The following is a 72,089-nucleotide window of genomic DNA, read 5'->3' as shown; positions in this document are numbered from 1 at the left end:
AGGCTCATCCTAGCCTTGGCCCAACGGCAAAGCAGCATAGAAAATAATAAGTGGGACACACAGACGATGACGCTCAACAACATGTTATCTTTGCATTTGAAGTTATGGATCATTATACTTGTTATTCGTTATAAAGTAACTAAATACAAAACACTGGGCAAACAAGGCAATATATATGCACCTTACGTATTTCAGTGAGATTAAACCCGAAAAAAAAAAAAGATCAACAAATTTTATACGAATTCTATCGGCTACGAAGGGTAAATAAATTACAGAATACCGGCAGCCAATTACGGAGAGCGCAAATTGCTCTGAAAAGAGACGATAGCAACCATTAAAATATCAATCCGATTTGCGATACGGTCCGTGATTCGGCTGTCGACGATTGCATTAATATTGTTTACGTGTGTTTTCTCTGCTTTGTGCGGTGACATGAAAGTGTGGTATTCATACGTTGTTTACGGAGGTGTCGGGGGTGTCCCCCGATAGTGATAATAATGTAGTTTCTACTTCTACTAGGTCCTGACGATGCTACCATTGCTAGTCTAGACTAGCCGTTAAAATTTACCCGAATTTACGATGTATACTCACGTCTTTAGTTGAGGATAGTCCGTATCCGTGTAAACAACCGCGATATGCTTTGCTCGATATTATCGTCATTCTCGATTCTCGCTAGCTATGCCAGCAACTTATCTGTGTGGGACTAGACTTTCAGCCGTAGATTTAAACATGGAAGCTGAAATCAACAGGTTCGCTACTTTTACAGAAACTGATCTATATAAATAGCATCTTAGACGATAAGGACACAAAGAAAACAAAGGATGCCATCAAATACCCCCTATGCTGGCCTCAGATTTCTAGGTACCGGAAGCACTAGATCCTATCCAGTCAGCTAACCATATGCACATGCACAACAAGAATAAAATCGCAGACAGACGAGTCGAACGTTGCACTCTTGTCTTTAATCAATTCTCCTCCTTGCTGTCTATGCGCAAGCCCAAGTGCGTGTGCGCATGTATGTGAAACGGTAAAACTGTGAGTGAAACAATGAATGATACACTGTATGAATATATCAAACATACATTTCTTAGATCACAATAAATTGAATGTATATGGATATAATTCTCCATTAACACACAAAAAGGTTTGCTTCTTCTGAACAAACAATAGTACACTGTCTTGTACTGCATCATTATACATACACATTTTGTATCCATGCATGCATTCACTACACGTCATGAAATGGCAGCTTTGGAATGTCATTATCCATCCACTGTTACACTATAGCAATGTTAATTGTACACCTTGTACACTGTTGCAATATCCATTTTCTGTTGTACTATCAACAAGAAAAATATTGTTTAAAGGCTGTAATATACATGTAAAGACCCTATACCAAACTTACAGACTTGTGATCTTCCAAGCCTAGAAGCTTAACCCTTCTGGACGCATTCCGATTGCGATCCTGTCCCAAGCTGTGAAATAATACAGTAAGTTGCAAAGGATTGTATGGAAAATGCAAAATAACTTACATCACACATTGTATGCCTACATGTGTTGGCACTACGCTTGCCTTCGTACATTTAAGCACGGGCAAATTATACTTTCCCTTAAGCCAGAGCTGCTTAAGATGCCTTAATAACGTACACTTCATATCACATGAAAATGTAAAAAACTTTCAGCCTGTACGCTACCATACATCAAACCTCATACTTACGAGAATGTAAGACGTAAAGCACGTATACTTGGGTGACCCGCACCTCGTCATAGTTAATGTTTGCCCATATTTGAATCACATTTCGCCACTGAAATTCTTTGAAATCCAACTCACATACAGGAAAAATGCTGAAAATTCCAATGGAATCACAAGTTCACTGATCGATATTGAAAATTTGCAGCTATTGTCGTCAAACGCGAACGATGCAAAAAAGTTGCGCGCTAAGGAAGGGGCCCGCAACTCGTCACCCGCTCTCCCATAGACTTAGCACGTGAAAGACGTGTGCGGGTGACCGTGATGTTCCCATAGACATAGGACCTACACGTAAAAGATGCGTGCGGGTGACTTAACACGTATTCCTATAGCCCAATTAAAATTTCAGATTTTCGCGAAAAACTGTTCGGTTTTCACCACAATTTGCTTGGTTGTGGTAGCCCCGCCAAGTTTCAAGAGTACTGAAGACATTCCCAGGCATACATTTTTGTTTAGTGCGCTTAAAACAATTTTAAGCGGGGTGACGGTATTCGGGCCCCAGACGAGGTGCGGGCACCTCACTATATATCAAAACACAAAACACAAAAGACAGTCTTTTATTCATCCTGACGTCTAAATGCATTATTTAGACTGAAACTGCCTAAACGACAAAATTATCACTAGTCTTTATCATTACTAGTATCAAATCCAACCTAATATCTACTTTTGAATCTTCACCTGGAAGTCTTATTCAACAAACTGAATTACTTGACTGAATATAGAACCTAAATCAAACTCTATCTTACAGGAGTTGTGAATTAATTCTGAATGTAACTATTACCGCCATATTAACCGAGTTCTGAATACTGGTTTACACGTCATATCAGCTCACGGCCAAGTGATAGCACAAAGAGCCAATGCGAATCTACAACGCTACAACTACAGTAACTCTACACGCAACGTACAATGCACAATGCAAAGCTATCAATCCTACGCTACATCAATATGCACCGTACATAACCTAAACTAGCGTCACGTACGCTAGACCGTTCATGATATCCGGACACACAAAAGGCATTTAAATTCTCTTTTATCAAGAACTGTGAACAACGTAATAATCGTAAACTTACGCAGAACCATCAGAGGAAGAACTTCCACCCGGAATTCTGTGACTATCGTGAGATAATCTTACACATTTTCTGCATTTTGGCTAGACTCACGAACGAACAAACCGTCGGTTCGTGCGCCATCTTTCTAGCCCATTATGGAAGGCCGAAAATCACACTAACAACTACTATATATTGCGCGCGCGCATACATTTAACACACAATCATCGCTATGTTTGATGCGCTCACACTAGCCTACGTATGAGAAGCCGAAATTGCAAAAACAAATTCAGCGCGAACAGCACACCCCCTACGAATTTTGGACTCCAGTTCTGAAAAAGGAATCAATCCGACGGATATTGAGCAAGTCAACCCAAGATATTGTGCCGCTTTCTCCGTACATTCTACGCGGAAGTGCGCCGTGGAAATGGGCAGCGTGTGTACGGTATACGCTAAGCGCTCTTTGATCGCGCTATATTAAACGCTATGAACTTTTACAACGACATTTACAACACACTCTTGGAATCCACATGTGCAGCAATGGTGACTTCAATGATGCCTGGCACGAGCCTTGTGTTTAAATCAAGTAGATCCCTATTAAATCCTGCAATACATCATCTAGTCCTGGTCCTGGACCCACGCCACAGTGCTGTAAGTAGGGCGTCTAACGTGTTACTGTTAGTGTTAATAGATCCATAAGCTTTAGACCTACTGTAGGGTCAAGTGTTTTAGCTTTGTCGCTCGTAGTCGTAGATCTATAAACGTTAGTCCTAACCTATCGTAGGGCCTATGTACTGTTACGTGCACTGTTAGTGTTAGATCTAACGTTATAGTGCATTCAGCCTCATGCACTAATAGCCACGTAATGTATGTTCCTCGCTAATGCGCTACCTTCGGATTGGAAATGGGGCGGGCGGGGGGGGGGGGGGGGCGCGGCTTCGACATTACCTGCCATGAGATCCGCCGTAGAGGGCGAAGCTATGATTATTGTGTGGGCGTGGCCTCGAGATCGCGTCCCTATCAACCTTGATCACGAAATAAATTTTCTTCGGCAAAACCAGTCTTCCACGAAAATCAGCTTTCAGGGATCTGATCGCTTTATAATCAGTGCCGATGTAATCAAAATAAGAACTTTCCATGAAAAAATAAGCAATGATACCGAATACACATCACAGACTATCGAAATATAAGCCAAACACGCTGCGTCTCCTGTACACTCAGGGCGGAGACCATCAAATGTGCCGGACGCCTATACGTCTTTACAATCACGATCTATCACTCGTAAATTACTTGTTATTTTGTTGTTTTGCATAGTGAATTTTTTTTTTGTGTTTGGTCTTTGTGCTAGTTTGTATCTCTGGGTCTTTGGAAATTCATATTCACAATTAACTTTTATCCTTCGCATTTTTTTATTTGAGCTATCTTCAGTAGAAGTAGACATTGTTTTTCAGTAATTTTCTTCATGGACCACCATTTGTATTGTTTAACAGAGTTGTGTCGATTCTGTGGGCAACGTCTGAAACCTCACAAGACGTCTTATTTTGTTTCTGATTATGCTTCACTTGTAAAAGAGCGGTTTGACATTGATTTGAGCGGAGACAGTCCCGATATTCATCCATTGAAATTTTGTTCTAGTTGTTATTGTTTTGTTATTATCAAGAGGAACAGGGGGTGGGAACAAAAAAACAATGACTGGGGGGGGGGGGGACATCGGAGGGTGGGGGTATGCACAACTTGTGCTTGGCATGAAAAAAAAAACAACAACAAAAAAGGGGGGACCGCCGAAAAAGAAGGGTGGGGGGGGGCCTAGGAGACGGCCTGTAAACAATATACTCTCTAAAAAAAAATCGAGTGAAAATTTTCACTCTAAAAAGAGTGAATTTCGAGTGAAATTTGAGTGAATTTTGAGTGAAAATGCTCATTTTCACTCATTTTGGAGTGACGTCAGGGATCACTCGAGTGATCCCTGACGTCACTCCAAAATGAGTGAAAATGAGCATTTTCACTCAAAATTCACTCCAATTTCACTCGAAATTCACTCTTTTTTGTATTCACTCTTTTTAGAGTGAAAATTTTCACTCGATTTTTTTTAGAGAGTAGAGCTCATTTTGAGGAGATGTATGATGATGTCTGTATTCCCTGTAAATTCAACTCTGAATGTTTCAGTGTTGTGTCAAATTCTTTGTTTCTTTTGTGTCCTGTGAGTGTTAAAGTGTGTCGTGTCGAGTCCAGTAGAAACTCCTTGTCACCATTTGTTTTGCAATCACTGTCTGCTGTCGTTGTTCTGTGATGATTCTGTCAAGTGTCTTGTGTGTCAGAAATTGATGAAATATGATGACACAAATAAACCTTGGCAATACATTTCAACACTTATCAACAGTCTACAACTTGTATGCAACAAATGCAATGTACACCTTCCACATCAACAATCACAAACACACACATGCACAACATCAGTACAGGCAACAACAGCACTAGCAGATCATACTTACACAAAACCGCACAGTCTGGCACACATGTCTCCACGAGAAAAAGCAATTGTAACAGCTGAGCTCGTTCGCGAAAAGTTAAGAGAGTCAGGGGATGGTGAAACAGCTGAAATCAGCTTACCCGGTCAAAGCACAGTAAGAATCAGTATTTTATTCTTAAATATTGTACATTGGAATTACTGCATTTTGTGTGCCAACATTGAATGAAACAGGTCTGAAAAAGAAAGATCTTGTGCCATCTGAACATGCACCCCAACATTAAACAAGATATTTGTTTATTTACTTGAACGATTTGTATCATGCAATTATACTGAACAAAGTTAAAAGTCATTCAACAAAATATCACAATAAAATGTTGCTTGGTAGACATACTGAGTACTTCAGTTGATGATGTCAATGACTAAACATTTATCATCTCATCATGAATGACAAGATACAGATAAAATTGAATCAAAGAGACAGTATAGACACTAGAGTAAAACATCTCACCCAACTTACCCAAGGTGTAAACTCTGCTCCTACTGTATATTTATTCCCATAGAAAAGATGACAGAATCTAGAACACTACAATTCAGGATATATATTATGTCGGTCTTGTAAATTATGTTTGTCTAGATCTATTTCTAGTTGATGAAAGCTGGCACAGTACCTATCATTCAATAAAATTATACAATACCATATATTATATATACTTTTCTTCATTATCACAAATAAAATTAATTAAACAGCAGTAGCCTGCCTGGCAGAGAATTTAGACCTTTTTATAGGCCTTTTTTATACAGGCCTATTAGAATATATACCTTGTTGACCCTCTGCCGATGTACTAGCTAGGTGTAGGGCCTTTGCCTTATTATTAATAATGCATTTATTTAGATCTAGGTCTATATATTTATCCTCACAATTACAAAGATAGATAGGCCCATCATATAATATATCATTACATTAGCAGCTGAAGTAACTGGTAGATCTACGCAACCTAAGTTAAGTAAATTATTGACTGAAAGATCGGTCTGTGTATGTGGTCATCAGTGATATGTTCTGCAGCTACGCAGAGACTGCGTCACCAGTGATAACATAAATAAAATAGTAATTAAAAAAAAAGACTCCACCGGACAGACAGATCTTTCTTTCCAAGTAAATTACTATCTAACACTAACTGGATTTCTGTCATGCCACATCGGATCGTCATTTAAACTTTCTAGAGAGTAGACTGGAGTCGATCTACAATTCATTGTACACCACGGCGTACGACGAAGCCCTGCCTGACTGTGGCATGGCATGGGACGTATGGCACCAGACCACTGGCACTATTATACTAGACTAGCCTACTCATCTTAACTAAACTTACTCCACTTTAAAATTTAAGTTATCCACAAGCCACTACATAGCCCAGCCATGTTACTCTTAAGGAGTGAAATAGTGATGTAGAGTAAATTTACTGTTGTGTATACTCTAGATTCACATGTGGAACCAGTCTCAACTAGATAGTAAACTTTAGTTCTACTTCTATTCTAGTAATTACTAGCTAAGTGTTAGACTCTAAATCTAGTAGGACATGAAGCGTAACCTCATCACACATCGTGCATCGTAGACGCGCCATGACATTAGATCTATGTGATAGAAAGAGGAAAAATAGCATGACACTTTGCAACGGCCGTCAATTACGGTCAATATTATTAACGTATAACGTCTACGTTGGTCGTTACATAGTCTACACCAAAGCGGTTCTATACTATATAGAACCTCTTTGGTCTACACGCTGCGCTGCGCGCAGTCACACAAAGCGAGCGAAGTGGGACTAAAAGTGCTTAGCACCGACGTAGCCGTGTAGTGTGGTAACCACGCGTCGGCGCACGGTACCTTTTCCGTAGATCGACAGAAATTGTACATGTTATTCCCTTTTAAAATCAAAAGCACATCAACTCCTGGAACTCACGAACTACCATGCCAGAAATCACACAATCACAATGCAGTGTCACAGCAAAGAAAAGAAAGTAATCAATAAACACACGCAAAATCGATGTTACTTACTTCATAATTTTATTATGTAGAATTATATCAATGCGTGAAATCGACGTCACAAAGCGCTAAAAAACAGCAATTTACAGACTTTTCATTGGTTTTGGCCTCTATTTGACGACCAAAAAAATGCGGAGGATGAATGAAAGTTCCCTCAGTCAAACGGTGCGGTCGTAATTTCCCTGAACAAGTAAACACTGAAGAGTTCCTTAAAAAATCAATATTTTTTTTTTAATAAAAAGGTTCGAAATAGATTTAAAAATACGATAAATTATTCAAAATATTGTGTTTTGTGGAAACGTATACTTTTTATCAATGTTTTATTAGTTATATTGCCACAATCAGAGTCTCTTTGTGAAAGAGCCTTACTGAGGGTACGGAGACAACCTATACATATTCATGAGCCCTATCCCTTCTCTCATTTTCATTGGTTAATCCCTCAAAGAAGGGGGTTTTGTTTATTTTTCCCAGCTGTCGATCAGCTGGTTCGGACACGCTGGAGTGTTGGGTACTGATTTGCGCATGCGCGTCTCAAAATGGCCGCCCCCAAGCTGATGCACAAGGAACGTACAGAGGAAGCAAAGATCCTGTCCAAAGACGCTTTTATCTTTGATCCTATCCCAAATGCATTTTGATGCTGATGCGCACTCTGCACGCATGCACAGTGCGGTGGTACTCCCCGCGTAGGGATCGGATCGTCGATACCGAGACTTTTAGTGTTTGCATATAATTATTTAAAGTTTCTTGACCCCAATTATGACCCCCCCCCCCCCCCCGGCCGTCATGTCGTCATATCACTGATGATATCGATCAAACAGCAACGTTGATGGTAACTTGCGTCGCGTCACATTTCAACACGACTTGCGATTGCGTATAATAGTACGATGCATAAATATTTATCTCTAATAAAAGAAAAAAAAAACCCTTAAGCATAACTTATGGTGCACTTCCGTGTTTCTTCAGCTGACAAGCAGAAAAAAGGCTTTCAGCGCAACTTTGGTGCCCCTTCCGGGTTTCTTCAATTGAATAAAACCGAACCGAACCGAAACAAAACAAAACAAAAAAAGTCTTCAGCGCAAAAGCAAAGACCTTACCACGCTCACGCGTCAAGGTTTCATTCTAACTCTAGTGCAACTTCCGGGGTTAAAAAAACAAAAAAAAAGTGTGGGGGGAGGGGACAAAATGGTGACATCCTATGTATCCCTATGTATGGTGCAAAAAGAAAAAAAAAAATGGTTTCGGTCCCGGTTCCGCCGGCCCTGATGTCGAGATACAGCAAAGAAATACCTACATTGAAATGTACACAAGTAGTGCAGCATTTTGCACATTTGAACTATAATAATATTCGATAGGGCCTACAGCTGTTTTACAATCTAAGGTGTTTTTTTTTTCTTTTTAACTTGAGCAGAGATGATGGGTGCATGTCACGAGACCGACACCCACGAGCAGCACAGCCCACAATTCATACAGCCCACTAGTTACGCAGCCCACTATATACGCAAAAAAAAAAAAAAAAAAAAAGCCAACGAGGTCGACGCTATGCAAAATAGGCTCAAGAGACCGACACTGCAAGGGCAGAAGGCCCACGAGACCGACAGGATGAACAGCGCCATTTGATAGTGCGTAGGATCTACTGTATAAGCTTTATTATTATCATTATTATTGCGTGCAGACATCATTTTCGAAAATGAGGAGGTCTCAGACATCTTCGCGAGATGTTGCTTTCGCGAATTGAAATGGAGGCTATCGTAAGTGCACTACTAGTATTATACCCTAGCGCATGGCGACGTTTTCGCGTGTTGTTAAATTTGCAGTCCAATAGTGATTCGCGAAAATAACAGTTTTTATACAGTAATTGTAAGGGTGTCCCGATATTGGCATCAGCAAGAAATTAGCAATGGGAAAAGGGAGCTGCTATAGGGTGTTGCCGCGTCAGTTGCCCTGTGATAGAGCAGATAGATACCCTGTGTGTGGTCGTGTGAGTGTTTGTGCAAAAATTGATGAAACTCTCTAAAAGTAGATCTTTTCACTTCATTTCCTAAAAAACAAAAGTACCCTCGTTTGCGTATCAAGTTCTCCACCTTTTTAGGTATTCTTGCTCCCCCACCGACCCATCCCCCCCCCCCCCCCCAAAAAAAAAAGAAAAAAAAGTTGGACTAGTGGGATCATTGGTTTTTTTTTTTTTTGTTTTTTTTTTGTTTTTTTTAAATGTGACTGCTTGAGGAATTGTCCTGTATAAGCTGTTATTTTCTCCGAGGGTTTCATTTTCGCGAATTTTGCGAATCGCATAGTTGGATCGCGAATCTAACAACACGCGGAATTGTCGTCATGCGCTGGGGTAACAATGCATTTAAGATAATATCAATTTGCGAAATCTCGCGAAACTGTCCGTGACCTCCTAATTCGCGAAATGATGACGTACGCGAAGATGGCAGCTTATACAGAAATAAAAGGTGGATACCGCAATTTTCTTTTCTAGTTCGAGTATGTTATAAGTTGATTGAAAAAAAATTCAAAAAAGTACAATTCCATGCATCTAATTTCATAAATAAAATGGCTGCTGAATCATTATTCTTTTTTTTAAATCTTGCAGGCTATTACTTCGCGGAAATGCCCTACAGAGCCGAAAAATTAACGTTGCTTCAATCGCAAAATGAGAAGGTAGGGCTGCAGACATGACTCTCATCCCACAACAGTCATTGAGATCCAAATTATTGGCAAAATAAGCAAATTTTGAATTGGGAATAGGTAAGTAAATAGAATAGTTAACATATTCTATTTGCAAATGTGGATTAGTGGATGAGAGATGAGTAGTGCAGCTACTGCATGGATTTCAAGATTCTATGAGATAACACCACTGAGATATCTTCAATCTGCATTGGATTGACGAATCAAATTTTGACGAACAAAAAAAAAAAAGGTCACGAAATCTAATGACAGTCAATAATAATAAAACAAAATGACCCTATCTGCATTGCATCATTTTCATACTTTGCGTGCATTATCTTGTATAAAGCCTTTAAAATGATATGTGTCATGGACTACTGAACAGCTGTGACAGTAGTAGGTTGAAGGATAATTTTTCAAACTCAGTCATATGCATATGCCGAAGCCAAAATATGCGAATGAGCATCATACTCAAGTACCTTTCCTTGCCTATACAAATGCAACTATTTACAATCTCGCTCGCGATAGTGTGACGAAAGTGCACCTGATTATGTTAAATGATGCAACACCCTGCACAGATACAAACTTGTTGTTGACGCTGTCAGTCTCATGAGCCTCTTTTGCTCATGAGTCCGGTCTCGTGATTTACATGTGTATATAATAATAATAATATATATATATATATATATATATATATATATATATATATATATATATATTTTTTTTTTTTTTGTGTCGAACTCAAGGAATGTATGGCTCTTGGGCTGTATGGGCTGTATGATTCATGGCGTAATTTCTAATTTCGGTCTCGTGGGCCGTGTGGACTCGTGGGTGTTGCGGTCTCGTGGGATGACCCCAGGATGACAACAACCAGACACGCGTTGCCTGAATAGTTTTCATATAGACAATGGCTGTCCATTATAGCGCTGACAGAAAAGATAGGAATGAGAAAGAAACAAATACTGACGTAGACGCCACGCGCTTCTGAGTATCATAATGCACACAGCGGGGGGGGGGGGGGGGGACGAGATGGTAATGATTAATATTGCCCATGTACCTTGATGCAACAAAATTTGGTAATTGAATCTTCCTCCTGTAAAGGCAAAATTTAATCCCATGTTGCTAATTGCTGCCTTGCTTTCATAGATCGTCATAACTCACGACACGTTAGTGTCCGTTAGTGTACAATGTCTTGAAAAATAATTTCAAATTATTCATATTATTTATGTATTTGCTTAATGTTCATGCATGCTTATCATCTGACATCTGTGGATGAGAGGACGCTTTGTTACATTATGCAAAATGCATGTATATCAGTGCAATATTGTGAAGCTTTGTAGTTTTTTTTTTTGATGATCTAAGTGACTGTGAAAACCAATATTCCGAAAATGTTGCCATCAAATTAATGTGCACCAGTTATATCCTGTTCCCCCCCCCCCCCCCGCATCAAAAAGTCGGACATAACTATATCTTGCATAAAATTTCTGTAACTTGCTGTAATACATTAAGGTGTAGTTGCATTAACGCAGCCTGCAAAATTATCCGATACTAGCTTCTTAGCAAGTGAATTGCATGGTATCAAATACAGCGTTGTATCACTATCATAACGATCTACTGCTATGAACCCTTTCTATGCCAATGGGTGTTTAATGTGCACAAATTTCACACACAAACCTATGGACAGGAAATTCATGTGTCACACAAAGGGTTGATAATGCTAGTAATAATGACAATGCCTTCTTAATCCAGGGTTGCCTCTTCAGTGTTGCCACAGCTCTACCAGAGGGCCCTGCCATTGTTATTTAGTTGAGGGCCTAAGGGCTCAAAATGGGCTGTTTGGTTCAAATTCTTCCAAAAGCACCAAATTTGGCTCATAGGTCCCTTGTACCATACTCTTTCGATTTTTGATGGGCGCCAAGACTAAAAACCCTTGGGGCCGCCATATTGGTGAAATCCAATATGGCCGCCATCCGGTTAAAGGTCAACTGCAGTTACAAATTGAAAAGGTTGATCAAAGTAATGAATCCTATGTGGAAGGGTTTACGGGGTTAGAGAATGTGATTCTAAATGTCACTTCTGCAATTCAAGGTCACTAATCACCTCTCAAGGTCACCTTCAAGGTCAAATAAGGGTCAAATCAGGCATTTCGGGCATTTTGGGAAATGGCGTCTGGAGCATATCAACTGGAATTTACTGGTACACCTATTTTGTCCCATTTGTCATTTCTTCCATACTTCTTCAATGATCAATTAGGGGCAAGAGCGGTTCCATCTCCCTACACATTAATAATGATTATGACAAATAAATGAAGAATTATATATATAATATATGTATATATATATATATATATATAGTGAAAACTTTGAGCACAGAAAATGGGTTTCCATCGGTTTCGTTTTCTTTTCTCATTTTCTTTGCTAAAAGTTTCGCTATTTATCATTTGTTTCAGGTCAGTTTTCCCTTTCTTTGTTTCAATATATATATATATATTATATATAGTATATATATATATATATATGTAGTATATACATATATATATATATATATATATAATATATATATATATATGCTTAAATACGGCTGCCATCATATTCCAAGGTGCTGAATCAGGGTGCAATGGCAAAGAGGGTAGTAAACACACCTAATCTTATTTTGTCTTCATTTTTCCTTCTGACGAGATAGCTGGATAGCCCTTATGCAACTACTGAGTAGATGGTCTGTTTGTAAAGCTGGCCAGTTGTATGTGTACTTGGGGTGGACCACTTTACCGGTTTATATGCACCTTGATTTTTCCGATAACGGAATGCGGATTCGGGATCTTTTCATGTGTCTGGGTTTGTGATTCTTTCACACAAGGGACTCCCACTTTTTATATCCAAGTGATGAGGTGCAAAGTGTTGTGCCTCTACTAGAGGGGACGGTATGACAACACACACCATTGCTTAGTTAGACTTGAGATAAGTGGGATTCGAACCCGCGCCGGAACACAAGTCCCTAGACCGCAAGCCATACGCTACCGACTGAGCCACCTCGTCACCTTTTATGGTCAATTATATAACTTTCCAGCTGGCAAGCGATATGATTCTCCTCCTGCTGAAATTGGTGTATGCCTGCTCTCCCTTGGCAAGACAGCGTCTGCTTCTTCAGTGAAGGAAGCAATGGCCTAAGCTTCCAGGGAATCGAGTTCCTCAATCCAGGTCAGACCAGTTTTCTAGGGGTAATAAACTAAATTTGATCATTAAAGTCCTTTAATGGCAGTATCTTATCAGAGTAGGTGAAGACAATTCAGCTGAAGGTTTTTTCTTATCTTTTTTTTTTATTCTCTTTTTATCAAACGAAACCGTTTCTTTACTGAAAGCACAAATGACTAGGGAAATTGAACACCTATTGATGTTGTATGGGATACTGATCCTGAAGAAAATAATCTTAACATTTTTGCGCAGCAACACTGTGCAGTCCTCTGACAAGAGATGGTGATGGCACCACTCAAATCTCAAATTATGATTGGAAGAGCGTAGCGGCTTGCTGAAAATTAAGATTGAAAATGAAGAACTGCCCTCATTTATCAGCGCACAGATATCCAAGAATAAATGGGACGGACAACTCATCCTGAGCACCTGATTCTAGACGGAAATATCCAACAGGAATTGTGATCTCACAATCCTTCAGCTTTCCAACAACCTAGATGCGATCTCCGCAAAGATATCCTTACAAAGAATGACATAATGTTTTCTGAAAGCATTTTCTGAAAACAGTATACAATCGCACGGATGAGCATAACATCACATTTTCGGTAGTGTGCTTTTTAAAATCCCTTTGATCTGAGGGAGTTACTGGTGGGTCGTAGTATTGAAAATATAAGGGCCTTTTCAGCTCTTTCCTGTACAGCATACCTCTCTTCCAGAGTCCAACATCAGGCACTGACAGGGTGCGACATTACTTCAGACTTGCTTTGATGTGGCATGCAAAATGCCTAAGTAGTATGGGTCAGCAAACCAGAGCTCACTGACACATTAACTACTTTAATAATCATCTCGTCACAACGTGGGAGCAGATCATCAGAAACTACCCTATCTGCTCAAGCGGCGCTGTATCAACATTTCGAAAATGAGTGCTGCTGCAAGTGAGTTTCTACTGGAATCATGACGGCATGGGTCATGATGTGATCCCTGACTTCAGGGAGTGGAGTTGGAGGAAAGATGGCACAGGTACATGGCAATTACTAGTACTATCAGCCACCCTCCGCAATGCTTCAGTCAGTTCCAAATTTCATTCTTCTGCACCACAGCTGTTTCAAGGCATGCATTTGGAGTTGGAAAACATGGAAATGAAAAAAAAAAATAATGAAATGAATGAACGAATGAATGAATGAATGAATGAATGAATGAATGAATGAATGAAGGTGAAAATGCACAATGTAGAGCAGGTGTCAGACGAGCCATGGTCAGTAGTTTGATATTGCTGCAAAATTAAAGGGGGGGGGGAGGGGATTGAGGGCCTATCTGACGGGAGGAGACATTGTCGCAATGCCAGCGTCTCGAAGAAATTATTTTCGCTGTCACAACTAATGCAAATTCCAGGGCGACGTCCAAGACGTCTTCAAACGAAGGGACAACTTATTTGCTTGGAAGTCACGGGGATGTTGGCACGGCTTTTGCAGTCGCAGGGACTTATCAGAGACGTCTTTTCTAAGCGGCTTCTCCCTTTCGTCGCCATTATGTTATTACGGTCTCCACAAGATGCGGGGAAATCTCGAAGATGTTGCAGACAAATTTAGTTCCCACGACATGGCCACAGTGATGGAGACTTCGCAGAGACGTCTCGGAGACAAGCTGGAAGACGGAAATAGTCTCTTCAAAAATCGAAGATGTTCGATTCTCCTGCGAATCCTGGAGATTGGGCTCGTCTCCAGGAGACGTGCGTCGTAGAGATGTTGCGGAGAGTAGAGTTGCAACCTATAGTGTTCAGACCAGCGAGATACCAACTTATAAAGTCTTGTGATATCATACCAATTTGCGTCCAAGCACTTTGGATAGAATCTTAATAGACCCTAGAAGGTGTCATGAAAGATGTACTATAGCATATCTAATCTGTACCCTGTTAATGGTGTCACTGTGGCACCTGGGGTGACTTATGCTTGTTCCCTACATGGCGTCAACAGGACCGTCATGTTCTCTGAACGGCATATTTAGCTGTGGAGGCACATAAAAATCCCTATAAGGACTTTAGAATCGAACTTTGATACACAAGTTCGAAAATAGCAAATTGATGCCAACCTCATGTACTAAAAACTCTCTTAAACACGACAGATTTCTTCGTTTTTCATCCAGATTAGGAGTGATCTTCAAAATTATTATTCCATTGAATTTAAATCTGAATTATGAATATCTATTGTGATTGAGGACCCCTGAACTGCAACAGAGAAATAAAAACACATCTCTTTTTAGTGGCAGCGTCAACTACGCTGGTAATATAGAGAGTAGCCCCCCCCCCCCCTATTGCTTAACTATTAATATATTCGGTAGCAATAGGTTTCTATTTCTCATATATGTATGTTTTTAATTGCATTCCTTGCAGATGAAGATGAAAATAATAATCCAATAATCAAATCCTGAAAACTCTTTAAAAGGGCATTACCCATAATTCTAACTAGCTCTTTTGGCTGTCATCAAAGCAAATGCAAATATGTTGAATTCCGAAAATATGACCAGTCGGTAAGGACATGGTTTCCTCTTAGCGCCTGTAATGTAAAAATAATTAATGGAATGATTGTGACATGAACTATGATATTCCATAGGGAGACCTTGAAAGAATCTTTAGGGAGACCTTATAAGGAAAAGCTGACATCAGACCATAAAAACAACTTCAGAATCGAATTCCTTGACCCACAAAACCTCTAAAGCTGACTTTTCAAATTATTGTAACACTTTGAAGGTTTTGAATACTTGCCTTTTAAAAACGTAGGTGGCAGCCATATTGGATTTTGCAAATATGCCGCCCCGGAGGGCGCCCTTCACAAGAAATACGCCTTTTTTCAGCCGTCGACAACTGCAATTCTATTACTAAGGCTGGCATTCCTGGAATATTGTCTGTGCATGGGCAAGCCATTTTTTTTTTTCAATAAACTGTTATGAATACAATGGCTTGACCCCTACTAAATGACCTTAAGGTGAACTTATAAGGAAAAATTGACTTCAGACCATAATAACAACTTCAGATTCGAATTCCTTGACCCAGGAAACGTCTTAACCTGACTTTTTTAAATGATTGTAACCCTTTTATGTTTTCAAATGCAAGTGACCTTTAAACCTATATGGCGGCCATATTGGATTTTGCCAATATGGCCGCCCCAGAGGGCGCCCTTCTTGGCGCCCATCAAAAATCGAAATAGTATGGTTTGGGCTACATATGTGCCAAATTTTGGTGCTTTTGGAAAAATTTGAACCAAAAATCCCTTGCGCCCCCCACTAATTACCATAGCGCTGCCATAACCCATTTACACCCTGGTCGAGAGGGACATGGTGGGTATTATAAAATCATCTTGTCCAAGGACGCAAGCGCTGGGCAAGAATCGAACCCGGGTCCTCTGATTGGGACTCGAGAGTCTTATCCACAACCACAGCTCCCCCACTCTTTCTTTTTCTTTTCTTTTTTTAGCAGAAAAATCTCAGGGAAAAACGGTTCTCATTCTTGCCTGCACACTCCACTAGAGCTTCAGACCTGCGCGACACCAACGCTAAGACGAGGCTATTAGGCAAATAAATAAATAAGTAAATAAATAGATAAATAATAAATTCATAACCCCGTGTTCTGCACATACTCGAAACAGCAATTTCCTTTCCATGCCTACCCAATTTCCATTGTCCAACCCGTGCGCGTCGCACCATTTCGGACTGTACATTCGGAGATTCGAAGTGGCATCAACATGTAGGGCTCCCTCTATTGCTCACCTGCGAAAACTGTGAATCAAGAACTTCTGGAAGTGCTGAGTCACCTGAGCGCCCATTTTGATGCTATTATATTCTAGTCTTAAAATTGCATTTGTCTATTTTTCCTCCATGCTGGCCACTCATTATGATGAGACGCTTCAAGACCAATGGAAAGTATCAATTTCAAAGTGAGAGACTATATAAGGAGAAAGATAGAAATTAATATTCAACGCATTGTAAACAGGCAGTTTCTGTCACATAAGGCGTTTTCACATCAGCCTGATAAAAATCCAAGCTCGAAATATTTTCGCGATTGCGAATCAGAGCGCTATTTCATTTCTTCTTCACATCAGCCCGAAGAGGGGGTAGACCGAATAGTTAAACATTTTAAAATAGCTAATTCGACAACTGAGTATGTGCAAACAGCATCAGTAATGTGTGAGCCCTCTCAAAAATTCCTCATGATTTGTGTGCAGTTTGCCTCGATCGATCTGGGGACCGTTTCATGAAACTTTTTGTCAGTGATTTACACTGACAACTGTTAAAAGCTACTGAAATCCTTGCGTCTGATTGGCTGATAGCAAATTTGTCGGTGAAAACCTCCGACGAACTCGTTGATGAAACGCCCCCCGGGTCACATACGCTAGGCATAATGGGATTCATCGCGCTAATTTCTCGAGTCGTTTTCACATTATCAAATAGCGCGCTACTATCCCGCTATTTCAGAAATTTCCCGAGTTGGAGTCGAGAAATTTTCTCGATCAGAGCGATACAATTAGCGCGCTAATTTGTGTTCACATTATCAAATAGCGCGCTATTTCGCTATCGGGATAATTTCCCAAGTCAGAAAATAGCGCGCTATTTCGAAACATCGGGCTGATGTGAAAACGCCTACTGACGACTTATTATACCAATCTTTGTTTTACCAAGAATAATCGCATGCATTTGATTGTTGATGAAGTCATTATATTTCATGATTAGGCCTTAATGTAAACTAGCTATGAATGAGCTTGTAAGAAAAAAAAAATGGTCAGTCAACGAAAAGTCCTTCAAACCCCCAGTTCCAAGACCAAAAGGAATTAGTTTAACAGCTTCCTTCCGCTCTTCTCTGAATAGTCTCTAAAATCGAATTGGTAAGATGCTATAAAGAGGAGATCTATGTAGTCTAACATATCTTTGATGGTAGCGCTCCTGAATATCTGTGCATGTTATTATTCACCAACTGTTCCGATACTCATCTATTGTACGATTGTGTTAAATTGTTCGTCTCCCTGTGCGCATCTTGAATGATAGCAAAGTTGCTGCAATTGGAGCTAGTTTGTATAAAATTGCAAACAAAGCCTCCCAGTCGACACTAGAACAAAAGTTAGTTGATGATAATGGTAAAAATGAAAGGTGAAAAGGAAAAAAATGGAGAACTCAAGCTCGATTCATGATGACTTCAACTTATTGTCTATAACACCCTACCTCACAATCAATTTTTATTTTTCGTCCTCAAAAGTAGATCGCCATGTCCGCGCCCTTAATAATGAAAACACACTGATAATGATCACCGAAGGCCATAATAATTATTACATAATAGTTTAACTAACGCTCATGCTTATGCCGTTAGAGTGATAGTATTTATAATGACAAACTGTTCTATCCTCACACGACTTCACAGCGCCGATTGTGATAGCACAGATTGTAATGACTGTAGCTCATAAAATGGCTTACCATGAAATAATGTTGACATTGAATGATGATGATGAAAATGATAAACGAAGGTTATGACAAGTGTATAAAAATAGTCAATTCTTCACGAAGGAATAAACCAACTTTGAATATGATATAGTGTGTTTGTACAGGCGAATCAGATCATTTCTGTATAGCCATTGTTTTTTGTTTGAAAAGATTTTATTTTCTGCATTTCATATTTTCTTTCAGAATAACAAAAATAACAAAGGCAGGTTCAATTACAGAAATACAATTCTGAAAATTATTGACATATTACATAGTAAATCATATTTTGTATGTAAAGACAAATGAAACGTTAAATAACATACAAAATGTTTATATGGCCAATAATGACTTAATTCACAGTACAATATATAATATATACATATGATGCAGAGGGCCGCCGTTATAAGCCGTGCTTGAACAGACGGACAGCCAGAGTTAAATTACCATTTTTTATTGTAGTACTTGAACACTAATACAGATGGGCCATGTTAAAGTGCGCGTAAATCCAGTTTTATACAATTACTTGGTAAACAGGAGTGGTGCCTGTGAGTGCGTGTGCAGGTGATGAAGCGCGAAAGTGTTGATGGTCAGCACTTCTAAGAAAATGATTGGATATGTTATAATATGGGCGAAGGGTCAAGCAGCAAAGTAAAAGAAAAGGAAAAGGGGGTGGACCAAATATTGCCTTGTTGTTGAGTATAAGAGGTACATGTTTAATGATTACTGTACCGTATGATATTGTGCCAAGAAATATTTCTTTGTATTTGCCTTAAAGGAATAGAGAGATGTGCACTGTTTTATGTGGAGAGGGAGTGAATTCCAAATATCAGGCCCGTTATGCCGAATTGATTTTGAGACGGCAGCTTTTGAGACGGCAGCTTGATTGTGACGGCAGCTTGTAAGTATAGACCAGTGCTTGCTTCCACGCTATCCACCTGAGCCTGTTTCATGCCATATAACATTATTAATCTGAACTGCTTGAAGTGACTTCCTTACAGGATGACTACTTTGCCGCCTGTTCCTCTTTATGCAGTGAGCCATCGATATCGATATAAGAAAATTGTCTTCAAATTTAATGTGCCATGTCATGGTTTTGCGTTACGTACAAAAGACGGAAAACAAGACAACAGCAACACAAGAAATGACTAGCACTGTGGCTTGAGTATCAGAGACCATGTTCAACGAGTTTGCATTGCTTGTCTCTTATATCTGACATGATTTCAAGTTAAGGGTATCATTCCGCCATCTATCGAGAATCTGGGCCGATGTCTACAATATAAATTTATGAACAAAACAGCACATAATGCCTATCAGTTCGTTTGAGAATGAAAAGTCCTTGCTCTTTTGTTGTTTTTTTTTTGTTTGTTTGTTCGTTTGTTTTGTTTTGTTTTGTTTAACCATTTGGGATGGAGAGATTAGGTCTTGGGTGTAAGGGGGTGGGAGGAAGAAGGGCAGGCTGACGGGGAAGGGACCGTACCCATGTGGAATCAGTCACACCATGGAGCTACTAAGCTCCAATGCATGGTTTCATCAACGTCCGTTGGTGTCAATGTTTCATTGGCGAGTAGGCCTGATACCTGCACCTGTGATCAAACGGAAACATCTTACCCACTTTAAGAGCCACTTGAATCATTTCCTACAAGAGATACTGGTAGTCATTCATTCATCATCAACGGTGTAACATCACACCAATTGAATAACGTCTGAATATCTATGTTGGGGGAAAAATAACGTTTCACTTGTCATCAAGTCTAAAACATCTTGACCCCGATTGTCAGCAGGAATCATTAAATGTCTGTAAGCCCTGCACCCCTGGTTGGACCGGTAGCACCGTGTGTCGCCTGGCTCCGCCACCACCCACCACTGGGTTATTTTGTTCCAGGTGTACTAGTATCTCCATCGGCATGCTCCTCACCGAATTCTGAATTGTCGCCCCGAGAAATGCACATGATACAATCCCGTAAGCTGCATTTCTCTCAGTTTCGTCACTAAACACGGCAACGTGTTATCCCCATCTTCGAATATTGTCGTAAATGTCATCTTTCGGCACTATATGCCCATTGAAACATCCGGGCATTCAAGAGGGAATGACGTTGCTAACACGTTTCGTCATCGCGTTCCCAGCATCAAAGTCAGGACCTGTCGTACTACAAGATTCCGGGAAAGTATGTATACCCAAAATTATGGAACTCGTGGAGCACTATTCGTGATATTTTGTGCCAAGCGTATGTATTTCCCTCGTTATGCTTCTCACCGCATTTCTCTCGGATACGTCACTGTGCGACAACATTATACCTCATCTTCGAGCACTGCCATCTTAAGTCATCTATAGTCATCATCATTTGCCCACTGGAACATCCGAGCATAAGAGGGGATATTAAACGTTGGTAGAACGTTTCGTCAACGCGTCGGGACCTGTCATATACGAGATTCCGGGGAACTCTCGAAATCACAGAATCGTGGAGCACTATATACCATTAATTCCTATGCTATAATCGCATACCACTGTTACTCCAAACATTTGCCCGTTAGTACTTTTATTTCAACAACAACAACAACAAAAGTGAATCTGCAAATCAAACATTCAGCTAAAGTTGCAGATTCACTTTTGTTGTTGTTGTTGTTGTTGTTGTTGTTGTTGTTGTTGAAATAAAAGTACTAACGGGCAAATGTTTGGAGTAACAGTGGTATGCGATTATAGCATAGGAATTAATGGTATATAGTGCTTTCTTCCTGAATCAAGGTACCGTTGAACATTTAGTATATCAAGGGTTGTTTTTTTCTGTAAAAAAATAAAGACGGCACAAACAATGGCACACCACTTGCATATGGGAACATAAGAATTGAAATTACTAGTACAGACTCACATAAACAAACATTATACACACATTATGTGTACAAAGACACAACACAACAGACACACACACACACACACACACAAACACACACACATTATACATATATATATGCCGATCTATGCTTTCGGTCTTAAAAAGACCGAAAGCTTGGGAATAAACTACATATACGTTTAACTATAGCTACGTCCGTGAATACCCTTATCTTCTCGCACTGAATATAAAAATAATGAAGGAGCTATACACTGGTTCTAGCTGTACACGGTCGGGACCCCTTCTCTCTCTCTCTCTCTCTCTCTCTCTCTCTCTATATATATATATATATATATATATATATATATATATATATATATATATATATATATATACATACATAATGTTAGGCGGCAGCCGCTCAACCCAGCAAGTGGTGGTAATGGTGCCTTCAATGAGATATCCATTATACATTCCTCTTAAATAGTCCACCTCCAAGGGCATCTTTTTCTGTCATGCTGTCTACTGCATTACCGGTATTTTCTGTGTGAAAATCTACTTTAATCATTCATAATTTAACTGTTCATATTTATTACTGCACTTAATGTACAGTGTGTGATTTGTATGCATAACTTGTATTCAAATGTATAATTATACGTAGATAAATTATTCCTGTTGATTGTCCTGTTGGTGAAATGCAGAAATAAAACAAACTCAAATCAGTCTTTGCGGAACGTATACGTCTTCATGAGATAACTTCCTACAATAAACACATAAAATGCACATGTCTCGTCCTCTTTGCACCATGTTTATTGCAAAATACATAAAAAAAATAGAAATCAATACAAAATTTATTAAAAAATATATTTAAAAAAACAACAAGTATGTTAAGATATATACGGTATTCGCGTTCTGTCTCCATTTCGGAGCACACTGAAAGTTTGGGAAACAAGACTGAGTTACAATCACAGCATGAGGTAGACCACGGCTTGACGTTACAGATTCCACAACTTTTGATAGCTAACCCTGGCTAGAAACCAAAAATAATGATTCCACGCTATCTTGTACACATTTACTCTATGCAAATGATCAGCAAGCGCTTTTTTTTTTTCAGGTCATTTTGTTCCAATGGTCGAAAATGAAAAATTCCGTGCATTTACGTTAGCGAAAGCACACTTGTGTCCATTAGTACTGGGGGATGGTACGTCGGGAAGATGCCATGTAAAAGTCAACTACCTTAGCGCCCTATAATTGAATTTTATAAATTTCTTCGTTTTAAAGAGTAATTAAGCTCTAAACTTTAAAATTATATACATGTACAACTTGTTAATTGGACCTTATTCACCTACTCAAAAAGAGTTATGAGGTGCATTCTCAAAAAAGGGCGTGCTATGCATAATAATTGCCAGTTTTGTTTTAAGCCGCCAAATTTTGACAGAATAGGTTCAGAAAGAAAAAAAAATGGAGTCTGTCAAGCCAAATCACATATTTGGTCCATTGACAGAGAATCCTAAATACGTTATTTTTAAAGGATTTTGAGTTGGGTATAGTCACAAGGCAAACTATCTGTAAACGTTTAATAAAAATCCAAAAGTAAACGTTATAACAGTGCATCCAATCAGATACAGTTCAGGTGCAGTATAGAATGCTTGATAGGACGGAATATACAATGTATCCATACATTTGAGTATATCAACAAGTATTCTACAATTACATGTAGGACCAATTGTAAAACATAACCTTACTTTATATTAAACGCGACGTATTCCTCCATTTTTTTTTTTTTTAACCATCATGACCATCGTTATTCAGAGGTGTTTTCATATACAACGTATGCCGTCCTGGATTTTCATACCCGAGAGCTCCTTGGTGATGTGTTTCTGTTGTTGTAATTGTTGCTTCCGTTAAAATGAGTGAGATAGTTTGAAAGTGCTTCACACTGATGAATGCAACAATTGATCCACTTTTACAACAAAACCACTTCTGTAGAAATTACGCATGAATGCCATGGAATAGCGTCGGTATTTCAGAAAACAACAATACCGAGAAGCAACGGCTTCTTCAGTATATGTAGGGCGTAAATCTCTGTAATCACGCCCTTCCCTCTATAATTCCACTTTCGCTACCTGAACACCTTCTATGAAAGGGCTTTACAAAGTCTGTTCAAAGAGCCGAGTTCTATCCACTCATGACGAATTAATTATCCACTGAGGCGCTGTAATTTGTGTCTTTAGTGAACAAGACCACCGACTATAATCAATCGCGATGTTCATGGTTCAACTCATCTCGCACTTTACAAACACTATCCTCACTGGATTGTCCTTAAGGCTGCTTTCACATAGAAGTATACTATTCGGGTATTCGGGCTCGTTTTTCGAGGGCACGCGAATAGCTTGAATCGAACGATAGGATTTCCTCACACCGGTTCACATAAGAGGGCACTATTCGAAAGTACCGAATACCTGCGAACAGTATAGCAAAGTGGGAATCGAGCTTGTTCGATTTTCTTGCAGCGTATACCGTCTCTCGTTTATGAAATAATGACACTTTTGGTCTGGATTTGCCCGTTAGCAAATATAAGCATGTAGACCGACATTCTGATGCAGTTTAGAAATTGTTAGTAAGATTTGCTGCGATGTAGGAGGAAGAAATCCTCACTACATGGGATGGTGAGTTGACGGTGCGGGTGATGGTGTATTCGGTGCTCGAATAGCGAATAGCGAATAGCGAATACCGAATACCGAATACTTCTATGTGAAAGCAGCCTAAGGACAGACTCAAGACCATTGGTCCTGCTTATAAGGATTCAAATCTATTCAAATCAATAAGATGTAATGCAAGTTCTCAAATTAAGAGTTTATGCTGCACTGTCAGAACATTCTCACAGGGAACGCGGAGCAGGGGGGGGGGGGGGCTTTCATTCCCCTCCCCCTTCGCTCAATGATAGGTAGCACAAAAAAAAAAAAATAGAAACAAAAATCGTAGAAGAAACAAAAAATCACAACATCCATGGATTTCTAATGGTTCAGTCTACATACATTCTTTCGTTCCCGCGCGGCCCCTGATTAAAGCGTTTGAAAGAAATAAGACACACAAACAGACAGATAATATCACCAGTCAGATTGTTAAAAGTCACCATTGATGAAATTCCATAATCCCATATAATATATATGGCATTAATTGTCAAAGCATCGATAGGTAAAACAGAATTCCAATATAAATTTATACGTACATTCTTACGCTTGATTAAGGAAGGTTAATACAGAAGTATCTAATCAACTTATAGTCACGAAAAACTGACTGTGTTGTTAATTTTATATTTCACAAAATATACATTACTTGCCAGCAATCCCATCTCCTATGCCTAATCCCAAATTACCAAACTTTTACCCGATGATATCCATTACTGCTGTTACTTATGTTAAAAACTTAAAAGTGTTTACAAAATTTTTAATGCACAGTCCAGAGATCGTGTTAGGCTACGCCATTATCTGTCTTGGCTTCCACTTTTGTGCCATTCATATTCTGCATATCCTTGGTAGGAACTTCGACATAGGTGTCCAGAGGAGGAGAGTTCCTACAGGGAAAAAAATACATATTTGATAATGGACTGTCAAACTGAGAATTCGGGAGAATCGTTTATACCGTCAGATTCACAGGATACAGCACAATATAAGCATACATATAAATATGGACTGCACACGACATTCCTTGCTTAAACTAGAAGTATATTGCCTATGTGGAAGACGAATAAAACTCTCGTGAGGGCAGCTAAAATTGTGGAAGGTTTTACGCCCCCGAAAATGTGCCTTATCATTACCCGATTACATTCTGTAGAATCAGATTTTGTTTCTTTGTTACTCGTTTTGTTATGTTTGTGAAAAAAAAAAAGCATTTAGTGCCCATTTGCACCAACGATAAAGTAATGTTCTTGGGAGAAAGCTGTAATTTGAAGGAAAGTGAAACCCACAAATTATATACAACATTACGGATTGAGTATTAATTATAAAAACACATCATGAAGTTTTAAAAAAAAATCGGACAAAATAATGAAAGTAAAAAAAAAAATCAACACTTTTTCCTAGCATAATGAAAGGACACTTGGCCGACCATTTTCAGAAGGCGGGGATAAATATGACCTCTCGTCATTAAGAAGAGAGTAATTAAAGCCTGATGTGAACTCCGAAATGTTTTTCGTTTTCAGAACATGAAGCCATAGATTCAGGGCCTGCTGTTGTCGGAGGTCGCTAAGAGCCACTTTTTTTAACTTTTATTTCCTGTTAGGAAAAATATCGCATGTTCCACTCATTTTGAGGGTTAGTCAAGGTCACAATTAAATTTGACCTGTTAAACCTATAGCCCCTTGTAAAGTAAGAAAAAGTCGCTACATTCATTCCAGCGCGGTGCTGAAGAAAGACTCAAGATTGACCTTTGAAATCCATAGTTTGGAAGGGAAACAAGTCATTGAAAAGTGCCGCCATGAAAAGGGGTGATTTATTACAGAGAAGGAGTTTGATGAATCCTATCCTGAACGTGCCTGAGCTACACAAAAGTGTTCTGTATCAACATCTCTAGATGAACAATACTAGTACTCAGTCTGGAATTTACTCTATGGCTTCATCACAGCAAACCTTCGGGAAGCGTACTGCACAATCCCTTTTCACCGATACATAAGTAATACCTCCGATTCAAGTGGGGAAATCGCATCGGGCAATTCAAAGCGTTGTCAAAAAGGCTTATCCTTTGACCTAAGACTAATCACTGTATAAGTACTGAAACGAATGGACGACACATTGACAGCTGCAAATAATGCAAATAATCACTTCAGCTGTGCTGGCTGTACATGCGTGTGAGTTTTGTGGTCATAGCTCAAAGCTGTAGAAAGTTAACTGAGAAGACACACTATAGGCCTATCGCGCTTAAATCAGGTAAAGTTCATTTTACATTATGACCTTTAACCTTGTCAGAACTCATCAATATTCGAACTTGGCTGACATTGTTAGGTCATGTACCTGTGGTGTGCGTTTGACGGTAAAAGCTCAGATGTTTGGAAAGTTATTGAGAGTACACAGAATACTGATATTAAGTGTGTCTTCAGGGAAGCTCCATTGATATTTTCACCTTTAACTTTGTCGAACTGCACCCATACTCACACTTGAACGGCATTTAACGGTTATGTACAAGGAGTGTGAGTTTGGTGATCATAGCTCAAATCTGTGGAATAAGTAATTGAGAGCAACACAGCAATATACCATTGACCTGGAGACATTTGCCCTTGTCGGACTGCACCGATATTCGAATTTGACCGGAATTTTTAGGTTATTGACGTGTGGTGTGGGTCTGTTTGATTAGCTCAGAGGTGTGGAAAATCAGATAGTACATAATATAGTCGATAATGCCGACGACGACGACGCCAATGACGACGACAACGACGGAAAAGTGACGCCTTATATCTCTCCCTTCCGCTTTACGCGGCTGTGTCGAAAATCGATAATTTCAATGTGACGTTTGTATACCTTAAGTTTTCCCCTTCCTCGATGGTCTCTGGAAGTTTGCGACCGCGAGTCTCAGGCAGGAGCAGAGCCAAGAGGCCAGCTGAAACGCTAGATAGGCCAAAGATGATTGACGGAAGCGGCTTCCAGGTGCGACCCAGGATGCGAATGGTCGGAGCGAGGATACCACCGATCCGAGACGCCATGGAGCACACCCCAAGACCAACGGTCCTATGCATAACCAGACACATTACGTGTTATTAATCTATCTTATATAACTCTACCAGAACTACCAAATTGATTTGACGCTGACACTGTGAACAAACAGAATAGGATTGACATTGGGAAATGACTTGTGCATGGGTAGAACTAGAATGAAATATATTAGTAAATAATACCTATGTGGGTGCATTTGCGGGTCTAAGACAAGGTGGTAGACATGTAAAAGTGTTGGCCGACTAGATTGCTATACTTAAACGTATTTTAGGTCAGGCACACATTCATTGCATCATTAATGCCATTTCATGTATTCGTATGATTATTTGATACCAAATCTTACCAACTTAACAGTTTTGCTATCACCATGTTAAACAACTTCTTATGTACGCGTCTTTGTTTTGTTTTGTTTTTGTTTTTTGTTTTTTTTTTTTGGGGGGGGGGTTGTTTGTTTGTTTGTTTGTTTGATTGTTTGTTTGTTTTATTGGCATGTTAAAGACCTAGCTAGAATTTTTAATGTCAAACAATAAAATTGACCTGTCATAAAAGAGCTGGAGCGCAGTGAGTTAGTGCATCGTGTGCAATGATGTGAGAAGAATACTCCAGGTATATATTTCACAATCATGTTATTATACCTTCATGGTGATCATGATGGTCATAATGACTAACATCGTTAGCATTTTATCATCAATAGATCAGTATACTGTTATCATCAATGTTCTTTTCATCAAAGCAAGGTAATCAAGATTATAATCTGAAATATTTTATCATCTCTTTAGACCTGAGATGATGAAGTCATCTGGGTCAACTGAACTGTAATAGCTGTCAAAGCTCCCAATCAGAGGCCATGGAACATGTTATAATAGTTGTGATAAGTCCCCTGTGGTCGGTCCGGCCCGCTGCCCCACCCCCGAAATCCTGGAATTCCGTGGGGTTATTGCAGATTTATTTCATTGAATCATATTCATTCTTTAAAGTATGGGGAAGGCTTTACCTATGTATGATATCATATTCACCTGACTGGCGTTGGATATAACTCAGCCGTGTAAATGTAGATGATGCCGAAAGAAGCCGACACCCCGAACTTTCCAATCATGGCAAACGTCGCCCTCAATGGCCCAGGTGCTAAAGATTAAGGGGGGAAGGGAACAGTAACACATTAGCATCGCTTATTTAAACACATTTTATCAGATCCTTTCAAACCAGAATTTCTGCGACAACATGCGGATAATCTCTCTCTCTCTCTTTCTTTTTTTTTCATTCATTCTTTATTTCTTTTTGTTTACCCGGCCTGTCAAAACGGTCAGGGCACAATGTCGCTCGGACGATGTGGCAGTAATCTTTGCCAAATTCTACCCAAGCCAGATAGGGTAATTACACCAAAATTATCCCTACAACACTTTTGTTAAAACTCTCTCGCCGTAACAAATCCTCGAATGGCATTAGACAATCAAAGTACTACCAAATTATATTAAGATAGGACTGATCGAATTTGAACAGAAAGTGATATTTACCACCTCAAAATACTAAGGCAGAAAAAAAATCGATCCATGAACTGAGTTGTCACAATCCCCAAAGACGAGGGGATCCTGAATTGCTAAATTTGATTCAGTGAAAAAAAAAAAGAATAAATAAAAAAACTCCTTAATCCATACGTTTCTTTCATAAACATCCGAGAACCAGGAATACAAGGCTTCTTTGTCGTGTAAGGGATAAACGAATTGACCTCCCATAAACTCCGGACAAAACCAAGTTCATACTCAGCCTTGAGCAATCTCCAAACGGTCTCGCGTTCAGTTAAGTGTTAAAGTCTACGGGATGTGACTTGGAGGCACTCGCGGTTCGAGATTAAAGGCTTTCTGTATATATTATAGTACAGACTGCACTTTGATGCCGTTTAAACGCCATATACTGTGCGTGCAAGCGCGGCACATACAAATATCAAAGTCATTTATTGGATTGACAAGGTGTACGCCACCCCATCAAGGCCACACAGAAACATTTAACGTAGATTAGAGATGGAAGTTGCCTCAGCAGGTATTTTGATCACCCTAATGTGATTGTATAAACGGCGCCAGAGTGCTCACAGCAGCTTGAATTTGAGCTGCAGCATTTTTAGTTTTAGTTTTAGTTTCAGTTTGAATAAATCTTTGCATTTTTCCATTAAAATCATAATAAATCAACGGTAAATGTATTTCCTACAGGAATTTGATAGATAAAATATTTAATGAATTTCCAGTATATCAAGGCAAATTCAAACAAATCTAATGAAATAAAAAAGTAATGTGTTGATATAGGGTTACAGAATGACTCAAATTTATGTTGATAACACAAAGCCTATGTCTGTTCATAATGGTTGATTTATGCCATTTTGAAGCAATGCTTCATAGGGTCTTAAACAGATATTTAAAAAAAAGGATATGGACGGATATTTTTTTTTTCCATTTTCAGTGACTTTTATTGTTTGATGAGTGTAATTATATCAATAGTATCATTCGCTGTAATATACTATGATTATTATGGTGCGGTACGTGGTAGATCGCTCTGCAGTCACTAGCAGTGTGATATAGGAACGGATTTATTAATACACATTTAAGTTGAGTTCCTTATTTGCCCGTCCTGAAATGACAACAACAACAATAACATTCACTAAATTTTCGTTTGGACAAAGCAGAAATGATTCCTCGAGTGACTCACGACAGAATATGGCGATGATGCAAGCAATGCCAGCCAGCAGGAGGTAGCCGCAAGTCGAGCGGCGCCGCCCGAAGTACTCCAGGGCGAAGACGGAGCTAATGTAGGCGGGAATCTCCACTGCTCCTGACACAAAGGCCGACACGTACACGTTGACGCCGAAATCGGCCGAGCTCAAGGAGAGACCGTAGTACACCAGGCTCTCCACCGCCCTAACAGGAAGGGATGGGGCAGAACGATTAATGTGAAGACACACTCGGTCGGCAATGATCAAGTACACCGTCGTCGGAATAAAAGAAAAAAAAAAAGAAAGAGCCTTATATAGTACAGTATAAGTCTAACAAGACGAATCAGGACAAAATGCCATATACATCAGGTCCATTTGCCAAGAAAGTTACTTCTTCAGGTGCGAGTTTCTTCACTTTGTCTCCCTTCATCCAAGGTTATTTCTTGTTTCTTTCTTTCTTTCTTTCTTTCTTTTTTTTGGGGGGGGGGAGGGGGAGTTGTTACATCTAAGTTGTGGTCATATCATTTTTTTTTTTTTTTTTGGATGAAACATGAAACGTCACTGCTTCTAACATACAACCAGTAAAACATCAATGATAATTTTTGTTGACGTGCAAGAAAATCATTATTTTGAATGAAGACATGAATAATGAAGAAATTCATTATCAGAACCCCTTTCACTCACGAAATTATGATTATCTTGAGAGTCGCAGTGTAACTTGTAAATGTAATGCACCCTGCTTTGACAGTTTGAGGATCAGCAACGTTCATTCAGATTCAGACAGTGAACTTCACTTCCAATTTTATAGATACAACAAAAAAGGCTCTGTGGTTCTCAACCCACAATGCCCGAGTGTAGAGCAGAATGATGCTATCTTTGTCTATTGTAGGAATATAAAAATAACTGAACATGACATTTCGATTCTCTCTCAAAACTCTTTCTGCCGGAAATAATTATTTTTGGAAACCTGATCATTTTAGAGGTGCCTATAATAACGTGTTAAAAATAAATCAACGTGTCTCTGTGAAAACTGCTGAGTTGCCCTACATCAGTCTATTTTTGTAAAAACCTGCATCAGTCTATTTTTGTAAAAACCTTTTGACTGTTCGAGCATCGAAATGACATGGTGTTGTATTTTCACTGAATGTTGGGCACGTCGATTTAGAAAAAAAAAAAATATATCAAGAGATGACCTACGTTAGAATATCTCTAATGCTTAAGTCTTTATGTCTACCCGTTTCATGGGAAAATTTAAGGAAGCTTTAGAGAATCACCGAGTCTGGAATCTTTGCATACATGGTTGATTGTTCTCTAATTAGGTTCTCAATTGGTGTTTTCATAAAGCAATACCTCTCGTGACCAAGATTGTGAACTTTGAGTTTTGTAAAAACTCAAAGTTGTAAACTTTGAGTTTTGTTACAAGGAAGGAGTTTAATGACTCTCCTTTCCTTTGATTTATGTGTCTGTTTTACCAGCATGACCAGGTTTAAACTTGCTTCGCCATGTTTCAGCGGAAATGGCTGTCACATGTGCAAAACTAATAACGCAAGGCAAACCCAGAAAAACAAACAAATAAAAAGAGGCACGCGTGTTAAAGCGTCAAGATATTTTTGATTTACAAACACATCAACAATCCATGGCAAACATTGCATGAACGCACTGAGTGTATTACAGGACAAAAAGCATAAAGTCAAAGACACAAACACACTTTGCACACACAAGCAAATATCCATTATCTTACCAGTTGAACATAAGATTAAACGATTCTTTGCATAGATTTGGAGTCCGAAAGAGGTCGGTAATATTGCCCTTCTTCTCGCCTTCCTTCTGCAAGTGAAAAGACGGCATTAAGGGTGAAAGAAAATACTGCAGGAAACGACGAACAATGAAGAAATTCCTGATTGAAAGTACAAAGTGCAAGATGTAAGCTCTTCACCTTAACATTTTAATAGTTCTGATGGTGTTATACCTTGATATTGGGTAAAAAATGGTGGGAAGCAGGTCCGTGGTGTCGTTCTCCATTCGCTACAAACAATTATTCTGCTATTTTAATATACGTTCATCTCTATGAATGTTTAGTATCAGCAGTGATTAATCGATTTTGATATTAAAAAAAAAATAATAATAATGATGTGGAATGTTGCAGACCGCAAATTCTAAATTGCCCAAACTCCAGTTTAACGCCTAAATCGCCAGCACGGCGAACATTTGCACCTGTCACAGCCGCGTATTTAATGGTCATCATGATGACAATTTGCACATTTACACCTGACATAGTCGATTATCAGACTGCTTAACCCTTTCTAGACCAATTTCTATAATATCTTACTTAGGTCGTGTTAGGAGAGACAAACTTAGAGCAAGCTCCACAAGACTATACAAGATGACTACAGTATAGTACCACTGAACCAAGCGAGCAAAAGGGTAAACATTTCATGACACAAGAAATCGTCGATTAGTTGCATCAATCGGCATCCTAATCTTCTTCTTTCTTTCTCTCACATTGATAGACAAGACAATAATGTCATCGCCTCGCAACACATCTACATTGGTTTACGTAATTCAAAAAGGATGGGTGATTTTGCACAATGAATTGGCAACTCGAATCCCTCCTGGAAAGCATCATTGCTTGATTATAAGATAAATATGACTCGATGCGAAAGATGAACGATAGATGCGAATAATGAATAATATATGGACAGATATAAGGTATAGGTTCCACTTTCCTTCTTTCATTAAAAGAACGAAATGAACCGAAAGTCAACGGCAGACATGCGAAGCTATAACAATATCAGTCATCTCATCTAATTTGCCTATGTGACTGTAACCACCATCATTGTCGAGTAAAGAAAATGGTGGAACTTCAATTTTGTTTTGAATATCATACCCGATTGTCAAGGAACTTCTGCCATTCTCTTTTGGTAAATCTCTCGCCGCTTTTATACCAAAGTAAATCCGACCACTGAGAAGCAATTGACTCTCAAATTCATTGACATTTATTTTTGATCGTGTGACCAAGGAGGTTTCCTCGCTTTCTTCCCTTGATTTCGTGGAGTGGCGTCTCGTTTTAAATCAAGATTCCTTGAACTAAATAGAGCTGAAAGATAGGCTACATACATGTAGTTACCATTTCTTTAATGTCACTCTCCGAAAAGATCGGATCTGGCAGTTTGACTTTGTTTGTCTTGGCCACCTTTCTGATAACGGATGAGGCCCGTTCTATTTTACCCCGGCTCATCAGCCATCTTGCCGACTCGGGAAAGAATCTGCAAACAAATAACAAGACATAAAGTGTGTTTGTTTATTTTTCTGGCTTTTACATTGCAAATTCAGCATTCAATAACCAGAGAACTAATAGACCAGTATAATAAGCTGATTCTGGTGTATATCAACATTCATGCATTGCAAACGTTATCCCTGGCAACCGCAAATACGTTACGGCTTAACACCAACACTATACGGCTTCAAACTCTCTTCCAATTCACAGCATTGATAACATTGACATGATATTCAATAGGAATATGATCGGTAGTTTAAATTAAACCACCCTTCTTCAGACACGGAGACGACTGTTAGGCAGCTAATGGACCTCAGTTATGGACAGGTCCCTGAACGGTCTTTCTTCATAGTCTTTCGGCCATCGCCGCGGTTTTCAGCGATCTTTATGAGGTCGCTATGAATACTATCCAGTATACTACAGCGTAGTTCAAAACAGTCTCTCAACGGTCTCAGAGAAGCATGATCGCTCAGCGGAATCGTAATATCTCTCAACGTTCCATTCACAGATCTTTCGTCATCAATCTCTCAACAAATTTAGCATTGCTGAAATTTGCAGTCTCATATATACACTCCCTTCGGTAGTATATTCCTGCACTACGTACTCTTGGAAATTAATTATTAGATTAATCAATCTCTTCAAATACATGCAACTTGACAAATGAAAAAAAAAAGAAGAGAAGAGAACGTCAGAGTGCTTCCCCTCCTCTGTGCATGTTCCTGATCATGGTCTTGAAAGCGTCCATGCTGCTGCCTCGTCCGGGTTTGGGTCCGGGTTCTGGTCCTGGTCCCGGTCCTTTGAGTACCAGGCCCAGCACCGCCTTTGCCTCTGCTTTTGATCTATACTGTTCATCTTGCTATTACACTGCCTTTGTGGAGTCCAGTGACTCAGAGGAATCAGGCGGTTTGTCATCAACATCTCGAAAGAGAAATAACAGGGATCATTGCAAGTCTCTCTGAAATATAAGAAAACACTTTAGCCTGGCTAAAGGAGCATCCGGACTTCTACAGCTTAAGGATGTCACCAAATGACGTCAGCAAAGCCCGTCGATTGCAGTTGGTGTTTCAGATATTTCTGTTCGTCTTTCAGATAACTATGCCTGTTGGTCTTTCAAAGATCTTCTGTGGCCTTTCATAGATCTCCGTAAGTCTTTCAGATATAGACCTCGGTCCTTTAAAGTTATCTCTCGTATTATCACGCTCAGATCTCAGTTACTTTCATTAATGGCTGCAAAGTGAGTTTTGATCTTCCAGCAATCCCAAAATTGTGTCCGAAGTATTTTCACCGGGATACCTTTTTTTCCGGTGTCATACAATGCGCTGAGAGAATTTAATACGAAAAAGTTCGAACAAAGGCTGAAAGGACTTCGTCCCGTAGAAAGACTTAGTTCCCTACGAGAGACAGGCAGAAAAAGAAATTATACATATATGTGTGCATGTACCATGTATATACATGAATTTGAATGTAGGCCTGCATTAGTAAATCGAATGATAGTGACGTACGGAACGAGGACGAAAAGGCCCACGAGTGGAATGGAAATGGCAAGCTGCAAGTGTCGCCAGTCCCTGATGAGGTAGGCCAGTAGGGACAGCACAACGTAGCCGATGGAGAACGACACCATGGGCCCGTTGCCCACCAGCACTCGCTTCGACGGCCCTACAAACTCGGTCCCTATAAAAGAAGGAGAAAATTTGTGATACATGTATTGGTATTTGTGATACGAGACAATATAAGCAAAGAACATGCGAGTGCTGCGGGCAGGGATGAAGAGTTCACAAAAATAAAGGATTTTATATGTGGACGTATCAAAACACAGTCATTGTCAAGTGACACAGACAACTTATAGATATGAAAAGATTTTGATTCTACGTGGCCGCCTTACGGGACGAACCTAAAGCTGACTGTCTTGTCATGAAGCTGCATTTAAGCAGAGGGGTAACTGCGTGTACACTTTCGTTATGCAGCTCTCTCGAGAAGTCATCGGCTAAATAAATAGTCTCTTCTTCTGTTAAGGGATTCACAATTTCACCCACTCAGTATGATGTTGGAAGTTTCCGAAAAGTGGATAGCAGTAGAAAACAAAGCAACAATAACAGAATCTTCCTACTCTATCCTCAGTAACTTTCAAACTATTGATAAACGATTATAAAGAAGGAACGGCCTGAACTTAGCATGTAAGCATTTTCTCCTCTTTCTTCAATCAGACAAGAAGTGACCGTGCATAACAAAACCAACAAAATACATACACAACACGCATGCTGCGATTTAACATGAGAACTTAAAATATAGATAATGGTTAAATGGGTCAACGTCTTCAATCTTTAATAGTAAATTTTCTGAGAGAGCAATTCTTCGACAAAACTAAAGTTTTGTATCATAAAATGACTGGAAATTTTTTTCTACAACACTTTAGTGTATATAGAGTAGAGTGATTAAGCATAATATGTTACTGACCCCTTTACATTTCTTAAAATCCCTCTACACACTCCTCATCCTCAACCCAAACAGCTTCTGAAAGTAGTCATAAATAGAACACATTTTTACAGCGTGCAAAATTTCTGCTTAATTTGTGAAGCCATTCATTGGGGTGGCGCTTGAAGAGTCACTGAATATGAAAGGTTCTTTTCTCAGTCGCTTTTGCAGAGTGAGTAATTCCAATTATTTAGACAGATTAAAAAGTTCGTTTGCGTCGAGTTATACATCATTTAAAATCCTCGACTTTGGTCTTTCAGAATCTGCCGTAAACTTTAAATTCACGTCTGGCGACTTTTTGAGATATTGTGATGCAGGGTCACATTTCTGATTAAATATTTCACCCAACTGGGTCCCTTGGTTGGATCACAGGTAATCTAATTTTATTTAATACATCGCCTCTGGTTGAAAGCAGAGTAAATGGATTCGCGTGTGCCCGAAAATTGTATTGGCCAACATTACGCAATCTACATGACGAGTCCTTACCTGGCTGAATAATAATTGACTGTCAAAAAAAAAAAGAAAGAAAGAAAGAAAAACCTTTGGTCAATGAAAACGCCGTCGGGAGGACTTTCCCCATATAATAAAATCCTATTCCGTGCAACAATGACGTAAGTCCTGTAGTTTGACCTTGCATGGCGTCTGCCTGAGCATTTGGAACATTATCTGTCAGCCAATAGGCAAGGTGATTACAAGATATACATTCTGTCAATTGAAGTTGAGACGGGAGAACTGAGGCACGTGGGCTTGTGAATTTGCCATGTGAGTTAGTGCTGGTCTAGCATTCAACTGGGCAAATTGGCAAGCGAACTACACTGTCGCTTCCAAGGTTGTATACAGCAAATACACATCCATAACATTCGTGGCTCCAAGCTTCTACGAACCAGAGAGCTGGTTCAAAATGTTGCCTGACTTTGCAAACAATATGAATGCATTCTCACCGCATTTCAAGTGTTAAAAAAGAGTCAAATAATAGAATACACTTATTATATCACCATACGAGGTCATCAGATAAAAAAATATACAGGAAACTTGAAATTCCCCAAAGTCTGTCCTAAATGTTTGGCGGTGTATACGGTTCTCTTTTTCTGCCCAAAACAAAGCGTCTGCCGAGAATGATAAGGGTGTTAAGTTGCCATTGAACACATTGTGTTCGAGACAACGTAACGCCCTTCTCATTCTCAACTGACGACTGAGTGGGTTTAAGGTACGATTCTCTTCTTAACAAGTTTAATGAAGATGATCGGATGTCACTCAGCGGTTTGGATCATCGCCGGCACTTTAAAGAACGCATTTAACTGGATTTTCAATGCTTCAGTGAACGTTTTGAATCTTCTGCCCTCTTATAAGGCTTCAAACTCTACACTAAATGTATTACCCTCATGATGAACGTAAGCATTGCATCGCAAGAATACCCGTGTAGTCGACGGCTTTGTCAGTGGCGGATGGGGGGTGGGGGTGGGAGGGGGTGGGAGGGGAAGCGGCGGGGGGGGGGGGTTTCAATCCCCGGAAACCCCGAACAAGATTCAAGAGAGAGCGAGAGGGAGAGAGAGAGAGAGAGATGTTATTAAAAAAAAGTGTGCAACGATTTGCATGGAATATTTTGCAAACTGGTCAAAAGGACGGACACTATGTCAGATCGACTTTCACTGTACTTTATTCACGAGTTTCATTTGTACGTTTTATGTCCACCCCTACAGTCTCCAGTTATCATCTCCTCTCACAGAACCGGACAAAACATCACTTCAAATCCCATAAGTAAACACCAAGGCACATAATTATGCAAATGCTGGATGTGAAACACTCTACTACGACTTCGTCTGTGTTACAAAAGAAACTGTCAAAATTAATGACTAAACTGTTCGAATCTTAATAAGGTCGTTTTGTACATGAACATGTATCGAGCAATTTAGGTATTGTAACTTGTAGTGTATCGTTGTATACAATGCATTGTATTGTCACAGCGCTGTGATACGATTTCTGTGAAAACGTTTCATAAGAAACAGTTACCATGACTATCATAATTACTTCTGGGATACTTTTATACTATATACTACTCTTAGTATGGTAATCATAATTGTTATCATAATTATCAATATTATCATTATTATTGTTGTTATTATTGTTATTATTATTAGTAAGGTAGTATTAGTAGTATCATCATCATCATCATTATTAGTGTTACTACAAGAGATAATCTTACCTAGGACGAAACAGGAGATAAAGGCGCCGGTGTTGGCCATAGCAATTATCATTCGCAAGACAACGAAAGTCCAGAAGTTCGGAGAAAACGCCGTCGCGATGCCCACGATAACCAGTATAGCGTTGGTAACCCACATTGTGAAACAGCGACCAAATCTGCGTCGTCAAAGTCACAGATGACATATTACGTCACAGAAATTGCTTCATTAATTTTCGAATGGTCCCGTGGAAGGAGAGTGCCTATACTGAAGAATTTAACCTTGGTAAATTGATTTTCACTGATAATAACACTATACTAACAATGATCGTGATGTTGATTGTTACAATTTTATAACGATACTAATACTACTACTACCACTACGACTATTACTACTACTGCTGCTACTACTATTACGTCTACTGATAATCATAATAACAATAATAATAATAATAATAATAATAATAATGATAATAATAATTATGATAATAATGATGATACATGTAATGATAGCAATGACAACAGTAATAATAGAAATAATGATAATGTTAATAACAGTAGGGCCTAAGTCTCATTAGGTAAATTTATAGATAGTAGCCCTGAGTGGATGTTAGACGCTTCCTTTTCAGTAAATTGTCTGAGGCAACCCCCAACCCCACCCCCGCCGACCTTGAATGTCGGCTTTCCACGTGAAAAAGACGCGTCGAAAACTTTGGCGCCAAACCCTGCTAAATGGGCTATACTGTATTCATGGTATTTGTCTTCCCAAATTGTTTTTTTTTTCTTCCTTTTTTTTGGGGGGGGGGGGGAGACGGGTCTAAATTCCAGACACAGGTACTTATACGTACATTCATGAACTGCAGAATGATAAGGAAGAAGCTATAGATATCATTCTCTGCAAAATTACAAGACAGAGGAATTTTGCTTGAGTCTGCAGAAATTATCTTTCATTTATGGAAGAGGTCTACGATTAAATGCTTCAGTATATGGTACTTCTAGCGTGGTTATACTTTTTACTGCTCTCTCCCTGTCTCTCTCCCTCTCTCTCTCTCTCTCTCTCTTTCTCTTCTCTTCTGCTTCCATTATCTTGACAATATACCATTGAGTCACAATCTTTATAGTTTCCCACTTCATCACTGATGTATTTAACCCTTGACCCCCACGCTCTCCATACAATCCTTCATGGGATGTTAACGTTTCTCTAATGTATTTCAACCTATCATACTTGAAAACAAATTAAGCCTTTATGTGACATATCATTTGAGGACCTAGAATGTTAGACATAATTATTAGTATGCTCATGACTCTGATATCCTGGCTTAAAGCCAAGGCGAGTTTGTTTGTAGGCGAGTTTGTTTGTAGGCGTCTTTGTTGTTTGTCTCTGAATCGACTGCTCCATTTCTTAATCATCATTATTTTGACAGACACGTAAACTATTATCTCCACCTCATTATGCTTAATTTAGGCTGATCGGTTTATATTGAACAGAGGTGCAGCTTTGTATTCTTCATGTTCTGGACGAGTGTTTGAGATTGGAGAAGGAGTTTCAGACCATACAGTTATAAGTTAGTTTGATAAGAAAGAGTAAAATTTTACAAGCACAACAGTCAAAGTTTGTTCAAAAAAAATAAATAAAACTTAGGGAAGTTATGACACTGTGAAGTTTCGTTAATTTCTGCAAAACAGGTGGATATAAATATGCGAGTGAGCTGCTAATGTTACACATCTCACACATTTTCATTGATCATAATTACAGTTCGACCTCGATTATCCGGCCATGTCGGGACCGGCACTCATCTGGATAAGCGAATTGGCTGGATATGGGAGACACGAATGTTAATGTATAGCTGCCGTCCAAGCTGCCGTCCCAGTGCACTGGCAGCTAGGCAGGTAGCGTACCCCGCAACGGTGGTGTAATGTATGCTAGCCTGCGCAAAGTCCCTTCTTCACAAAAATAAAGTATATAGGCCTATCTTTGATATGTGAAAATCATACATGTTTTACCTCATTAGATATTGAGAAACTAATCATGCAAATCTTATGAAATTAGTGAAATAGATCCATGAAAGTCACTGTTTTTTCTCAATTTTTAGATGAAAAAAAAAAAGTCCTTCACTGCGTGAACGCGTCCGGATAATAGAGATTTCCGGATATAAGGAGGCCGGATAATCGAGGTCGAACTGTATACAGAAAACGACGCAGATTCACGCTATCTGCTCTTAAAGGGCGAAACATAACATTATTCCTAGCTGACTGCCTTCAAAATAATAATTAGTCAGATTTATCAGGATTTCAGACTTGGGCAATCGTGTTTGATAAAAAAAAAAAAATGGAAATATCATGATTTTATACTGTAAAGCAAAGTGTGAGGAGATGACATCATTAATTCGCTATAAATTTGCATACTCACATTAACCGTTCACGAACAGTTTCATGAAAATTAGCGAAACGTCACAATTTTATTATTTCCTTAATTTTCATCAAATTTTTTCTCAAAGTTTCATTGTTGTCCGTGCTTTTGAGATTTGTCCTCTTTTTTGTTAGATTAATTTCTGCTTGTCCCGGATATCCCTTTTAAGGAGTTTTGAGCTCACAATCAAAGATTTTTCCTTCCATTTAAGCTCTGCAAAAATAATAATAATATTTGTAACGTTATCAGTTTAAAAATAAATACTGTCGTCATGGACTATTGCCAGGTGGCTGACGCGTGTTCCTGAGTAACCTTAAACCTTTCGTAAACCTTCTTCAATAATAACAATAATAAACCACTTTAACTTTTTTCGTCTACCTCGGGCTAAGCCTTCTGCTCGAACTTTCGCTATTTTCTCTTCAATATATATATATATATATATATATATATATATATATATCCATATAATCTCTCATTCAAATAACACATTCAGTTCTTCGGTGCCAAAAGCCGCACAGTGAAGTTTAAATAAAGATTTTCCTATAATCACCACTAAAGAATGAACTGTAAACGTAAGGACATGATGCAGCCGTAAGTCATCTGTTGATGGCCAAATACGCACCTTGATGATTCTATATAATTTTATCCAGGCTAGCCTCTTCAGTGTTGCCACATGCTCTGGGTCCTGACATTATCATTTTAAAGTTACTAAGTACCCATTTACACACCTAGGTCAAGAGGGACATGATAGATAAAAACGTCTTGTCTAAAGTAGAAAGCAGTCGACTGGATTTGAAATCGGGTCCCCGGATTTAAAGATAGGAGTCTTATCCACCATGCTTCAGTATGATGTATCGACAGATTCATATATTGGTGACGTTCATATCTTGATAAAAATCATAATGTAAATGAAAACACATTTACTGATGATGTGATAAACTTCAAACATGATGTGGGCTCCTACTTGAAAAGAGACTGATGTGATAAATATGATACGTCATTTGTCACGGCATCTATTGATGATGTGATAAACTTGATGATAGGATAGATAATTTTGGCAGACGACGTAGTATTGTATGTATCTGCAATGACCTTTGCTAATGAAGTAGTCATATTGCAATGCTCTTTGAAAAAGAAATTATAGTCATAACAAATGACAAAGATTTCTTTTAGTTTTCTTCTGGAAGAAAGAGTTAGTGGGTACTTTTATGCATTCCTTTATATTGCATGACTTCATGTTCCTGTCAATGAAGGGTTCTAAAATACAGACCTCATCTTATACATCATTTTATTTTCTTTCACTCTTTTCAAATTTATTGTGTACGACTGGAGGTTGATGTTTCTCATCTGGTTGCTTGATTCATTGTGCTGGTTTATAATGCTCTTCACCCAACTGGAAAGAACGCAGTGTCCCATAGCGTGTTTGCAGTGTTCATATTGTCAACTATGTGAAAACGCTTGAATATAACAGTGTGAAGATGATTTCACACTGTGGTGTGGTTTTTCACAGAGTGTCCACATAGTAATTCTTTGTTTCACATTGTGAATGTGACGACTCACATTGTGTTCACACTGTTGAAACGCTAGAATTTAACAGTGAGAAGAGATTTCACACTGTGTTGACAATGTGTTTACACTGTGTTTCTCCACACTGTGAGATACTGTGTTCTTTCTAGCAGGGAATTTCCTCCTCGAGTTCAAGCCCAAGACGTGATTCCGAAAAAAAGGCTTTACGAAGTAGAATTGGCAAATTATACGAAATGCAAATGTAATCTGAGATCAAAGTTTAATCATGATTTCTTCAGATTCAGATTCAGATTTCTTTGTCGTGTGCAAACACACACACACACACACAAACATACATGTACACACAAGAGTTGCTTCAAGACACAGGTAAAAAATAAGTGCAATACATGAATACTAATATTACAGTTTTACCTACGTAGTTATACCCACAAAATTTGTATAAGCCATTAAATATCTGTTTCGAACATTTCAAAGACCTGCGTATTGCGATGAGTGGAAATATCGATCTGCATAATGCATAAAGTATGCAAATTTATCCCTGGCCAGATAAAAATTTAATTCATTTAAACTTACATATCGCTCGTGAAACCGCAGGCTATGCTGCCGAGGAGGACTCCAACAAACCACAGGATGGAGGCAACATCTGTCAGGTCTTCATTTTTGCACACAAGATTAAACTGAGGGACAGATTTTTAATGATAAGAAAAGCAACATCAACAGTAATAACAACAGTACTAATGATGATAACAATAATAATAAGAACGAGAACAAGAACAAGAAGAACAAGAAGAACGTATGATTACGATGACAAAATGACATCGGTAAGAAAAATAATATTACTGATTACTAATATATGTAATTCCATAGTTGCGGTTCTTTTTATGATGCCTTTTCACCTATCTAAGTCGTGAAGAGATAAACAAGCGCAATAATGATGTCCTATCTGCAAAAAAAAAAATAAAAAATAAAAAAAAATAATCATAATACTACTATGTTTCTTTTGCTCTATTTCCAAAAACACAGTTAAGGGCAATGATAAAAGGCAAGGATAATTATAATGGCAATACATTGTGCTGATAATTGTGACGTTATCTGTATTAAAGCAAAGCATTATAATAATGATACAACAGTAATGTAAACAGAGGAAACTTGAGAGTTACAATAATCATGTTAGAAATAATAGTCAAAGAGGTAAGAGAGAATGGATCACAATCATGTTGATAATACCCACAATCACAAAGCTCGGCTACTTCAAATTTCATAATCTAATCGCTCCTCAAACACCGTGCTGCAAATACTACATCAGTTCCATGACTTCTATAATTAAACCAGCAACTTAGCTGCCTCGGGCTCCACACTCAATACGAGTCACCAGTCGGACTTTCACCGATACCGAACGGATGAGACTGTTAAAGGTTCTCTGAAATACAAATGCATGTTGATTTGTGTTGATTTATGATATCCTCAACATCACTTTTGCGGTGAAACGAATATCTATAAACAGTCCACATTTTTTAACTAATCTTTCTTTTCTTTTTTTTTTTTCAGATTTCAGATTTCGCCCACAAAAATCCTTCCAAACCAATATTCCTGTTGTGACCTCATTGTCAATCATTGCTAAAGTACTGATATGTTTAACAAAAGACAGTGGAATGCACCTTCCCCTTGACTAAGCCTAACTTGCATGTTGAAATGATATTAACATGATTAATGTGACTAAACAAAAGACATGGCGAGGTTTCCAGATATTCTTTTCACCGCAAAAGTGATGTTGAGGGTATCATAAATCAAAATAAATCAACGTGCATTTCTTTTTCAGGGAACCTTTAAGTTGTAGATAAATACAAGATGGAAAACCCTATTGATAGCAGTCACTTTTCCCTCTTCGTTTCGATTTCTTCTAACTCCTATAAGTAACAAAAAATAAAAGGAAAACAGGAACTCATTGTTTTCATCTTAATTTTCAACACTTTTTTTTTTCATACGTATTACTGGCGAGGGGTGATGAAAAAAAAAAACCGAAGTCGACTCCCTCTTACAATTGTTTCGATCAATGGCTTTAATTCTATTCCTTTTGTTTATGGGAATAATTGAAATGCATGACAATGTATTCACATCGCCTGTTATCAAAGAGCAAGCATTAATTCATGTAAAATCTCTTTCGTTTATAAAGCACATTTAATCAAGGCACATAAAAAAAAAAAAAAACAAGCTTGGTAAATAGGTTCCCTCCTGTTGAAACAGATGGACAAGTTCAGATATGTTACGGAGTGACTATATATTGGCCTAGATAAGAAATCTTTGACGTTGAACATGAAAAAAAAAACTAACATGATGTGCAGTTTTATAGGTAAGTATTGCACAGCACTGTAGTAAAAGTTTTGGGGTTTGTATGTGTTTGCTTTTTATCTCCCTCCCCCCCCCCCCCAGAAAAAAGGAAAGCGTAATACAAATGACACTACAGTTATACGTTTTTTTTCTCCCTTACGTCCATGTTGATGGTCGACGCGTAGGTACTGCGATCGTGCTCCCAACCAGAGGAACACGGTATGACGTCACGTGAATGGAAATCGTCAAAGGAAAAGGGCGCCACCGTGGAGAGAGACGAGTACGTGGAGCTGCCATGCTCCGGCAGGGGCGTCAGCACGAATGGAGATGCCGATACGTTGTACATCGCGCACTGGCTCAGCTTGCTCGAATTCGTGGTATTCGACTCGGGAGGTATGCTGGCAGCCCGCTTGGCCGCCGCACACTCTGCCGGGTCGAGACTCCACGAGCTGCAGTTCTCCCCCTGCCATTCTGGAACCTGGTGTACAAGAGAGGGGATGTCATGTGAAAATAATTATGATTCTAGTAATTATAGGAGTAATTATGATGACAATGATAACCAGAAAAACACTTGTAGAGCGTAGACCTCCGCCAGGCAGCTCATTTTCACCCATACAGGGCCTACATGCAATGATGAAAGTTGCCCAGTTTCACAAGCCAATACTAGTACAAATGTATAGGTGTCTTTTGTTTACGTCATCAGTTTCCAGCTACGCGGCGCCTCGCCTGATAGTGCCGAATCCAAGAGATCTTACCACGGGGTCGGCCGCCATTTTTGAATTTTAATATGGCCACCATCACAAAAAATATTTAAAGATCCCTATCTTCAGTTCTAAATGACATGTGACACCAATATTTGGTACACAAGAGCGTTTTTATATGTTGAATTTGATGACAGATTAACTTGACGTGTCTGACAAACATCGAATGGCCGCCATTTTGAATTCCCATATGGCAGCCTCGACAAAATTTACAAAATCCCTATCTCGAGTTTTAAGTGACGATTGATGGTGCAATTAGGTGCAAACAGGTATTTTAACATGCCGAATTGAAAAATGAAATAATGTGATGTGTCTGTGTAAAGAAATGCCCGCTATTTTGAATTCCAATATGGCTGCCAAGACAAACATCACGACTAACATTCACGGGCATGCCAAAAAGCGCAGCAAAAATAAAGCATGATGCACCTTTCACTGACGTCACAATGTAAATACAGCAGCGCGTACTCAAACTGTTATTATAAAATGGGTTCAAGAATGTAGCCAATTGGAAGCGCTGAAACGAGTCACGTGTGCGTGCATTAATTTCTTCAGGTATGCACTAAGAAGAGTCTCTCTTCCACCTCCCTGGCCTGACGTACGTCACAATGTTTACACTAGCAGTGCGCACTCAATCAGTTGTTACAAGTGCGTCACGCGCTACTATACGCGCTGTCAATCCTGTAAACAACTTCTAGTTCGGGCCGCGGGCTGCCACAACAGCCGGCGGCCTTTCTTGTGCATAACAGTACGTGGCGTACGTATACTCTTATACGTACGTACAGTGCTTATGTGCGGGATTTCCGAGTGCGACGTGCGTAAATGTTTGGGACGAACATCTTCGGACATCTTGACTTTTGAGCGAGTGCTACATGTAGCTGACTGGTATTGTCCCACAAAGGTACGTGAATAATGCTGTTAGTTTTCGACCCATTTTATAAAACAAATGATGCACAGGATTATTTCGTGGCGTTAGTGAAGGTGCGGCGCTCTCTCGAGTATTGACAACGGTTGAAAAACATGCATTCGGCTGCGCCTCGTGCATGTCGCACCATTGTCAATACTCTCGAGCGCGCCGCACCTTCACTAACACACTCTATCCTGTGCATCATTTGTATACAAACGCGCGCTCAATCAGGTAGCCTAATTTACAAACCATGCTTGGCAAAACCATGGCAACTATAGGAAAATTCAAATTGGCTGCCGTGCAGCTTGTCAGACATATCAAATAAGTCTGTTATTGAAGTCACATATCACCATGCTTTTATGTATTAGATTTCAATGGCCTATGTTATTCAGAATTGAAGATAAAAACACCTAATCACACTATTCCACCAAAAAGTGTTCGAGAAAAACTGCTGAAAACACAACTTCCAGTTCGTTTTATGATGCACGGCCATATTATATATATGTGTATATATATATATATATATATATATACATAAATTCATACTATGAATAGGGCCTAGGCCTACATGCCAAGTTTCATTAGGACCCCGTTTACTGTAAACGCGCAAAAGGCCAAATGCGGTCCAAAATCGGCCGCGCATTTGGCCAAGCTCTGGAGGTAGTCTCGGCCGCGGCTCCGAGCCCGGCCTTTTCTCACTGTAAACGCACACTCGGCCAAATGCGGTACCAAATTGCGACCGGCGGGCTCCCAATAACAGTCGTTTGTTTTACAAGCAGAGCGCCAGTACGACTAAATATTGAAAGGTTTGAATTAAAAGCCCGGGCCGAGCCTGGCACTGTCAACGGACAAAATTGCGGGGCCGAATACCGCAATTGAGGCCGGGCTCGGCCGCGGTTCGGTCGTGGCTTGGCTCAGCTCTGCACTGTAAACGGAGTCTAGGATACCTCAAGCGGTCTTTTACTCCACAAAATTGATTACGGACGGAAGGACAGACAACCCGAAAACATAATGCCTTCGGCGACACTTCTACCCCGTTTATACTGCTAGCGGGTTTCAGAGCCTCCTCGAGGAGGTTCGAAAGCCCACTCTGAAAAAGCAGCCTCTTGTCTGTTTATACTGCTCGCCAAAAGCAGACCCTAGCAGGCCCAGCCTTCTCCTCTCCTCTGATTTATGGCGCGGGCTTTTGAGTGACAGTGTGCAAGTTGAAAGGCTTTCTGCAGCGGGGATTGGTCGAGATGGCTGGGTTGTTTATGTAAGCAGGTGATGACCTTCAGCAATTACCTCCGGGTCGGCCAAAAAGCGGCTTCTCGAACCCCCTTTGCGTTTATACTGCAGTCGAACCTCCTCGAGCCTGCTATAGCGGGTTCTGAAACCTCCCCCCCCCCCCCAACAGGAGGTTTCAGAACCCGAACCGACCCGACCCGACCCGATCGGATCGCCTTTTCTGAATTCTGTCTCTTTATACTGAGCTGAAAGCCTGCTCGAAGCGGCTACAGGGGGTTTCAGAACCCCCTTTTCCCTTAGTATAAACGGGGTATTCGTGTGGGAGGCATAAAACCAAATGAAATGAGACGCACTAAAACAATTAAGACTATTCAAGTGTAGCACTCCATTGTTGTAATGCCTTCACTGAGCAAACTTAAAGCCGAGGTTTTCAAGGGCAATTTTTAGCGATGTTAAGCCTTTGTTTTTAGCCTTTGTTAAGTTATCAGTTACCGAAACCTCAGACTGAAAGTGCACTCATTTAGAACCTTATTTCACATCTTTCAATGAATAGACCGTGCATTTTCCCATACTTTTGAACGACACTTTAACAAAAAGAATTGATTTACTATAAGGATTTAATATGCGGGTACGAAGAAGAAGGGGGATTCACAGCACCGTGGTGGGAAATGTGCCGTACGCTGATTAAACTTCATGCAACATTTCTTGGCTATTGTGGCTATTGTGATTTTGCAGAAACTCTGGCATGCAGAACAGGTTTTGTGTGTGTGGTCTGTGTGGTGTGGTGTGTGTGTGTGTGTGTGTGTGTATGTGTGCGTATGTGTCTGTGGGTGTGTGTGAGCGTGCGTGCGTGACTAGGTAGTCAGAATCAAACAGTCTGCACGAACGGCGCTCTTAGATCACAAAACTATAATTAGCAAAAGAAGACAAGGCAACGGGATAATGCAACTTTTGGTAAAAGTGGGACAGCAAGACAGCGTTGCGTTCGGATTTCTAGCGATATGATTGTAAAACCAAACCAATGTGCAAATAGCTGCCATTACTTGCTTGGTAACTCAAAGACAAAGTCTGCGCAAGGCGTAAGCTATCATTGCTGTTGTTGTTGACCATCTTTAAGTGATGTACCAGAGATGTCCTTTTTTTTTTTCTTCTTATTTGGGTCAGTTCAAAATTGTGAACAATATTATGGAGAGTACACCAAAATATAATGTGCACAGTGCTTATAAGGTAGGCTTATAACTTCATTGATCATTATTTTGACCATTTTACTTGTTGAACATGTTGAACGTGACCGGCATTTTCAGGTTATAGTTTATATACACTGTGGTGTGCGTGCTTTGTTTTGGTGGTAATGTTACCTAATATTAGGCCTATGTGGTAATAGTTGCAGAGAGTACAGGCCTACACACCAATTTCACAACGACGACAGAAAAGTGACGTCTGTGTCTATCTTCCACTATATTTCATTTCATTTCATTCCTTTATTTAAGCACGGCACATAGTACTTCAGTCCGGAGACTGTTCTTCCGCAGGTCCATGCGGATAAAACACAACATAGCCCCCCCCCCCCCCCCCCCCCCGGCGAGACAAAATGATGAAAGAAGAATAAAATGCAAACAGTCTTGCTGCACCTTGACATACATGAAATGATCGGTGAGATAATGTACTGTAATTATCTTTGTACAGGAAAAGTATAGGACTGAAGAGGGTGCCATAGTGTAGATAAGCGTGTAACTATTATAGGCATCCGCTTTGTGGTTATAGTTTTTACTGTGACTATTCACCAGAATACTTGAACTTAGGGCAGCAATCCAATTCAATAAGCCAGTTCGCAGTTACATTTTCCACATAAAGAACAGATAAAAATCAAGTGTACCAGCAGACATGTTGCTTTGTAAATCAATCGAGATAAGCACCTGGGGTGGTATTCTGAGGTCGTAATTAAGTCTGTAATTAACTTCATGATTAAGTCGTGAAGTTTATAATAGGCCCTTAATCATGGGCAAAATCGGTATTCTGAGGACGTAATTAAGGTATGATTAAGTCCCCTGTAATTATCTTAGGTCCCTCCCATCTAATTGTTATTCCATCCAATCAGACGCGTTGTTAGAAGCCAAAATGATGATTACACGCGCAAATATGCCCTCAATGCGCGCTCCTCCACGCCCCCTGTAATTACAACCCAAGAGCTCCGTGCGCACACTCCGGTATTTGATTACAACCCCTCACCTACGCACGCGAAGATCTCAACCTCTTTGCTCACATAAAATGACAAAATTCCTCGAAGATCGGCTATATTTCTTTTTTTCTCTGAATTCTACGGATACCATGATAACAAGATTCAACCGCTCCTCGGTTACCGAAGACGGTAAGCATCGTTGTGGCAGAGAAAACACGATGAATTGCGTGATATCGGAGTAGTTAATGACACTCTTTAGTATCATTAAGTTTTCCATTAACTTTCATACTTAATTACACCCTCAGAATACCGATTCGTAATTAACTCTGTGATTAATCCTCTCAGAGGTGCACGCACATTGATACGCGCAAACGCGTAGGTCCTTCCCGCCAAAACGCTTGTTGCTATGGTAGTTAATATACCTCCTACTTATGCTCTCAGAATACCAATTCGGTAATTAAGTGCTAATCAGACACTTAATAAGCTCTCAGAATACGGCCCAAAGAAAGTTCTGGTATACGCCTGCAAAAGTTGTCAAATTTTGCTCCAAAATGTGAACGTATGCCTAGGAAATGTGCGGAATAACGCTGTAATAACAAGATATTCGATGGGTAACGACGAAAATGGGAAATATTAACCAAAAACGTTCAGTCTCAGAACTTACCCGAACGGGGTCAGGCTAGACTCGGACTCGGGGATAACTCGGCCTCGCTTTGCTTGACGGCGGGATGAGTTGTATTGGTTGTCCCTCTGGATTGTACAGCGTTGTACTATGCATATGGGAGCGGCCTGTATAAACTACATTGTAGCGTTCTGGCTACTCGCAGTAATGGTCTGAGTTGTTACAACGCGCGCATCAAAAACCTCTTTGGCGCGCATGCAAAATTAGTGTGCGCCTCTCAAGCACCTCTAAAAACAATCAAAGACGCTTGATAAACAACATTGTAAAATGGGTTCAAGAATGTAGCCAATAGGAAGCGCTGAAATGAGTCACGTGTGCTTTGGTTATTCTAGTCCCATCGCACTGCGTGTTAAATCCACCGTGGTTAAATCCTATTGCCGATCGTCTGTGCGCGCGGCGGCTCCTTTGAATGGCATGCATACATACAGTACGCGCTGTCAATCCTGTAAACAACTTCTAGTTCGGGCTGCCTGCCTGCCGGCCTTTCTTCCCTTGTGCATAACATGTGTGGCGTACGTATACTCTAGTATACGTACACTTTGTAGAGTACAGTAGACCAAGCGTTGTGGGACCGGACGCGTACATGGAGTCACTTTGAATGGCAAATCCAACTATTTAGCAGGTTAATTCTCACGCCGTTTTCAGAGTATGTTGTCTAGTAGGCCTATATGAGGAGTCTATATCAAGTCTTTAAGGTAAAGGGTGCATATTCTATGTAAAATAAGTAAGTTTTCATGCAGGAACTTAAGTGTCCGGAAACCCAACCCCCCATCATACTTATACTGTATGTGCGGGATTTCCGAGTGCGACGTGCGTAAATGTTTGGGACGAACATCTTCGGACGTCTTGACCCACAAAGATACGTGAAAAACCCTGGAAAATGCTATTAGTTTCCGAATTTTCGACCCATTTTATAAAATGTTAGTGGAGGCGTAGCTCACTCTCGGGTATTTACAATGTAGTGCATGTTTCACAATTGTAAATACCCTCGAGTGCACTATACGCCTCCACTAACGCACTCTATCCTGTGCATCATTTGTATAACAAAAACTTCAAAGACCGCGCGTCTCAGCAACTGAGGTGATGTGCGTATATAGGCTTGAGGACCGCGCGCTGTCCATTTGTTTTGTACAGGATTAGCACGCACTTTCCTGTCTGCTCATCAAGGCCTCGTTTGGTACCCGTAGTATAGAGTATAGTAGCCCTACTACATATCGACCACCCTTATTGAAACCGACCGCGTATAATTCGCGCACTGAACACTTAGTACGCACTTTTCTGCGCGCAAAGCACATAAAAATGGATTGGCTTTGAATGTAGATTAGGATGGTGTGGGAAAACGCGATAATTCACTGATCATTAATGGTTTTAATCAAGGACAAAATTTCGAATGAATATTTTCACCGAATCGTAATGACAGCACAATGTAATGTCTATGGAAGTTTCTAAAAGGCTTCTAAAAAGCTTCGTACAACACGGTGTTCAATACAACTCGGTTTACGTGCATTGTCAATGCAAAATCAGCGGTCGATCCTAAAAACGCGATTTACCGCGGGGAGCTGAAACGAGGCCACGCAAGTTCGGCGGCGATATTTTTGCACTGAAACTTCGAATCGAAAAGGGAACAACGGCATTTGATAGAGCTGGATTTTCTCAATCACGTAGGTCAAGTTTTTTACGTGAATTTCAGTGTTAAATATTCTTATCAAGCAAATAAACATTAGGCGGTCGATTAGTAGTAGGTCCAACCCTACTGAACATGGCGATCACGAACTGTGTGTAAATTGTCTGAAATAGGGCTGAGTTTTCCCAGAGACCGTTCTGCGTTCTGGAATACTAGTAAAAGTCGGTCTACCGACTTTTATTATTTTTCTCATAATACTCCAAAACGACTCATCATTCCGGCAAACCGCGTCAAGCCAGGTAAGTTTCTTTGTAGACTCTTTCGATATATTGCAAGCAAATATGAAATGGTGCCAGACGGGTTCTCAGGCCCTTACCAGAACTTTGTTTTCACTTTAAAAGAAAACTGTACTGACATTTTCCAATTGTCTGATAATTCTAATCTACATTTTTTGATGCCTACTACTGGAAAGAGAGGATTGTAAAACCCAGGATAAGCCTGTAATGATTTTTTTTTTTCTTAAATGAAAACGAGCAAGCCATGGAACGATCCACGCAATTTGGCCTACGTCACAGGTGCTCTTTGTGCACAACTCCGACATTAGCAAGACGAACTACGTAATGCCAATTTACTGATGAAATCTCACACGAAGCACTCCAAAAGCTGTTATTTAGTATGATTGCAATATGGAGCTATAATAAATATGTTAAACAATATCTATTAATCTTTAAAAGCAAGCTCTTCAACAGCTTTTTATTTAGATAAAACTTGTGGGGAAATTCCAGATATGCAAAATGAAATTGGCATCGTTATCCGAACGTGCTGCCCATAGAAGACCGTGTGTAAGTAACGTTACGCATTGATGATCATGATCTAGCGATAGTTCGCCAGTTCAAACTATCTAACGTAGATGGGGAGGGCTGAGTGAATCTCGAAAATCCAAATGTAACCGTTAGATAGACTCTCTTCAACGGCACGCACGATTTACGCTTAGTGAGATGAAAACGGTACCCAGTACACATAGACTCTGAAATACTAGAACTAGGACTAGGACTACTGAGCAGTCAAGTAGTAGGTTATACGTGGCAGTCCAAGTTTTGATGAGTAGGCCCTACACTCACTCACCGTCGACATTGCAGCTGTAGGTCCTATGTGCACAGCGCTATTAAGGCACAGCGTAACGTTACATACCCTGCTGCCAGAACTTGAAAGTCCAGACAAGTCCAGACCCCAGATCTAGATCAGGACCCTTGTCCTGCAGGCACTGTTGTTCCTGTGCTGAATTTTTCAGGTATAAACTGATAGGCAAGAAGGACTGCTTTCTTAACTGTGTCATAGCCATTTGCCTCCTCATCCAAGAGCAGACACTACTGAATGTGCTTTGCCTGTGAGCTTTTGTTGTACTATCATAGACCAATATCTTTTTTCCCACTCCAAATTCCTGGCTATTCTCTCAAAGGAGAAAAAGAAAGAGTCTACATCCTCTTCATCAAAGCGGGGGACTGTGTTTGCCATTATTGCTATGTCGGGCGCCTTTGGTCTCGACATAGTAACATTAGGCCTGTCCCCTGGGACGCTACTGGCCTGTGCCTGAGTCAACTCAATTTGACGTTGCATTAACTCTTGTTCAAGTCTCAGATTTTCTGCCTTCATTTTTTTCTTTTTCTAACTCCAATCTAGCCAGTTCTAGTTGTGTGGAATCTACCCTCATGTCACTAGGTTTAGTAGTTGTTGTAGTACTTGGAACAGTTTTTCTAACAGATCTCAATCTCATCTGTACTCTCACTCTAGTCTGTGTGTTCATATTCACCCAGTTCAAGCTTCTTCACCAGAACAACACTGTAAACATTTCTTTCTTTCGACTACATTCTCTGATATCAGCATCTACATGAGTTGCAACATCAATCAACTGGGCTTTCACTAACCCTCTCAATCTACCAAGAGTAACGTCTTTCACAAACTCTGCTGCATCGAACTTGGCTGCCATGATTTATTCACATCTAGCTTTCCGACTAGATTTCAAGACTACGTCGCTAGCGCAACTTCCTACAAGTACACCCCAACTGGGTACCGAACTACGAGAATAGTCTAAGCAATTCAGACCGAACAAACACTCGTATATCAAGAGGCCAATTTCCTCGTAAAGCCACATCTAACGATGCTAATCCAAATAACCAGAAAGTGACACACTAATCTGATAGAATGACATAACTGAAACGGTAATACGTACCCTTCCTTTCCAGCAATACATGCTGCAACCCTGGTATTCAGCTTGCGAGAAGACCAGTACAAGTGCCCAAAACATACTCATCGCATCGCTTATTAGTTCGCGAATCGCACTTCCATTCACAACCACTGCTAACGTAGCCCCATTAAAGGGGACCTCCGGATGATTTTCATACTTTTACAACTGAACAACTATAAATTAGTGGAACCGAGTACAGAGTTTCTGAATTCATAGTGATTGGGATGAGAAATGAGAATGTTTCCAAAATTTATAACAAATTGCAGTGAACAAGGATGATGACATGGCAGCCTCACCATGAGAATGCATGAGTTGGGGCGCAAGGAAGCAGAACAAAAGAAGAAAGCATGCATAGATTCTTCACAGGTGTACTTGTTAAGCAGGGGGTATTGTAATGGAATTACACTGCTACATTTCTGAAGCCCCTATGTGAGGCTCTGATGTCATCAACACTGTTCAGTGTAATTTGTTTAAGATTTTCATTTCATTGGTTTCTCTGCTCAAGGGCAACAATAAATTACACGAATCTATATATGGAGCTGTTGATTTATCTACTACATGATGTTGAATTGTGAAAATCGTCCGGAATGCCCCTTTAAGCCCGCCGCACACTACACGATTTTGCCCTGATTCACCGGTCTTAAGACCTTAAGACTAGAAGTGTGACGTATAACAGTCTCGCCATTGTCTAGTCGTACCACTGGGTCTTAGCGCCAGTAGTAGAGATCTGACATGTTGCATTTCTACGACTGGTCGTAGGCTTTCAGCCATTCACTATGCAGTAGAATACAAGCGCACGCAGTGCGCACTGCGCGCGCTTTACAGTCGGGTCGTACAGTGTGCGGTGTCTGGTCATACGACTCGTCTTAAAGGTACTAGCCCACATTTGCAAACCCTCCCCCCCCCCCCAAAAAAAAAAAAAAGAAAAAAGAAATCAAAACTGCATAAAACAGGTCCAATATGACTTCAAGTACAAGTTATAACAGTAACATACCTCACCTGTCGCTCTTTGTCTATACCATTCGATAAAAGAGAGAAAATCATCGTTTTAAAATCAATTTTCAAACCGGGTCAACCCGACCCAAAATCGAATTACGAGCGCGGGCTATAGCTACGTACATTGTACATGTAACACGTACGTGGACCGGAGCTAGCGAGCGTTATACGCATGCATACGGATTACGGTGCATTTTCATTTATTTTTATGAAAGTAATGGACTAATTGGAACGAAATTTTGCACAGGTGTTACTGCAATCATACCCAAACTCAATGCTAACTATGAGACCAATTGCTGCAGGTTTACAAATGTGGGCTAATACCTTTAAGACCCAGCTTGGCTTAAGACTTTAAGACCAGTCTGATCCTGTAGTGTGTAGTGGCCTTTACACATACCATGCAATGTCACGCAGTATGAAATACCGCTATACGAACGAACGACACTGTTACGTTCGCTACATACCTTGTGTACACATCTCACATGAGTGCGAAAACTACACATACCACCAACGGGCATCAATCATTACAACGATGTACCAAACACCGAAATGACTACCCAAAAGACGGCTTGTTTGTATGTTCATTTCCCAGACATATTGTTTCCCACATGTCATGCACCAACGAATCACACGTCATGCACCAACAAAATATCTGTCATACACCGACAAAACATTCTTGGATCAGCACCGAATGACTACAGCCTGCTGTTCACGCCATGTTTGCCAACTCCCACTCTCGTGTCCCGGATGGGCACTTTTTATTCACCCCACCCTGGTATCACACTGCTTTTCTCCATCACAATGTGAGAATATTTTTCATTTGCACAAAGCGATCGACGAGAAGAAAGCGTTTGTAAATGTACTTAAAATTGAAAAACGAAAGAAACACAAAGCGGTGACAGCCTCATGACCTTTGTCCTTCAACAATTCCATCGTGAATTAAAAAGGCTGGTTGGTATAGCATTCAGGTAAAGCTTCATTCATCGAACCTCCCCTTACAAATTTTTATGGCCTATAAGCTACGTGTGTTAGCAAGTTTGATCATCTGAAAGTGCAGCGCATCAGTGTTGAAGGATAGTTAACACGATCTCGAATTCATGCATTACACCATAGTCTACAGGATATAATACACAGTGTATTTCACGTCACAACAATTAAGTGGAACGGTGCGTGGAGTACAAAAGTGCATCTTTGATTATATTTCAACGGATCTAAGACAATTATCCCCTTGACAATGACAATACCCCAGCCCTAGCCCCTATAATATTAATCTTGAACCTAATCTGAGCCCTATGGTTAACCCTATAATCTTTATTCTGACCTTATCACTTATATACCAGTATCAATAATAGATGGTTATCTGTCCTTGTGGGTTTGTCCTGAAACGACTTTAACGCGCTAATTCACAGCTATCCGCTTTTAACAACCAAAATTGAAGAAAAAAAAAAGCATTTGCAAAGCCATATATCATTCACAAAAAAGTCATCAAAGAACAAGCTCCCTTGAATGTTTATCAGTCTTATCTCATGTGTTTTAATTCTTTTTTTTTTTCTTTTAGATGACCTTCATCTGCTCATGCGCAGATGGTAACTCTGCACTGGCTGATGGACTTGCCAAATGATACATTAAACACTGAAAAAAAAAAACACTCGCTGGTAGTGTCAAAATATCTCATCCCTGTAAATTATTGCTACTTGTTGATTATATTATAAAAGATAGGTTCTATATATAGTCTCGAAAGTGTTTTCTGCCCAGTCGAGGTGATCTGTCTCACTTCTATCCTTTTATACCGTTATGAAGTGATCCCTCGGTGAGTGAAATATTTACCAGCTCCCAAATGGAATTAATTTTCTAAAGGAACTCGACCCTTCACAACCACAGCTTACTATAGCTACCTCCATGGTTGCATTCCTAGACGGAAAAGACAAACATCATATTTTAACTAATTGCTTAACTATACGTGCTAAAGAAAACAAACCAACGTTTCTCAAAATGCCGAACGCAACAACTTTAATCATTCTTGCTGGTTTTACGTCGGTAAGCCACAGCAGTGCGGGAACCTGCAATGCGGCAGTGGTTAGGTAAGTTCAGTTCAGTTCAGTTTATCTCTGCACTCCATTTTCAATACAAAATAACACAAGCAATAAAACAAAGCATCACTGCATGAATTTCTTCCATGCATCAATACACATAGCGTAGTACAATACAGTACGAAAGATTACTATATGAATGGTGAGAAAGAAAAGGCATATCAATGCCAATCTATTGAAAGAAGACTTTAACGGAGGGAACGCTCCGAATAAAGTTTTGAAGAAAAAAAATATGAAAATGCCGGGGACCATTTTTGCTCCATTAACTCCTGGACTGAATAGTGAATTGGATGAGGAAGACATATTTTTTTTAAGCGATTGAAAAGGCATTTGAAAGAATACCTTTTGACCCTAAATCACAATGCACAGCTTATTCAGAGGCGAAAACAGGAGGGGTATCTTACTGCTGTAGCATGCCCAGGCTCTGCTCTCAGTTATTGAATATTGAAGGGGTCAGTCAGAGAGCAGCCAAAGATCAACACGTGTCCATTGCTGAACACTGAGAGGTTTCAAGTCGTTTACCTGATACAGGTCTCCGAGCATTTTTTTTTTTTCAAGGAGACAGAAGTTAAAGTCTCTCGTTAGTTTGAAACACAATGTTTGTTTTTGTTTTTGGTTTGTTTTTGTTTTGTTTTTTGTTTTTTAAGAGGGAGTGCAAGAACAAATTTTAACAGACGCACGGACACGAAATCTATTATGATATGTGGATTTTTTAGTATGGTGTTAAAGTGGTGATAAAATTTCCTCTTCATCATACCCTTAACAAATTTCATTCAGTATTCCAATATTTATTATGTCAATGATATTAGTGAACATTAAATGATTAAGTCATTGCCCACATTTTTTGACCTCTTAATAACGTGTTCATCTTCTCGAAAATCAAAGTATCTTACACAACTGAACACATTTAATTTGCAGTTTTATAGCCTGCAATTTCTGTAGAAAAAAAAGCCCGCTCGTTATGCACGTTATAAATCGTCTGAATATATGTCTGTTGTAACGTTTGATCAATTTGAAAATATAGATAGACGATACACACTTCACCATCATATCCTGCACACTAAAAGATAGGAGTGCAAATATGTACCCCTAGGAGTACAGATGCTTGTCCCTATACAAGGAACCCTACAGGTACTCATCTGTACCCCATACAGGGGTACACAGTGTGCACCCCTACCTGGGGGTGCAGACATGCACCCTATGGGGTATACTTATTTGTACGTTTAAGGGTACTCGTTTGTATCACCATAGGTACTTTATGCACCCTTATGGGTACTTATATGCACCTTTAGGGGTACTGATTTGTATCATCAAGGGTACTTAAACGGACCCCTAGGGGTACAGTTTGTGTACCCCTATATGGGGTGCAGACATGCACCTTTAGGGTGGCTTGTATAGGGATAAGCGTCTGTACCCCTAGAGGTCCATATTTGCACTCCTATTTTTAGTGTGTATGTGACTGTGTAAGTAAACAATATGACACACACACAAACACACAGACAAACATATGCACACAACCTATGAGAGTAAGTTTACAGCATACAACTTTATGTATAAGACATGCTAAGGTGTTTTTCCTTGATATACAAATTATACGCTTTATTTACTGGAAACTTATAACAAAGCAAAAGCATCCACGTGTTGAAATTGCACTACAAACACAGAGGACTATATAGGAATAAGGTTGTTGTGTTAGAAAATATACATGTACACGATGTAGTAGTGCATTGCAAAAAAAAAATTTAAATAACCTGCCATTTTTGCAAAATTGTGAATCATTTTTGGCTTGCGAATTTAACAAGCAAAATTCTCACCAAGCGCTAGTGGGGTATAATATTTAGTGCATTTATTGTCTCAGCGTCAATTCACGAAAACAAGATCTTGTGACAATACCTGTGACCTTCTCATTCACAAAAATATATGTACGCAAAGACGAACAGCCTATGCAGTACACGGAGATGGAGACTGCTTATCTTTGGCACAATGTAGATGCCTACACGAATACATAACATTTGGACAACAAAGAACTATGTCATAATATACACTCAAATATTGAGATTACACAGCCATGAAATCCATACATGCTCAAAATTCATATTTCCATAATATCTCATCAATCATAAAGTTGACTTGGAGAACATCTGTCACATGTCCACACGTTGAACATCCTACACAATCATATCAAACGAAATATCACTTGATTTCATTTGTTTGTAAATCACTTTGGTTGTTCATAATTTCCAAATCAAAGGTAAAAAGCTTTGACAGAATAAAAAAAAAAACACTGTAGCACTAATAGGTAAATATGGAGCGAAATTTGGCGTGAAATGTGCAAACGTCGTCGGGAAATGTGCAAGCCATTTACTTTAGCAATACTGTGTATAAAGTTGATAGATAAACTTCATGTCAAAACTGCGCATGAACCTCCACCATTAATATTTTCTCATAAGATCCTTGACAGATTTTCAACAAAATTGGCAGGTAGCACCACTATGGCAATGGGATCTCAATTTGTTTAGATTAGTCATACCCCGCTTTTTTTCGGGGGGGGGGGGGGGCTCAAAGTCCCAGAACTATAGTCTACGGTTTTATCAAAATTCTTATATTCTGTAACCAAATAATTAAGATAGAGCTTGATTGGTGCTATAAAGACATTGATGACAGTAGTTCAAGTTTAATGGCAAATACAGGGATACAGGGCACGGGGCCATGTGGGGGGGGGGACTTCAACTCCCCTCCCTAGCCCACTTTCGGGGGGGGGGGGAGGGGAGTTGAAGCTTAAGATTCCTAAATCTCTGGAATTTTTAATCTTCTGTCGAACCGAAAAAGATATAGAACTATACGTTAATGCTATGCAGACACTATAGTTACTAAAATTTCAGGTTTGATGATGACGGATCCAGGGGTGTATTCAGCGGTGTATGTGTGTGTGGAGGAGGGGGGGGGTGGGGGGTGGCTCATTTTCTCAAATTAAGATCATATCACCATGAAATGCAATCTGCCAAGTTTCGTGAAAATCCGTTGCAGATTTTTCAAGAAGATGCTGAAAATGTGGAAAATCCCCCTCCTCCCCCCACCCCAAAGTGGACACCCCTGGATTCGCCATAATCAGACGTGAAATTTCAGTCATTAATGTCTTTATTAGCACTAACTTACCTCTATCTTTTCCGGTTTGACAGAAGAAGAAAAAAAATCCAGAGTTTAGGGACTCTGAGGCTTCAACCCCCTCCCCCTCCTTTGGCGGGGGGGGGGCTCATTTTATCAATTAAGATCATACTACCATAAACATGCTATCTGCCAAGTTTGATTAAAATCCGTTTTAGACTTTTAAAGAAGATGCTGAAAATGTGGAAAAGCCCCCTCCTCCCCCACCCCCCAATCTGGACACCCCTGGATCTGCCATAATCAAACATGAAATTTCAGTCATTAATGTCTCCATATCACTAACTTACCTCTATCTTTTCTGGTTTGACAGAAGAAGATTTAAAAATTCTAGAGATTAGGGATCTGACGCTTCATCTCCCCCCCCCCCCTTTGGCGGTGGGGGGGGGGATAAGACTCATTTTAACAAATAAAGATCATATCACCGTAAAGATGCTATCTGCCAAGTTAATTTGTCGTGAAATTTATCGAGAAGATGCTGAAAATGTGGACAATCCCCCTCCTCTGCATCACCCCCCCCCCCCCCAATCAGGGTACCCCTGGATCCGCTATAATCAAAAATGAAATTTCAGTCATTAATGTCTTCAAAACACTAACTTAGCTCTATCTTTTTTCGATTCGGCAGAAGAGAGAACAAAAAAATCCAAAGATCATGGTCTTTGAGGCTTCAACCCCCTCGCTCCCCCCATCCTTCGATGGTGGTGGTGGTGGTGGGGGGGGGGCTCATTTTAATAAATTACTACCATATCACTACTAAGATGTTATCTGCCAAATCTGGTGAAAATCCGTTGTGGGGTTTACAAGAAAATGCTGAAAATGTTAAAAACAAAACAAAACAAGTGGTCGCTACAGACAGGTGGTGGCTAAGACATATGGTAAAGGTAGTAATGATTTATCCACATTTTTGATTGAGAGTTTCTCTTCCATCTATACATAATGATATAGGTGAAATGAACGGTTTGCACATTTCCCGGCGTCACGTTTGCACATTTCCCGTTGATGAAATTTAGAGATCTGCACATTTCCCGGCAAGACGTTTGCACATTCCCCGGCGTTTGCACATTTCCCGGCGAGACGTTTGCACATTTCCCGGCGTTTGCACATTTCCCGGTGTTTGCACATTTCCAGGCTCCACAGACCCCCCTACCCACGTTCGCACCCCCCCCCCCACACACACACACACACAACCAACCCTACAAACAACAGGAACAAGATGTTCAACAACAACAAACAGACTAAAAAAACAAACGAACAAACATACAAACAAGTTCCCCGGCCCTTGCACACTTGGGGCGAAGAGCTAAATTAGTGAGCTCTATCGCAAAGAAACCCCTTACCGATCAATAAGAGCCTGTTGCTTCGAGTACGAGTATTCATAGAGCTAGCTCCATGTTTACATACACTCACCGCGCATCAGTGATCGGCTGCTCCGCCTATGAACACGATACCGATGCTGTGGAAAGCCGTATGTACGGACATCACACACACGAGGACGAAGATAATGATCTGATATCGGCCGAACTCGCCGACGGTCGATAAGATTTCGTCGAATTTCATGTTGACACCTACGATTAAGTGGATTTCCTATCAAATGTTTTGTCGAGGACTGGGGTTCTGGGTTTCAGATTTGGAGTTGGTGCTTCTAGCAGACCAACAAGCTCAATATGAAGATAGTGGTGGTGTACTGACGCGGTTTGATCGGATGAGGGCGTTCGTCTCACCTGTTATTGAATTTCATTACATTTCGTTTTTGTCGAGTTTCCATGCACTTTACGTTTGTAACATACAAGATGCACAAAAGTAAAGTATTTACATTCCTCCGATGATCTTGCTCTTCCCAAAGTGCTACTGTCTGGGGCCCCGTACAGGATGAAATAGCTGGCATTGGTGTTTTGGATATCTCTGATGGGTACTACTTTCATTGCAAAAAGAAATTAGCCGTGACCCTTTTCAGCTGAATAAAATCAGTGGGGGGGGGGGGGACTTTGGGGCTACTGTCTGGGGCCCCGTACAGGATAAAATAGCTGGCATTGCTGTTTTCATGATAGGTACACCCAAAGGAACAACTTTTGTCCGTGACCCCCTTCGGCTGAATAAATGCATTTTTCGGGGCCCCTTTTTGTGGCCCCTAGGCTTACGGTACAGGATGTGACTTGCCAGCAATTCATTTTAATGACCCTTGGCCACATCCTGATATGATGAGACCATCAAACCGTGTGACACTTTTCAGCTGAAGAAATCTTCTGGGCTCCCGGTCTATAACCCTAATCCTGAAATTCATCTAAACCCTTACACAAGTTGTCTACTTGCTAGCTACTTGCAAAAACATGGGCGAAATTTGGGGATCCGTAGTAAGTACCGCCTCAGGACGGATTTTGGAGCACGCAGTCACGACGTAGCCTTTGCAGAACTTTCTCTGCGTTCGAGCTGCGGCTGTGCTACGGATTAATTCATCCCCAGTACGGGTGACGCACGTTCTCTGTACAGCCGACTTGCACGCACTTACAACATAGGCCTACGTAAGCAGCACGTGAAAGAACGTCCTCGGTACCGACTGTGCCAAGGTTACACCACTCTACGCTGTGCTTATACCAGCCTACGTAACAATATACGCCCAGCGATCAATGCAGATCATGGTGTAGAAAAAAAAAAAAAACATAATCAATTTTCTGCTTTCTTCCTTTCTGCAATGAGCACATAACGTAAAAATACGTAGTTTTTACGTAAGTTTACGCAACCCTGCGCGGCTGTAGATCTACTCCATAATATGTCTACTTGATAGTACGGAACACAACGCTACTGTAGGTCAGTACCTTAGCAATAACAGTACGCTATCCCACTACACAAGTCCGACCCCCCCCCCCCCCCCATGCAACCAAGGATTTACCCAAACATTCCTTTTTCCTCCTAATTGTTGCAGTACTTTAGCTTGCTTCCGTCATGTTTTGTTTTTGTTTTGTTTTGTTTTGTTTTGTTTTGTTTTGTTTTGTTTTGTTTTGCCCTGAGTGAGCAAGTCTGCCAGGTCCGGTGTGAATGTCTGTTAAATATAGATGAATATATTTATTCATACAGTGTATTATATATATATATATATATATATATATATATATATATATATATATATATACAGCGTGTCCCAGAAAAAATGAAACCGAGTTTAATTGCAATTCTTTGCGATCATAATCATAAATTTGCTTTATAAGATGTACATGGATTGAAAGATACATTTCTCTTCTTTCATGGATTTGATGCACAACTTATAGTTCATAATTCATGCATGACTGAGTTAGAACAATAGACACTAGGGCTAGTAAATTTTCATTTGCACGAGCAAATGGCGACTTTGAATGAGTTTTTCAGACTTTTTCAGCAATCTTTTGCAAAAAATAAAAATCATAGCCTTAATATCCATTCCTTTTTCTTTCATATGATATCCCATGCGTAAAAAATGACCAACGCCTGCTCGAGAAAACGTAATTTGATTGATTGATGAAGGACAAACCACGCGTGAGGGAAATGTAGAGAGGAATGAAAACAGTGAAATAAGTTTGCGGTACAAAATCATCAAAATGTGTATCATTGTTGTAATGTTGATTTCCCATAGCCATTAGACTGCGTGCAGCCTGAGAATACTCACGAAATTAGTCTTCATTTTGGTTTTAATGTCTCATATAGCTTATTCTAAATAAATGGCATGAATGACAACAAAGGGATTTCCGTCTCATACATCATTCTCTGTAAATACCTTCGCACTGCGGTTATTTTGTGTGAATTCAATGGTGCAGATAAGCCCATTGTCTAATGCTATGTCGGGAGAGCTGAATGCTTGTTTTTCGACTATCCGTGAATCGGTAGAAATGAAGCATGTTGCATGCAAATTTTTCTCAAGTATGCGTCATTCATATTTGACGCGTAAGGTCTCATATGAAAGAAGAAAATATGAATATTTGGGTTATGAACTTTGTCTTTCGAAAACGTAACGTTAAAAGTCTGAAAAATTCACTTAAAGTCACCATTTGCGCGTGCAAATGAAAAGTTGGTAGCACCACTGTTCATTGTTCTAACTCAGTCATGCATGAACGATGAACTTTAAGTTGTACATCAAAGAATGAAAGAAGAAAAGTTTATCTTTCCATTGTATATCTCATAAAGAAAATGTATGATTTCGATAGTAAAAATTTGCATGGAAACCCGGTTTCGTTTTTTGGGGGACACGCTGTATATATATGGATATATATATTCATCACAGAATTTTTCCGTCAGAATTGCTTGAAAAAACATCTAAAACATGATTCTGTCCTACACATTAGAGCTCACACATTGATTGAGGAAGGCAAGCGAAAGCTTACTCTTGCTCGAGCTTAAAGGTATCGTATAGTTTTGGTTGAGACCTAATTTCAAGTTTCTAACATTGTTTTGATGAGATAATGAGAAACCTCTTATGAAATATGAAAGAGCATAGAATTCCATGAGGAATTCAACGTTTATTTGATAAAAATTGGTTTTGAAATGGCTGAGATATCCAAAACAGAGCGATTCTAATTAAGTGTGGGACCCATCTTTTTATATTACGATCGCTTTTGTTTTTGGATGATTCAGTCGTTCCAAACCAGATTTTCATCTAATTATTTGATAAACTTTGAATTCCTCTTAAAATGGTATGCTCCGTACTATATTTCATAAGTGTTTTCTTGGTATCTCGCAAAAGGTTAAAAGCCCAGCTTTCATCTCCACCAATACTATACCATCCCTTTAATATTTACTTTGGCAAATTTGAGCATGACGTGCTTGAAAACTGTTTTCAATGCACACGGCCACAATAGACATATCATGGAGGTAGTTCTACCTCCTTAGTCATATACAACAGGAGTCAGTGCTCAAGGACACAGCGCGAACTTTAATACATGTGTGATACGCAGGTGGGACAACTGTTGTTTTCATCGAGCTTATTCCATACTGCCCTAATCTGACCGACGCTATGCAGTCTAGCTGCGACAAGCAAGAGAGAGAAAGGGGGGCCGGGGGGGGGGGGGTGAAAGGACTGCAAAAGAGTGTTCACCGTAGACGTATAGGCTGCTGCATTTCTTTGCGTGGCATCAGTTCAGGAGACCATGGGTGTATGCAAGGGGGGGGGGGGGGGGTCGGGAGGGTCGTACGATCCCCCCCCCCCCCCAAATTTCCAAAAGGTCCACTTTTTGTAAAAGACATTTTTGTTTTTCGAGGGCTTTTTACCCTATAGATCTATACAACAGGCAAAAAAGTCACTTTTGTATGCACCAAAATAATGGCCCCATTTTAAGATATAAAATTCAAAAACTCCCTACCGTTAAGGTAGGAGGGGAGGTACCCCCTCCCACACCCTTCCCCCGCTCGGTCGCTCCGCTCCCTCGCAAAGGTAAAGGTCCAAAAATTGTGATTACGACCCCCCCCCCAGAAAAAAACCTGGATACACCCCTGAAGACATACCCGATTTCAGAACTTGTCTTCCCATTACCGACACTCAGGAAGCCTTAAGCCAAAAGAGCAAGGTAAGCTGCGGTGAGCCGACCACTAATCTACAACGCATGGTAGGACCTATTAAAATGTATCCAACACGATAATTCCTATTTCTATAGACATTTTGTTCCATCATACATCGTTGCGTAATAGTGCTACACACTCATCTAGAATATAACATGTAATCATAGTTATTATAACAGCGCGTACTGGGGGCATTTCATGAAGGAACTTGTCGGATAAAATGTCCGACAAGTCAATTATATCCGACAAGTTCAGAAAAATCAGCCAATCAGACTAAAGAATTTTTCAAAACTTATCGGATATAATTGACTTGTCAGATATTTTATTCGACAAGTTCCTTCATGAAATGCCCCCCTGATGTATTTGAATACGAACACACAATACCTACACACTACTTACAAAACAAAACAGAGCGCAACAGGAAAATATCAAATTTTGCCAGTGGAGAATAATGATTATACGAAACTCCAAAGATCTTGAAGCGTTCCAAACATTCATAAGCAGCGACGATTTATTGTGTTCCCACAGAGTATTTACAAAGTAAGTAAAGTGCAGTTTCAGAATCACATGAGTGTGAATATATTTGGTCCTGCTGGTGTCAGGATCGAGGTTTCATCAGATTTTCGTTTTGGTGTGTGTGAGTGTGCGTACGTATGCGTAGGCTATACATATCATAATCATCAGCATCATAAGCAAAATATATAATAATGTATTTATGTGTGTATGTGTATGTGAATATATCATAATGCATATCAAAATTACGAACATCAATGAATACTTATTGGTATCTTCTCGTTAATTATAGAGACAAGGTTATTTTGTTTTGCATGTATCACTATACCGTTTATAGTCACGTGTACATCATTGTACATTGTAATCACATCGAAAGATGCTAGCGGAGAGTAGGCCTATAAACTGCATAGTATGCACGCTGGCAGCTGTTCAATCTGGACTTGAAAGAATATTGATCAGAAATAATGTATGAATACTGAATTGTGTACAGTAACAAGTGATTCTTTTGTTTTTTTTTTTTTAGTTTTTAGCTTTTGAACTGTTTTTACGTTTTGCCTAACCCAATGCATTTATTTGTCCAGAGCGTATTCAGAAGAAAATATAATGCAAAAGACATTTATATGGAATGTCCTTCAACACTTAGGAAAAATGAATAGGCCTACCTATCATTCCTGACTGATCACTGAAACAATGTCCTGCGTGTAGCAGCTAGGGATGATAAAATTTACTCTATTATAAAAATATCACATTGTTCGTCAGACAAAGGGTGACCCTTATCCCTCAACTCATACCAAACTTGTGTAGCCGCGAAGTATTGAATGCAATCAAAAACGCCCACACAAGCACACACACACACACCAACATACGCGCACACACACACACACATAACATCACATCAACATACACATACAAACATCACATGACATCACATGACGTCACATCACATCACATCACATCATTGCGGATCTACTATCAACTTGACGCAAAAAACTAGACCGTGTGAGGGCTTATGTTCCATTCAGATCAGGGTAGTCCTGGGCCCCGTTGCAAGAAAGTTGCAATCAATTGCAAATAATTGCTAATTTTGAAACAACCATTCTGATTGGCTCAGGGTCTGCCCTATTAAGGAGACATGCATGCAACAATGATTTTGATTGGCCAGTGACAATCAGTTGCAAGTTGCGTTTAAAAGCAAAGTTTCTAGCAACGGGGCCCAGGGCCCAGGGCCCCGTTGCTAGAAACTTTGCGTTTAAACGCAACTTGCAACTGATTGTCACTGGCCAATCAAAATCATTGTTGCATGCATGTCTCCTTAATAGGGCAGACCCTGAGCCAATCAGAATGGTTGTTTCAACATTAGCAATTATTTGCAATTGATTGCAACTTTCTTGCAACGGGGCCCAGATACTGGACGATTTTAATCGTCCGCATTCCCCACACTAACACACGCATACACATGCATGCACCCACACAATGCGCCCAACCGCTGATTGCGACACTCGGACAGTGTACATACAGACACCATCAACGTACGTCCGTACGTACGCGGGTACACTGCATACGAATACAGTCCAGGAAGTGGACTAAGATCAGGGGGGTGTTAGATAAAGAGTGGTTTTGAGGTTCAATGCTCAAAACCGCTCTCCCTAATAGTATTCTAAGGCCGCGTCACATCAGAGACAGTCAAACCTGTTTATAGCGGCCACTCAAGGGAGACGGCAACTTGGTGGTCGTCACAGACAGGTGGCTGCTTTAGATATATGGTCGTCATCATGGCTTTTCTCTCGGAGTGGAAAGTGGCCGCTAAGGCAGATTTGAATGTAGTTCGTGATATAGCTGATGACGTTCTTTGTATTCATAGCTATTCGTAGCGATCCGCAGAGATACGCTGGAGCCGATTTTTCTTTTCTTTTTAAACATGTCAAAGCAGTATCTCATAGTCATAGAAACGATTAAATTAACATTTAATCATCTTGCGCAAATTTGTCAAAGCAATGGACAATTCTATCAACACCACGGCTGTGACAAGGGCATTTTTCTGCGACACGGAGCATGGGGCTTAGAGCTAGAGGACTTCTATCGACATCAACAAAACCCCTGTCGGTAAAATATTATATTTATAAGTCAAGTACACGTTGCCTCTTGAACTCACCGCGCACCAGTGATCGGCTGCTCCGCCTATGAACACGATACCAATGCTGTGGAAAGCGTTGGGTATGGTAAACACACACACGAGTAAGAAGATAATGATCTGATATCGACCGAACTCGCCGACAGTCGATAAGATGTCGTCAAATTTCATGTTCGCCAATCGTTTGACAGAATGCAACTTTCAGAGCAGACTTCCAACGCACTGTCTTGTGGAGGACTCTTGTGAGAAAGGTTCGAAGCTTTCAGATCGGGAGTGAGTGCTCCTGCAGCAACCAATAAAATGCTCACGAGATATCATGCAGTGGGAAGCACTGAAGTAGAAGTCAGTGGTGGGAAGACAGCAAGAGTGGTTGAATGACGCGGTTTGATCGGCTGAGGGCGTTCCTGCCATTCACTAGCGGTCTCACACCTGTTAATAACTACTAAAGTGTGATGACCCCAGAACGATTGCTTCACCTACCGAACATACTGTGATGAATGGGGGGAGGGGGATTAAAAAACACAAACAAAACATACTAGTTAAAAAGTACAGGTTTAAAACTATTTATAAATTTGGTTGATGAGGAAAATTCTTTTGCAACAAACGCCTTGATTTTGAGGATTGACGGCGCCTTTTTTCATCTTTTCGATTTCGGGGACGACATAGTTTGCTGCGGCGTAGATTCAGAAAAAAGAAACTTTATTTGTGAGGGCTTCTACGCGGATTTCGAGGAGAAATTTGGCCTTGCAAATTTCAGGACTGGAGTGAAATTCTAAGCTGGTTTACTTAGATATGAAATACTTTGTCGTGTATCTTATAGAATATTTTATATTGTATTCTTTTTTTTTTATTATTTCCAGTGTGTCTAGTGTCTGGAATTATGTCAATAGGTAAAGAATACTACAATTACACATTCATTTGAACGTACATGTGCAAAACACACACACGCAAACACGCATGTTGACAAAAAAGTACACTGCATGCACTATGCAAACATAACTTCGACATGCATATTCACACATACTCACAGTATAAACATTAATATGGAGAAAAATACATAAAGAATTGTAGGCACATGTAAGCCTACTACCTGGACAGTTGGAGTAAAGAGTTATTGCACTTGCTACACATGAGGCTCTTCCCCTGCCACTGAATGGACCTCAACTCCATCAAAAACAATACATAATACAGCTTTGATAATCTATACTATGGGACTCCAGAAAGATTTCCGCCGAAAGCATATGTAGAATGAAAGTATAGTCTTGAAGTATAAGTCAATAAATAAAGCAATGGAATTCAGCTTTGTACCCAACTGTTTCCATTGATAAATGAAAAATCAAGATAATGCCAATGTCTGTTCTCTGAAAAATGAAAAAGACGTCAAACATATCTGTTATGTCATGTTTCCATGACCCCCTAAGAAAGAGCAACATATTCTTTATACGCGAAAGTTCCAAAGATTCTCAATTGTAAAGTTTTAAATGACATCTCTGTTGGTTTACATGCTTCCATACTCTGATGAAGTTACAGTACTCACATTACATTGATATCAGTCCAAGCTCAACTAAATTCAAATTCAAATTCAAATTCAAACTTTATTTTCACTTTCTTCCTTCAACAGAATGTACAAGAAACATTATTATGAATTTGACATGCGAATCGTTGAAAATGTATATAACCAAACAGGATTAACAACATGTTCATGTCTACATGATCAGTACAATAAAGATACATACACTATATATACACCCTGAGAAAAAAAAAGTGGAGGTACCCACTCAAAAGACTAAGCTTGTAACATGTGGATACCTCTGAGGGAAAGGGGGAAAATGGGGTGAAAACTTACAACTACAAAGAGTGCTGGGAAACTGGGGAAGTGGGGAATAGAGATAAGAAAGAAAGCAAAAGTGTGAAAAAAGGGAACAAAAAACAGGGAAAAGAGGAAGAGAGAGAGAAAGAGAGAGAAGCCAAAAAACTCTTGATGCATACACCAAGGGCGAAAGCCCACAGAGGCAATCAACCAAGTGTTTTCGAAAGTGACACATTGTCGAGCAGCTTTCCAGCGGAAGAGATTCAACTGTGAGGACGAGAGGACGAGAGCACGTATAGAATACTACCAGGTAGTAAAAATAATTGGTGCCTCGAGAGAACGCAGCCTTACAGTGAAAGAAGAGAAGATGATATCGTGCTCACAAAAATATTACAAAATTAGATACATTCAGTTACATTATAAGACTTCAAAAGAAACATTTTCAATCTCGTAAAAGAATTCAATGAAGGTGTATTTTTCATATCCATAGGAAGGGAGTTCCAGAATCTTGGACCTACATAAATAAAAGTCTGTTGAGCTAGCAAGGTTCTTAACAGAGGTAAATGAAATTTATTTGACTGTCTAGTTGGGTATCTATGGTATGTCCGGTTACGCATAAACATGGAGTTAAATACAAACGGGAGGCAATTATTATTATAAGTATACATAAACTGCCCTAATTGTAATAAAAACAAATCTTTAATTTTCAGAATCTTGTTATCAAAAAACAAAGGATCTGAATATGGAACAGTATTACAAATAATGCGAAGAACCTTCTTTTGTAACAGTAGAATCCTATCCAATAATAACTGATGCGTGTTTCCCCATACCAAAATTCCATAATTTAAATAAGGCAATATCAAAGATGAATACGATGTTAACAACGAATGCTGAGGAATAGACAGTTTTAATTTATTAATAACACCTATGTTACGTGCAGTGGCGTATCTAGGGGGGGGGGGGGCAAGGGGGGCACGTGCCCCGGGCGCCACTCCTTGAGGGCGCAAAAAAAAAAAAGGAAGAAGAAGAAGAAAAAAGAAAAAAAGAAAAGAAGAATAAGAATAATAATAATAAAAAAAAACTCGCCCGGAAGGGGGGTCCGGAGGGAGAATGGTAGGGGGGGGGGGGCAGAAAACCAAATCAAACAAGATAAAAAAAACCAAGACATGATGACGCGGACAAAATGACAATGTTTATTGTGTTCACACAAAAATTCCATGTTCTGTGAGCTGAAATACAAAAATTTTCGGCTCGCTCGCTGCGCTCGCTCGCCAAAATTTATGTAAAAAAGAAGATAAGAACAAAACGTGATGATGACAAAATGACAGTGTCTATTGTTTTCACACATGTCATTTTATATTTAGCAGGCAAAATGTTTCACAGAGCAACGGCTGCAATTTCTTTCGTTCTGAAGCGATCGCCAATTGGATCAAAAGAAGGCGCCAACGGTTTCGAACATACGGGAGGGGGGGGGGGGTGCGCAAAAAACCCGAATCAAACAAGATAATAACAAAACGTAATGATGACGCGGAAATATACAAATTACGGCTCACTCGCTCGTACTAATTTAGAGTATTTTTTCAAGTCCTCAGTTTTTTGGTATAAATCGTTATCTATAAGGCCGTCACTATATCTTGATTATTGTAAGATTTAATAAGCAAAAAATGACAAGAGTTTCATGATTTGTAGGCTGAAATACAACATTTTTCGGCTCGCTCGCTGCGCTCGGTCGCAAAAATTTATCAAAAAAGAGAAGAAGATAAGAACAAAACGTGACGATGACGCGGACAGAATGATAATGTCTATTGTGTTCACCCGTGTCATTTTATATTTAGCAGGAAAAATGTTACACGGAGCAGCGACTGCAATTTCATTCGTTCTGAAGCGATCGCCGATCGGATCAAAAGAGGACGCCAACGGTTTCGAACATACGGGGGAAGGGGGGCGCAAAAACAAAATCAAAAAAGATAAGAAAAAAACGTAATGATGACGCAGAAATATACAAATTTCGGCTCACTCGCTCGTACTAATTTAGAGTATCTTTTCAAGTCCTCAGTTTTTTGGTATAAATCGTTATCTATAAGGCCGTCACTATATCTTGATTAGAATTGTAAGATTTTGTAAGCAAAAAATGACAAGAATTCAATGTTTTGTAAGCTGATATACAAAAATTTTCGGCTCGCTCGCTGCGCT

At 39.8% G+C, this 72,089-nt stretch overlaps 1 protein-coding gene across 1 annotated transcript; it reads right to left on the bottom strand.

The window, feature by feature from the left end:
• Positions 1 to 24,916: 24,916 nt before the first annotated feature.
• LOC140242776 (organic cation transporter protein-like) lies at positions 24,917 to 68,257 on the bottom strand. The gene is made up of 11 exons (XM_072322535.1): positions 68,108 to 68,257; positions 44,213 to 44,530; positions 42,298 to 42,401; positions 37,812 to 37,966; positions 34,639 to 34,807; positions 32,987 to 33,125; positions 31,601 to 31,686; positions 29,856 to 30,064; positions 28,175 to 28,283; positions 26,967 to 27,173; positions 24,917 to 25,027 (listed from the first exon to the last, which is right to left on the bottom strand). Exons 1-11 carry the CDS (start codon positions 68,255 to 68,257, stop codon positions 24,925 to 24,927), a joined length of 1,749 nt encoding a protein of 582 aa, XP_072178636.1. The 3' UTR covers positions 24,917 to 24,924.
• Between the last annotated feature and the right edge of the window lie 3,832 nt (positions 68,258 to 72,089).

The sequence above is a fragment of the Diadema setosum genome, chromosome 19 (assembly GCF_964275005.1).
Source record: "Diadema setosum chromosome 19, eeDiaSeto1, whole genome shotgun sequence".
NCBI classification, from domain to species: Eukaryota; Metazoa; Echinodermata; class Echinoidea; order Diadematoida; family Diadematidae; genus Diadema; species Diadema setosum.
This window is presented reverse-complemented; position numbering and strand designations above follow the sequence as displayed.

Bases quoted from the DNA above. Each gene is read 5' to 3' on its own strand.
- LOC140242776 (XM_072322535.1), bottom strand. From the start codon at position 68,257: ATGAAATTTGACGACATCTTATCGACTGTCGGCGAGTTCGGTCGATAT. The intron at 31,687-32,986 runs GTAACTACATGT...TTTCACTTGCAG, and splicing joins AGAGTGACATTAAAGAAATG to AAGGAAGGCGAGAAGAAGGG. The intron at 30,065-31,600 runs GTAAGATAATGG...CCTTCCTGTTAG, and splicing joins TTTAATCTTATGTTCAACTG to GGCGGTGGAGAGCCTGGTGT.